Genomic DNA, 72,089 nt, shown 5'->3' with positions numbered 1-72,089 from the left:
TCTAATAGTGCTTGAAAAGTAGCTCTCAACATTCACTTTGACAAAACCTTATGTTACAAATTTTTCTCCCTCTCCTCCCCCCTCTATCCTCTCCAAGACAGAAAGAAATTTTATATAGGTTAAATATGTGCAGTTCTTCTAAACATATTTTATATTCATTATGCTGCGCAAAAAAAGATCAAAAGTGAAAAAACACAAGAAAGGAAAAAAACAACAAGCAAACAGGTGAAAATACTCTGCTTTAATCCATACTCAGTCTCCTTAATTCTCTCTCTGGATGTGGATGACACTTTCTATCACAAGTCTATTGGAACTGCCTTGAATAATCTCATTGTTAAAAAGAGCCAAGTTCATCAAATGATGTATATTTAAAAGTCTTCTCTAGATATGGAAAAGAAGATCCATTTCCTTAAAAAATAATCTGGATAAAAGAAGCTTTAGTATACAAATGAATTAAAATTATTTTCTCCAGTCTTTCTACAGTTGTATGCATTTTAAACTTAATTTCATGCTACCTTGTCTCATCCTTATGTGTATATAAGTCAACAAGCATTTATCAAGTCCTTAATATGTTCTAGACACTGTGCTAAGCACTGGGGGATACCAAGAAAATAAAAGACAGGCCTTGCTCAGAAGTACCCAGTCTGAAGGGAAAGACAACATGTAAATGACTAGGTGCAAACAAGCTATATGTAAGATAAATTAGAGATAATCCCAGAGGGATGGCACCAGGAGTGTCTTGAAGCTAATTCATACTAGCTCTCACAAGCCAGTTATTCAGTTTTCAGCGTGAGCATTTTCCCCATTGAAAATCTTTAAATGTTACAAATCAAGGCTTTATTTATTATATTGTTAATTATTTAGATATATGGAAAATATTAATAATGAAGTTTAAACTTGAAAAATGTGTCCCCCATACATTGTATACAGACACACACACACACACACACACACACACACACACACACACATATATATATATAAAGATAGTTGTTAAACTTTTATTAAACACTTCTGGAAGGCACTAACATTAAGAAAGAATAAGAAAAAAATCTTAGTAAAAGTGAGGATAATAGCAGAAACTTGAAGGAAGCCAAGTAGGCCAATAGTCAAAGATGAGGAAGGAATGATTTCCAGGCATGAATTATAAACTCCTGGAGCATAGGGAAGGGATAACATAATAGTATCTAGCACAAGATACTCTATAAGTGTCTGTTAAGATATATTCAACTTCTACTAGGCATAAATGACCATTTATAAAACTTGATCTTAAAATATAATAAATTGTGAAATATAATTTAGTATACAGTCTATATTTAGGATGTAAATATTTCTATATGTATATTTTCTCAGTAGCATTGGGAAAATAATTACATTTCCTGTAATTAGGGTTTAGTATCCAAGCAAAATAAATTTGCAAGAATCAGAACCTGAAGTAGGGTAGATGAGTTGGGGAGAAAATATGGATTAAATGTCTCAAATTTTTTAACCGATGCACTTAATGTTCCTCTCTCTTCTACTCTCTAGCCCCATCCGTTCACTTTTCCTAAGATGATGATTGCTTGGCCCACAGCCATAGTTAAGTACAATAAAGTCATGGTAATTAGCTCTGATCTCAGAAAGAAAGTCTGAGGCTGGTCTCAGTGTTTGTAAATGGAAAAAAAAATCAGCACTTTCTTGGAGACACATGTGAGCTATTCATTAACTGTCCCTGAGGCTGCAGCCTAAAATACACATTACTGGTCACACCTTTCTTGGACCAATCTAACTAGATGCTATTTGTAGGCACCAATGGTAAGTGAGTATAACCATGGAAACATGGTTGCTGGTATATCTAAATCAAAGTCCTACAAGTCACAGAATTACTTATCATATTAAAGAGGTAGCCTAGAATAATGTGGAGTAAAAAAGATAGTAGTTCAAATCTTTCTTTGCTAGATTGGAACTAAAGAAGACATAAATTAAAATTTCATTATGATATATGCTAACTGTGGCCAAGCCACTTAAATTCTCTGAGTCTGGGTTTCTTAATGTATAAAAGGGGCATAATAATAGCGCCTGCCTTCTTATAAGAGTAATGTAAGGATGAAGTTAGATAATGTATGTGAAGAATCTTTTACATCTTATCTTTCTCTCTGTGTGTGTACACATATATTTATATACATAGATATATGTATGTATGTGTATGTATATATATACACACATATACATATGCAGGGATATATACATTCCATAGAAATCATAGAGTAAAAAAATTAGAAATGTCAGTAATGATAATGGCATGCACTCTTACTAGTCCTTCCACATACTAATCATTGATTTGCTATTATGTAAAAAATAGCTAAGAGGTAAATGCCTAACAATTGCATTGCACTGCCAATTTCTCCAACAATTAAAAGGCCAACTAATTAACAGTTTGTCTAAAGAAAGCAAGGAAATGTTGACTTAATTGGTTATATGGTTACTATGATATACTGTGTTGAGAAGCAGTGTGGTACAGTGAGATGGATAGATAGATAAATGATAGATAGATAAAACATTTGGAGTCAGAAAATCTGGGTTCAAAATTCCACTTATTTTATATATATATATATATATATATATATATATATATACACACTTGGGCAAATCCCTAAAGCTCTTTCTGATTATATTATAGTCATGATGGATGAACTTGAATCAATAAAATTAGGAGATTTAGGTTGGATTTGTCAATTTCAGGGAAATTTAAATATCACAATTATTGTAATTATTAAAGGCCTATAAAATATGTTAAAATTTAAAACTGTTCTAAAATTGTAAGAATCCAAGTTTTCTATATATTCTATATAATTTTATTATATAATTTTATATTGTATAGCTCTTGTCATTTATAAAATACAAGAGATTGTGAAAATTTGAGAACACTGATAGTATGAATCTCAAGAGAGCTAAAAGAAAATTTTAAAAGGTTCAGAAAAATTTGGATGCCGTTATTACCTAATATTATTACCAAAATAAGTTAATGACCAATAACTCTGTACCCTCACCTTGTCTACTTTCTCATCTATACTAAATTTTTGTGAGAATAATCCACATTTGTATAAAAGTTATTCTTGATCAAGGTTTGGAAAGGGAATAGACAAGCTTTGAAAAATAATATCCGGGGGCAGCTAGGTGGCACAGTTGAAAAAGCACCAGCCCTGAAGTTAGGAGTACCTGAGTTCCAATCTGGTCTGAGACACTTAATACTTTCTAGCTGTGTGACCCTGTGCAAGTCACTTAACCCCAATTGCCTCAGCAAAAAAAGAAAAAAAAAGAGAAGTGGGCTTGGTCTGGGACCTTTTGTTGGTCAATGACAGCCTGAGTAATAGGGATTTAAGGCATGATCTTTTGGGGAAAAAATCTAACTTTGAATCATAAAATATCGAGGAAAGAAGGGAGGGAAGGAGGGAGGAAGGTAATAACATGCAAAAATCTGTGCATAGACAAGATCTATAAAGTGTAAATAAAAGATGATCTTAAAAGGAAGGAGAAAGAACTGCCAGAAGGTGGGATTTGAGCTATATTTAAGGAAGCCAGGGAACCTAGGAATTGGAAGTGAAAAGGGAAAAATTCCAGGCATGAGGTACAACCAGTGTCAATGTAGAGTGAGATGATGGAGGTCCTATGAAAAATAACCAGTAGGTCAATGAAACTAGATAACAGAATATGAAGGGAATAAATTGAAACAACAAGAAAGGAAGTGGTCTGGTGGGAATTATAAATTGTCCAGGATCACCACACACACAGGACAAGTAAGTATCAGAGGTTCTTTTACTCAACAGCATAAAGAATCATCATAAAATAATGCTACCTACCTTTTGAGACAATCATCTTACCCTCTCATTACTAAAGGGCTAGGTAATTGCTGTTTTCCTGGATAGACCTGTTTTCCTATTCATATCACTGGAAGGGAGGGGGAAACTCAATTTAAACACCAGATTATATTGTGTATGACAGAGTTATTAGGAATTTTAACTGGATTGTTTTCCCTTCTTCTTATGGAAATTTGCCCATGAAAAGCACCTACTGGTTTACTTTTCTGAAATTCCAAATATGAGATTCTGGAGTATCAGAAGATATGATGTGATATTATATATGATATATGATATACAGTGTTATGTAATTTCTATTATAAAATAGATACAATATTATCTATGTGAGCAGTAATATTCTATATCTCTACAAACTTAAATAATTTAACCTCTCTGAACCTTGGTTTCTTTATCTATAAAATGAAATATTTGGACTAGATCAGGGGTAAATAAATTAAGGCTTATGGGTCAAATCTAGCCAACTGTATGGATAAATATGGAAACCATTTTTTGCTCTTAGGTATACAGAAACAGAGGCAGTTGGCTGAAATTGATCTATGAGACATAGTTTGCCAACGCCTGGATCAGATGATCCCTCTTTTAACTTTAAATCTATGATTTCTTTTTAAATCCTCACAGTGAAACAAGACCCAGTATCACTTTGCAACTCAGAATGTTTCTGAGTTAATGCAATATAATTGCTAGTCACAATCATAAAATCACAGGTCTAGAGTTGGAAGGGACTTCAGTGGCATTTGGTCAACTTCCTCATTTTAGAAATGAGGAAACAAAGTGACCAATAATTTCAAAGTTCTACCTTGTTATCAAGTGGACAATGCTTCCTTGAACTTGGGCATATAAATTTAGGAATATTCTTGTTAAATTTCATTCATTCAAAATATAATCTTTGAGGAAATAAAGTAAACTGAATTAGTTAGCCTGAATAATAGATGACTAGGCAAAAATTTGTCCAAGAAAAGAAGGATTATCACATAGAGTCCTGACTAGCAATTCTTTTTTTTATCCAAGAATACATATGTGGGCTTAAATTGGCATTTGAAATAATGGGGAGAATGAATGGAAAAGGAAACTAAGCACTGGAATTTATTACCAAATGAAGCTGTTAAAAATTTTACAATTTAAAAAAGTTACTTACATTATATATATTCTCTGTAGACCTTAAAATAAAAGATCTTAATAGTAGCTATATCTAATCATTACAATTTGGAGATATGTGTGAATTATTTACTTAGGCTAATTTTTTACTCTGAAAACAAAAACATCTACTTTAGAACAAATTTGAAGGTAAACTCCTGATGCAGGAGACAGTCAAACTACAAATATTAGAAAAATGTCTATAAAAGATCAGACTGTTTTCCAGAAAGGTAAGGCAAGAATGAATATGTTCAGATCCTGATGTACTATTTATTATCTGTCAGATACTAAAACACAGCATGAATAACTAAAATAGAGAAGTTCTACTGGGTTTAACATATGGGAAGAAATTTCATTTCTCAAAGGCTACTATAAGAATTCAGGCCCACATAATCAGAAGAGTCTTAAAATGTCATCTAGCTCCTCCCCATGCTTCAATTTAAAGGTATGGCTTCTATGAAGTTAAAATGTCATTAAGAACATGCATGAACTGATGCTAAGTGAAGTGAGTAGAACCAAGAGAACATTATACACAGCAACAACAAGATTACATCATGATCAATTCTGATGGACATTTCTTTTTTCTTTTTTCTCTTTTCAATGCTGAGGTGTTTCAGGGAAATTAAAATAGTCATGTGATGGAGAGAGCCATCTGAACCATAGAGAGAACTATGGGGACTGAATATGTATCACAACATAGTATTTTCACAATTTTTGTTGTTTGCTTGCTTGCTTTTTTGTTTTCTTTTTCATTTTTTCCTTTTTGATCTAATTTTTCTTGTGCAGCATGATAAATATAGAAATATATTTAGAAAGATCCAGTTCTTCTGTCCTTCCATGATACAATGTTAGTACTTTTGCTCCAGTTTGATCTCTTCTTCTTCTCCAGAATTCTGTGAAGAAAACTCTCAAATTGAAGATTATCCATATGATAGACTCTGAAGTAGAAATATCTAATTCCAAGGGTAGTAATCTCTAATCTGTATTCAGAATAAGAAACAGAAAGCCAAAGAAGGCAGCTCCAGGTTCTAAAGGTTTTGAAAATCCTCTCTAGAATCTTCCAGGGAAAGCATAAAGTTATCAGTCATGAAGTTCTCCTGAAAGTCACCATTTTTTATTCTGGAAAGAGGGGAAAGACAGATCAAAAGGAAAAAAAATGAGAAAGAAAAACAAATAACAACAACAAAGGTAAAAATACTATGTTGTGATCCTCATTCAAGCTCTCTGGATGCAGATGGCTCTTTCCATCACAAATCTATTGGAATTGCCTTGAATCACCTCATTGTTGAAAAATATATTCCCTTTCTTAACTATTTTGATATCTTTGTACACTAAGACTCTTGGATTTTTTTCAGCCATATTTGCATATATACCTGATACTTGTCAACTCCAATTTCTACAATGTTTTATACTTGACCTATTTTTTAATTAATAAAATTCAGCAAACATTGATTAATGTCTGTGTGTAAATCACTATACCATCTATTGTTTCTATTACTTCCATTTCTTAAGATAATCTTATATTCTACTTTTTACTCGCTATCATTCTTTGGTGTCACTTATGAAAGATTGTGATTTCAATGCTACCCTATATGTAACCAATCAAAATTTAACTATAGGTAACGTCTTAGAAATATTTCATTTTGTCATTTATCTAGGACTTATTTATTTCCTGTGTTATTTAATTATGTATTCATTTCCCTTGCTTTTCTTCTTCTGTCTTTCTTCTACTGTCAACTTTGGGGCCATTTTATGGCTTCTTAGTACCACCAATGTGGATAAGGATCATACCTAAAACTAAAAGGAGGTTTTGCAATATTTGTGGATTTCTAGAATACTGCTTTAGAAATCTATTATAAAAATCCAAATTAACTTTTTAGTTAATTTTTAAGACAAATAATGGGAGATGCCATCTATATCCAAAGAAAGAACTGAAAAATAGAAGTACATATAGAAAGAATTTACCACACACACACATTTTTGTGTCTAATGGTAGCCATTTCTAGTGTGGGGGTGGGAGGAAAATTAAAAAAGGAAAAAAAAATTACATGATAACTTTTGTTAAATATTTAAAAGGAATAGAATGATGTACATAATAGATTTGCAGTATCATGTGCAATGATTCTTTAAAAATTATATTGTGTTATAGAAATGCCTATTTTACTCCATAAATTAAAAATAAGAGAAATTAAAATAAAATAAAAGGAAATCTTGTTGAGGGTCATAACTCTGCAGAAGTATACTTGAAACAAGGATACTTACAAGGATACTTGTTGTAACTCAGTGGAATTGATGATATAATGATTCTCTAGTTCACATATATCTAGTATGATATAATGATGCAATCACTCTTGTTGGCATATACTCAGTATGCTGTAATGATGTAATTGCAATAGGGTATTTAAGGGCTGAGAGAACTGGGGACAGAGTCAGTCAGAGTGAATAGACAGTGAAGGAGACAGATTGTGAAGGAGACAGATTCAAAACACAAGAATAAAGACTTTAGACTCTATTCCTGACCATCTTTGTGGTGACTATCCTGCTGAGACCAAGGCCTGTCTAGAGGACCTCCAGAAAGCTAGCCTGGACATTACAAAATCTTTTCCAATGATTTTGACCATCTCTTCTATCAATTGATCAATTAATTAACACAATTAGTTAATTAACAATAGCCTACTGTATACCAGAACTAGGAACCTCAGATTTTAATACAAAGAATCAAACAGTCCCTTGGAAATATACTAGTAAATAACAATTGGCTCCCCAAGAAAAAAAAAACATATTCAACACAATTTTAAATGTAATCTGCATTATTAACATTTTTCTGTCACTTTCTCAAATTTGGAAATCAACAAAACAATAAAATAAGCCATGACTTGTAGCATTTCCTGATTTCTAATATATAAATCCTCAAAGGGAAAATTTACAATCAGCTTTTGAAAGCCAATTCAAATTGGCCCCATCACACCATCATGAGGACTTTAATCCTAATGGGGAAGAAAAGAAGTACATATACAGAATAAATATAATGTCAATTAGGACAAATGAATACAAAAGTAGCAAAATACAGAGTAGTTTGGAAGAGAGGGTACTTGTAAAGGGAATGGGGGAGTCAGGAAAAGCTTCATGGAGAAAATAATGCTTGACCTGTGTCTTCTTTTTTAACTTAATAGTATTTTTAAAAATTACACATAAAGATAGTTTTCAGCATTCATTTTTATAAGATTTTAAGTTCTAAAATTTTCTCCCTTTTTACTTTCCTTCCCCCTTCCCAAGAGAGTAGGCAAGCTAATATAGGTTATACATGTACAATCATATTAAACATATTTCCACATGTGTCATGTTGTGAAAGAGGACTGAATAGGAAAAAAACAGCAAAAAAAGTGAAAATATTATGTTCATTCTGCATTCAGACTCCATTGTTCTTTTTCTGAATGTGTCAGTACTTTTCAATAGAATTCTCTTTGGGATTGTCTTGTATATAATATATAATAGAATATACATATTCTATTATATGTATATAATAGAAGTCCCTTTGGGATTGTCACTGTATTGCTGAGAAGACTAAGTCCATCATAGTTGATTATCATACAACATTGCTATTACTGTTTATAATGTTCTACTGGTTCTACTCAATTCATTCAGCATCAGCTTAAACTGTATCTTGAAGGAAGGAAGAAAGGAATTTTAACAGGTAGAGGTGAAGAGAAAGTACTTTTCGGGTATGTGAAATAGTTGATTATAAAGACAAAAAGATGCTGATGGAGTGTTCCATGTGAGGAACAGAGAGGTTAATTTCTTAGGATCACAGTGTAGGAGAGGGAAATAATGTCAATTGATGCTACAAAAATAAGATGGGATGAGACAGAAGTCTGTAAAAACTAAACAGAGGAGTCTATATTTTATTCAAGATCCATATTTTTCATTATAATGAAGTCTATAGACTTTTTCTCAGATAAATGTTTTTTAAAAGTGATAAAAAGTGATTGCAAAAGAAAATATTTATCGAAAAGCAATTACCAAAATATTTTATGAGTCCTAAGTTAGAACTCCTGTTCTAGAAGACGTAGAGATATTCAAAGTTGAGTAAGGAAGTCTCAAATTCAGAACTGTGATTAAGAAAAATTACTCTGAAGGAAGTGTGTAGGATGGATTGGAGTGGTGACAGACTTGAGATAGGTGACCAATTAGGAGGCTGTTGCAAAAATCTGGACCAGAGACAATGAGGCCCTGAATTAAGGTGGAAATTGTAGGAGTAGAGATAAGGAAAGGATGTAAGAGATGTTGCAGAGATAGAAACTATAAGATTTAGCAACTGGTTGAATAAGAAGATAATAATAAGATAAGAGAGAGGAGGAGTTGAAACATAGTGGTTACAAACTTGGGAGATTGGGAGAATCATTATATTTTTTACATAAATAGGCTATCTTGGGAGAGAAGAGGGTCATTAGGGGGAAAATAATTTCATTTTGGGGCAAGTTGATTTATCTACTTATAGAAAATAATTAAACTTATGGGAGCTGATGAAGTCGCCAAGAGAATGTAGAGAGAGAAGGTCTAAAATAAAAGTTATGTAAATAATTTCATTCAAATAGCCCATATGTCTTTATTTATAATCATATTCTCTTTTGAGAACGAGACCAGACCCTTACACTAGCATACTTAGTCTCTATACTTGATTATTCAATATATTAAATTCAATATATTAAAACTCAAATTCAATATATTAAAAAATACCTGATTTTTCCTCCATTTCTCTTCCTACTTTCTGACTATTCATAATTGAAGTCAGATCTTCCTGATTCCAGGCTCAGTACTCTTTTCAGTGTACCACCTAGAGCTCCTTAGATACTGAATTTATTGCAAAGATCACAATAGATATAATAGGCCTGAGTGAGTCACTCAAAAAGGACATGGTTGGTAGATGAGGCCCAGTAGTTCAAAGAGGTTTTTATAATTATGTTGTTGACCATAAGGCAACTGAGACAATAGACATCAATGCAATGCTATTATAACATTAAAAAATATATAACCAGACTGGGGATTTCATGAGTACAGGGACTCCTGGTGTGGAACTTATTCTGTTAATGCCGACTGGTATCTGTTCTACAATGTAAAGTATTAAAGAGTTTATTTTGATACTAATAAATTAGATGATTTGATGTAGCCAAACAACTATTTGTCAGAAACAGGATTTAAATCCAGTTCTTCCTAAGTCTGAGATTGGCCTTCTAGCCATATCATGCTACCTCATATAATGCTACCTCCTGATATTGCAATAATGATAAAATTGTTTAATTATGTTTGATATACATAATCTACTTCCAGTATAATCATTTTGTAATAGAAAAGGTCACCAAAGCATTTCATAAAACCATATAATCAAATCTAGAAGGGGCATTAGAAATAATCTGTATCAACTCGTTTATTTTATAGATGAGGAAACTAAGGCACAGAGAGGTAAAGTGACTTGCTCAATGTAGGGAAGAAGTTGCAAGACTGAGATTTCAACCTAAGTCTTCTGACTTCAAATACAAGGTTTCTTCATTGTAGCATAAGCTTTCTCTCAGAATTCCTGAATTGTCAACTGTAAAATGAAAATGTATCTAATAAAAATATTATAGAAAATACTATTAGATTAATATCTTAAAACAAGTATAATAAACACTATCAATATCTTCAAGAATCCCATGATGCTTTTAAATATTTTCTTATATTCTAGGTTTTATTATTATATAAAAAGGAAAACTTTTTTTATTAATAAACCTATCTTTGAAAACGTATGGCCCTATTATTAAAAAAGTTTTAAATGATAGTAAATACAAAAACTTAGGCTAATCCAAGTATTTATTGCATGCCTACTAAGAACATCACATTTTATTTGGCACTAGGTATACAAGGACAAAGGGGGAAAGTCCTTTTTTCAGAACTTAAATTCTATTAGGGAGATTAAAAATGTATACAGACACTTAATTTGAGAATGGAGGGAACCCTAACAATTAGGGACCAGAAGAGGCTTCCTGTAGGAGGTGACACCTGAATTGAGCCTTGAAGAAAGCAAGAGAAGAGGCATAGGTAACATCCAGAACAAGGCTCAAGAGCAAGGGATAGAATGCCAGTTTGGGGGATTAGCAAATAAGCTACTTTGGCTGAATTATAGAATACATGAAGGTTAATATTGTGAACTACACCTAAAAAAGTAGATGAAATTCATACAGTGAAGGACTTTAAATGCTAAGACGAAGAGTTTATATTTGATCCAAGAGGTAATAGCAATTCAGAAAAGACTCTTAAGAGTTAGATGATATAATTAAACTCATGAATTACAAATATGATTTTGCCAGCTAGGTGGATGATGGGTAAATGAAGGCAAAGATAGGATGGCACAAGTTAAATTAAGAGGTAGTTTTTATAATCAGGTGAGAAGTAATAGTTGCCATGTAGAGTAGAGAAAAGGGCTAAATGTGAGAAATGATGTGGAGGTAGATTGGGACAGGGACAACTAAGTAACACAGTGGATTCAGTTGGCAGAAAACTTCTGAGTTCAAATCTGGCCTGAGACATTAGCTCTGTGACTCTAAGCAAGACACTTAACCTTATTTGTATCATCTGTAAAATGAGCTGGAAAAGGAAATAGGAAAGCACTCCAGTATCTTTGCCAAGAAAACTCCAAATAGGGTATCAAAAAGTTGACATGACTTAAAATAACTGATTTACAATGGAAAAGGTTTAAGAAATAATTGGCTATGGAGGGAAGAGGTAAAGGAGATTAAAAAGTTAAGTATGCTGAACCTATGTGATTGTATTCTCAATTTAGAGATTATTGGTATCCTTAAGAGAAAGAAGTTTCAGATGAGTAGTGAGGTCAGTAGCCATATCAGAGGGAACTGACAAATGAGCAAAAGAAGAAATGTAGATAATGAGTATAGAAGGATTTTTTTTTCCCCTTCCCAAACTTTTTTTGGGTTTGGATGGGGAAGGAAGGAAATATATAGGATGATAGTTTGAAAGGGCTGCACATTAAAATGAGAGACATTTTTATTTGTTTAATTTTTCTTTTTTAAAAGATAAAAATAATCTTTTGTCATTTGTAAGCAATAAGAAATGAATCAGTATTCAGACTAGAAGTCATAACATCTTAATTCCTAGTGTCTAGCTGGATGAATTTAAGCAAGTCCCTTGATTTTCTCTGTTTCCTCATCTGAAAAACAAAGTCAATGTATTTCCAAGGTGATATAATTCTAAAATTCTGATGTCAATTATATTATTTTCTGGAATAAAATGTTATATTTTCATTTAGCTCATTTCACCAGAATATTTATTTTATTTCACTTACTAATTTCATCTAAATTTTAAGTAGCTAGGAATGGGAAATATATAAACCTGATGCTTGTTTTGTTATATTTAAAAGAGAACAGGTAATTTGAAATGCAATAAATATCCATTGCTCCCTTTATATAAGGATTTAATCACACAGAATATTTTAACTATACAAAGGCTTCCATTCCTAAAGGATATATCATACTTAAAATTAACATTTCATTCACTTAAAGGGATTTACTAAGAAATGATCTTTGAAGTGCTCATGATTGCAGAAAAATATGCAGGAAATTTTCATTTTTTGACTGTTTAGATTTCAGCTTAATTTCTAGGATTTGCAAATTATATTTAGAATAAGTGAAAGAGCAGAGTCAAAATGGTGTTGTAGAACGAAATATGGCTCCCCCATAAAGATTTACAAATCATATCTGACTGAATTTTATTGGGAAATCCAAGAAAAAAAAACCCACAAAAAATAATTTTTTCAGTCTAGGGTATCTAAGGGAGATTGACATGTAGGTCTGAGAAAGGATTGATTCCAAGACACCTGAATCAATGTAACACTCAGAAAATGAAAGAAGACCACAAAGGATACCAGAGCTAAAAGAACCTATGGATATTGTGTAGAGGAGGAGTAGGAGCCCTGCTGGCTACCACCATTCAAGAAGAGAAGATTCCCTAGTTTTGGTTCTAGTAAAGAGAGGTAAGTTGAAGCTTGTAGCCTACAGAGAGAGTACAGGGAGTAAGAGCATTTACAAAGACAGTGTTGCTTGAAGCCCTGATCAGACTCAGGGATAGAAAAGAGGCTGAGTTCCCAAATAGAGTTAAAAACCAAAACCAACATGAAAAATCTTAAGCAATCTTCCACATCTTGGGACTAGAATCTAACTTTAAAACAAAGTTAACAGTAAAGAAATAAGCCACTAAAAAACAAACAAACAAAAATAAGTAAATAAAAGAGAAAGAACTGAATCATATACAACTATTATGATAGAAAGTGAAATGAAGATAGCTACTTCTACTTTGAAGAAAAATGTAAAATGATCAAATTCTTAAAAAGAGTTCTTGGAAGAGCTTAAAAAGAACTTTAATCAAGAGAGAGAGGTTGAGGAGGAAAAAGTGGGAAATAAGAGTAATACAAGAAAAACTATGAAATTATGAAAATAAATTAACCAATTGGGAATAAAAGATCCAAAACCTTACAGAAAAATAACTCCTTTAAAATTGGGTGATGTGAAATTAAGATATCATAAAACATCAAGAAATAATAAAATAAAATCAAAAGAATAAAAAAAGAAGACAATGTAAAATATATCATTAAAAGAGAAAATAACTGACAGAAAATGTATTGAGGAGAAAAATATTGCATAACCTGAAAGATGTGATCAAAAAAAAAAAAAAAAAGAAAAAGAATGTAAATTCTATACCTCAAAAAAATTTTAAGGAAAATTTACCTGAAGCAGTAATCAGAGGAAATTTTGTCTTTAAATGCTTATATTAATAAAATAGAAAAAAGAACACACTAGTAAATTGGGGAAGCAATTTTTTTAAAAAACTAGAAAAATAATAAATTGAAAATCCTCATTAAACACAAAATTGGAAATTCTAAAAAAAATAAAGATAAAAATTAATAAAATTGAATGTAAGAAAACCACTGAATTAATAAACAAAACTAGACTTGATTTTGTGGGGGAAAACCAATATAATAAAATAAATAATTTGTTAATGTGATTTTTAAAAAAGAAAGGGGGAAATCAAATCACTAGTATTAAAAGTGAAAAGAGTGAATCAATGGTATCATTGATAATAAAATGAAATAAAAGCAATTATTAGGAGTTATTTTGCTCAATTATATGCTAATATATTTAACAATTTAAGTAAAGTGGGAGAAAACTTACAAAAGCATAAACTTCCTAGATTAAAAGAAGTGGAAATAGAATGTTTAAAATAACCTATTTTAGAAAAAGAAATTGAACAGGCCAAAGATGAGCTTCCTAAAAGGAAAAAAGGCAACAGAATCAGAGGAATTTACAAGTGAATCCTGTCAAACATTCAAAAACCAAACAATTCTAATTTTAAATAAATCATTTGAAATAAAAGGTATAGAAGAAACCCAATAAATTTATTTTATGAAACAAATATGGTGTTGATATTTAAATAAAAAAGAGCAAAACAGAGAAAGACCAATTTCATTAATGAATATAGATGCAAAAATCCTAAATAAAATGCTAGCTATTAGACTATAACATATTATAAAGATTATCTATTGTGACAAATGGGGATTTTTATCAAGAATTCAGGGATGATTTAACAAAAGGTAAATTAACATATCTGAGTATATCAGTAACACAAGTAATAAAAATTATATGATTATATAAGAAGATGCAGAAAAAGCTTTTGATAAAATACAAAACATTTCTATTTTTAAAAAAGCACTTGAAAGCAACGGTAAGAATGAATTTTTCCTTAAATTAATAAAAACAGTGACCTAAAACAATCAGCAAGTGTTATTAGTAATGGGGACAAACTAGAAGCTTTCCCAATAAGATCAGGAGTGAAACAAGGATGATCATTATCACCAGTATTATTCAATATTGTTTTTAGAAATGACAGCAATGGCAATAAAAGGAGAAAAAGAAATTGCCAATGAGAATGGCCAATGAGATAATAAAAAAATCTTTTTGCAGATTATATGATAACACTTAGCAATACTAGAGATTCAACTAAAATGCTAGTTGAAACAAAAATTTTTGCAAGGTATTAGGATATAAGATAAATGCACATAAATCACCAGCATTTCTATTTGTCACTAGTAAAATCCTGCAAGAGGAAAAAGTAAGAGATACCTCATTTAAAATAATTGTAGATAGCATAAAATACACAGGGGTATATCTGCCAAAATAAATCCAATAACTACAGGAACATAATTATAGAGCATTTTTATGCCAATAAAATCAGATTTAAATAATTGGCAAACATTAATTTTTGTGGGAGGGCAGAGTCAATATAATAAAAATGACAATTCTACTTAAAATAATCTGCTTATTCAACATCACCCCAATTAAATTATTAAAAGAATTACTTCATTGAACTAGGAAAAAACCATTGCAAAATTGATTTGGAAGAGCAAAAGAGCAAGGACATCAAAGGAATTAATGAAAAAAAGTGTAAAAGAAGATTTAGCAGTATCAGATCTTAAACTGTATTATAAGGTGGTAGTTATCAAACCTATCTTAACTTATGATTAAGAAATAGAAAGGTGGGTCAGTGAAAGAGACAGAAATACACAGTAGCAAATGACTTTAGCAGTCTTGTTTGATAAATGTAAAGAATAAAGCTTTGGGGATCAAAACTCACAATTTTGTTGAAAAAAAAAAAGCTGGGAAAATGGAAAGGAATTTGACAGAAGTTGTGTAGAGGTCAGTATTTCCTACTGTTTATCAGCATAAAGTCAAAACACCACCCAGATATAAAGTTATCATAAGTAAATTAGAAGAACATGGAACATATTCATTCCATCTATCAGACTTATGGATAGGAGGAAAATTCATGAATAAATAAACGTATGCAGTGCATTGTGAGATATGTTTTGATTACATTAAATTAAAAAGGGTCTGTACAAATAAAACCAATGTAGTCACAATTAGAAGGAAAGGATAAAATATGTATAGCCTCTCTTTTTGTGGTGACAAAGGATTGGAAATTGAGGTGATGCCCATCTCTTGGGAAGTAGTTAAACAAGTTGTGGCATATATGATTGTGATGAGAAACTACAGTTCTTTAAGAAATGATGAGCAGGTTGATTTAAAAAAAAAACAAAAAACAAAAAAGCTTGCATGAATTTATGAAGAGTTTAAATGAAAAGGATCAAGAGAATTGTCTTTAGCAATATTTTTAGAATAACTATGAACAACTAAGTTATTCTGAGTATTGTAAATACATAAATTACCTACAAAGCACCCATGATGAAATATTTTCTCCACCTCCAAAGAACTGACCAAAAAAGTACACATAGTGTGTGTGTGTGTGTGTGTGTGTGTGTGTGTGTGTGTGTGTGTGTGTGTGAAATGGTAACCTTTTCTAGCATGGAGGGGGAAAAGAGGGATACAGTTCAGAATTTTAAATGTAGCAAAACAAATAAATTTCACTATAAAAACTAAAGAAAACAATGGAGGGAAGAGAAAAAACAGCATAGACAAATAAGATATGGACACCATTTAAGATGATAAGCAAAGTTTCAGAAAAAATTTGGGAAGGTTTCTATGAGCTATTGCAAAATGAAGTAAGCAGAACCAGAAGAACCATATATGTAGTAAAAGCAATATTAAAAAGATAAGTCAAAAAATAACTGTGAAAGTCAAATTAACTCTAATCAATTCACTGGTCCACCTTAACTCCAAAAGATTTATGTAAACTTCTGTCCACCTCCAGAAGGGGAACTAATTGACTTAGAATGCAGATAGAAACATATTTTCTTTTATTTTTCTTGCTTTTTTAAAAAATGGCTAATGCAAAAATATATTTATATAACTTTATATGTATGAGTATCATATGTATTCTTGATGTATGGGGAGGGACTCAAAGGAGGAGAATTTGGAACTAAAAATAAAATAGTTTTAAAAACTGAAAAGATATAAAGTATTCAATACCTATGAACCTTTTACCTTCACAAAAGAGTGAGGGGGTAAGTCTATTCATATCTCTTCTCTGGTCAGAGTAACTATTTTTTCACAGCTGATCATCATTACAATATAGTTCTTACTGGATATGACATTTTCTTGGTTCTGCCAATTTCACTTTGCATCAGTTCATATAAGTCTTCTCAGGTTTTTCTGAAACTATCCTGCTCATCATTTCTTATATCACAATAATATTCCATCATAATCATATTTCACAACTATTTGACTATTCCCCAATTGATTGGCATTCCCTCAGTTTCTAATCCTTATATACATATAAGTCCTCACTTTTCTTTTATCTTTTTTTTGTGATAGACTTAATATTTCTATTGCTTGGGCAAAGGATATGCATAGTTTTACTGCCCCTTGTGCATAGCTCCAAATTATTCTTCAGAATGGTTGGAGCAGATTACTTGCTCCACCAATATTTTATTAGTATACCTATTTTCCCACATTCTCTCCATCATGTCATTTCTAATACGTGAAGTAGTACTTCAGAGTTGTTTTAATTTGAATTTCTCTAAAAAATAGAATTCAAAAAATTTTTTTCATATGACTATATATAGCTTTGATTTCTTCTTCTAAAAACTGTTCATATCCCTTTATCATTTATCAATTGAGGAATGACTTTTATTTTTACAAATTTGACTCAGTTCCCTCCATATTTGAGAAATGAGGTCCTTATCTAATACCAACTTCTGTTTAATAGGTGAGTTCATCCCATTCACATCCATAGTTATGATTGTTAACTGTGCATTTCCCGCGAAGCTATTTTCTTCTGTTTATCCTTCTCTCTTTTTACCCTGTCCCTCCTCAAAAGTCTATTTTACTTCTCATCATTACATCTTATTTCTTTTCCTTCTCACTTCTCTGTTGGATAAGAATAGATGTCTATATCTAACTAAGTATAATTGACTCATAACCATGTCCTCTGCCTATTTAAATATATTCAACCTACCCTAATAATGATAAAGTTATTTTTAAAATCATTATCATCTTGCCATATAAGTATTTAAACAATTCAACTTTAGTCTCTTATGAATCTTTTTTTTTTAATTTTATGCTGCTCTTGAGTTTAATATTTGAAAGTCATATTTTCTATTACATTTTGGTCTTTTCATCATGAATGCTCAAAAGTCTTCTATTTTATTAAACATTAATTTTCCCTTTGTTGGGGATTTACATTTTTTGAGGTTTTGTTTATAAATGTTCTGACATATTATCTTCTTCTGACTTTATATCTTGATCTTCTCTGTCACCATAAATTTTTATGTTCAGATTATTTTTATTGTTTGCTCATTTTTCCATGCTATATTTTGACTTTGAACTTTATGTTAAGGTTGGACTCCATTCCTGAAGTGGGGGTACAATTATAAACTTCAGGCTTTTATGCATTGCTGTTTTCAGAGACAGTTTGGGGGTAAGGGTGGCATTGCAAATTTTGGGGCCTTTTCAGATAATATGATCCAGGATGAAATGGTATCACTGCTCTTTTGCAACTAGAAGTAAAGTTCCTCTTCAGAGTCCTTGTTCCCTTGTGACTACAAATGATATTGGTCATCAGAGTCCCTTGGGACAGCAAGTACTACTCTCCACCCTGGAACCATGACCCAGACATGGTTATAAACAATGGAGATTGCAAATAGCATCCTATCTTGTATGCCAGTGCTAGCATAGAAGGCTCCTTGTAGTTTCGAGTTAGTTGTCTGATCTCCTTTCCGTCTCTCATTTGATAACTCTTGAAGTTGCTAATGCTGCTGGTGCTACCGCCAAGGCTCACCAAAGGTGTTGTTGCCATGTGGGCTCTGGTCCAGTCCCCACCTTAAGGCAACAGATCACTCCTTCCGATTTCCTGATTTTTCTTGGACTGGAAAAATATCTCACTTTGATCTTTTGTTGCCTCTGGGGCTACAAATTTTCATTTTAGGTATTATTGTAAAGGTGGTTGTAGACCAATATTGAGAAAGAGTTTGGCTACTTCCCCAATACTACTCTCTTGGTTCTTTTTCCCTGAAGTCCTCTTATTATCATTGTCTTTCATATAATTATTGTTTCTATATTTTTTTATCCCTTCATTATTTAGGATTCCATTATTGTTTCCATTTTGGTTTGTTGCTTTTGCTTTTGCTCTCTAAACTGATTACTATTTTTATTGTGTTATGGTCTAAAAAGAAAGATTATTTCTGCTTCTTTGCATGTATATGCTATATCTGGGCTCTAATAAATGGTCAATTTTTGCAAAAAAAATCCTTTGTGGTGTTAAGAAATAGACATATTCTTTAGCAGGTCTCATTTAGAAGTGATCACAAAATCTTTATCTGTACCTCTAGCTACATTTTCTTCTTGTTTATATTTGTATTAGATGTTTAAATATCTCAGGCTGCTTTCATCATCTTATAACATAATCATCATCCAGTTGATGGGCACCTTCAATTTCAATTCTTTTTTGTCACTACAAAAAGTTGATATATTTTTATACTTATAAACTTTCCTTTTTCTTTGATCTCTTTGGGATGTAGACCTAGTATTGGCATCACTAAGGTTAAAGGTGTGCACAATGGAGTAACATTCTAGTCAGAGTTTCAAATTGCTTTTCAGAATGGCTGAGTCAAACTTTAGCTCCTCTAACCACTGTTACAGGGTCCATTTTCCTTTAATCCCTCTAAGATCTGTCTAACTTTTTGTTAATTTCTACAGTCTGATAATTATGAAATGATATTTTACATTTAAAGTTATGAGAATGAAATTTAGATTTTTCTCCATGTCTCTAGAATTTATTATTTTCTAAATTGGGATTTTTTTTGTTCTTCCTCTTTTGAGGCAGTATTCTATCCCCATAATTAAAAAAAAAAATCTACCTTAAGACAAGCCTCTTTAAATAATCTCTCTTATCTTTGTTGACTCCATTCACCCTCACACTTTATCCTCTTCCCATTGGTTACACCTTCCCTTCTAATTTAGGAGTTTAGCCTTGCACAATATTTCTTTTCTGCCCCATTTTTCTCTGTTGATTAGTTCCCTGTCTGAGAGTGGCAGCCTCAGAGAGGATAGTCTATCCCTTATATACCTACTGCATCTTTTTTGGTACATAGAGTTGAATCCCACTGTTTGTTGCCATAGAGTGGTAGTGTGAGAACATGGTATTGGTAGAAACTGCAGTTGTAGAAGGGCTATTGTTGAGTTAGTCCCAGAATACATCAGTGAGTTGGCCTGTGTACCCTGCTGGAATATAGGGAATATTGGAGTCTGGCAGTTGTTGGTAGCATATCAATATATTGATTAGGCACATTGTTCATTTATATGGTTATTACTTTCTTGTAGTCCTGACCTGGGGAAACAACTGTATTTGTTCTACTGATGGAGCATAATTTCAATATGAGATTTTGATAGTTAGCAGAAACAGTGGAAAATGTCTAGGTTTCTATCTTATTTGTAATGTGACCCAGAAATCAAGGAATTAATTTTTGATGGAAAATATACTTTAAAAAACTAAGCAAAAAATAAATTTCTATACAATATATAAGGTTGGCATAATTATGTTGTATTGAGGTTTCTGAAAGTGCAAACTTTAAATTAGAAAAGAAACCCATTAGTTACATGCATATAGCTTAAAATAAGGTATTAAATTCCCAGCAATATATATATATATGTAAACTAATTAAGAGAAAAGATCATTTTCCCACTGCAGCAGTATATTTATTGTGCATAAATCAAGTGGAAGAGAATGAGGAGCTCAGAGAAATCAGTACAGATTATTTATACAGAGTTACAAATTCATCATGATTACAGAAGAAGCAAAAACAAACTGTGGTTAATCCTATCAGACCATAACATTATAGATCTGTAGCAAGTAACTTACAATTCTTAAAATTGCAAATGCAGTAAGAAAAAACAAACAATGAAATGCCTAATTTTAATGCACAATAAATATTTTATGATTTACAAAATTTTAAAAAATATTGTCTGCCACAGTCATACATTATATATCCTGCACATGCAGTTTTAACATGTCAATAAAATTTTTAGAACCTTGTTCATGCTTTTGTGTCAAGTATTACAGTTTTCCACTTTGTAAAATAGAATTATGTCCAACACCTCCCCTTACAAATTAAGTTATGTAATAATTTTTTAAATGTCCGGACCTGTGATTTCTTCAGTATTGGGAACTCCCAGTGGGGAAACCTCTCAGTAAGATAGTTTTCTCTACTGATACCTGATTTATAATTTGTAGTCTTTGAAGAGTTGACCGGGGTACTTAGAAGTCAAATGACTTGATCATATAGGATCACATAGCTTATATAAATATATATATATGCATATATATATATATATGTATATATATATATACATATATATATATATCTGAGGCATTATTTGAATACAGGTCTTAATAACTTCAAAGCCAGTCTTCCAACCACTATATCATACTTTTTTCACAAATAATATGTATAAATAGTACATATTCTCTTTCCTACTGAATTGGTCACATATTATATAAGTATAGCATTTCAATGGCAAATATAGTTTCATAATCCTGTCCTTGTCTATTATCTTGTCTATGACATTAAGCATTGTGGATTTCCTAATCTCAGCACCAAGGAGTCAAAAATATTGCACTAGAATGGGATTATACTACACATTATTAATAAATACTATCTGAACTTAATCACAACAAAATTATCACTCTAAAACTAAACTTGTATTTAAGTGGAAAGAACAATTTTATAGAAAAACCTGAGTATACTCTATTCACAAAACTAAGGAAGAGTAGTAGGTTTTGGAGTTAACATGACTAACATTACATCGGAAGACTCCTTGTGTATGTGGTATTTTTTTAAATTAAAATTTATTTAATTTTAAATGTACTTGTCAACAGAAGAGGTAGGTATATTTATACATATGAAATCTGTAACAGACACTAAAATCAAAACAAGTTAAAATCTGATAAAATCAACATACTTTTAAAAAAAATAGCATATAGATGTAACTGTTGATATTGCTAATAAAGACAAAAGACATTTCATGTTCCAATTAAACAATAATTATAATTTTTCATAATACATTCTGACAGAAATAGATGTTCAAAGGCTACCTTTTCCTCACAAAAAATTGTTTCCCCACAATCATTTGTATCACAATAACCTTTGGACTGCTAAAACATTATTTTCTGCAATGTTTTCTTATATTCACCAACACCGGACTTCACCAAACACTTAAGAATTTAGAGTCATTACCAAATTTTTAATACCTAATTAAAACAAAAAAAATGGCTTGTTCAGACCACTTTTGCAAGTAAATCAAAATCCAGAATACTTTAGATTGTTTATGTTACCATTATGCTTCAATCCAGAAAATGGAAAGTGTTCCCTTTCAAACTAGGGCATGTAGCTGGTAATTTAGACTAAAGGGTTGCTTGTGAGAGCACGTATATATACTAATGTCCTCATTAAATATAGTCACTTTGTGATATGGCTCATCTAGTTGGTTCAAAAACCAGTGTTAGAAGAAACCGCACATATGCACAAAAAGATTTATGAAAACTCCATCATATTTGACTAGTATTTTACTAGCAAAAGTTCTTCTGTGAAGAACCTTGTGGCCCAAAAGGCAATCTTCCAAATAATAGGACGATCCTTTAGTCTGGACAAAACCCAAAAGTTAACTAGAAGTCTTATTGTTAAAACAATATTCATAAATAAGCATCTGGGTATCTTACCTAACACTTTAGTTAGTCTAAAGGTTAACTGGCACAGAGAGAGAAGGCTCCTTTCTCTCTATTCCAAACCCTCATTTGCTTGTGTTTTTCCCTGAAAATTTTATCAAATGGGAAGTTCCTCACTGTGAACAAAAATTAAGGCCTGGATCAAGTTATTCTCCTTTTGCCTTTCCATTATGCTTCTTTTTTCCATTCTCCACCACTGACTGCTTTTCTGATTTGTTTACACCATTTGATGAAATACCATTTGTAGCTGTTCGAGCTTTTGAAGTCTTGGGGTCATTGTATGTTTGATAGTAGAAATTGAGAAACAGAAAAATAAAGCTGATAGCATAAGCAATGAGAGCCCAATGCATCCATTTGGGAAAAGGGCAATCCGTATAAAGAGACAGTGCTGTGTGTCCAATGGTCACGTAGAACTGAACCTGAAAGAAGAAAGGTATAGAATAAGATTAAATGGAATATGGTTTATAAAGTTATCTTTTAGAGCAGCGTAATTCAGTGTAAAGAGCTGAACTTGAACTTAGATTGAATCTGAACTCTGTTTCTATTACCTTGGTAACCTTAGGCAAGTTAGATACAGCTTTTATGACCCTTAGTTTTCTCTTATGTAGAATGAAAGGATTATACTAAGTGAACATTGGTGTTCCTTTTAGTTCTAAATTTATGATCCTAGGTACAAATCAAGTTCAAAAATTATTCTTATAGAGGAAAAATAACTTATCCACCTAGAGAAGCACATATCTTTTAGCACACTGAAAAAGTGTATTATCAGTGCTATATTTTCCATTTTGATTAAATTTTTGTCTACAGTCTGATTATTTTAGGTTGTTCTAATATTTTTTTAGAATTCAATATACACAGACAAACAGACTACCAAGTCCTATATTACAGGAATATATAGTGTCCTAAAAATCTTAGTGAAAACTTAAGCTTTTATAGCTTTGGCAATTTATCTGTATAACTAAAAATATAGTGAAACTCAACATCATATTCATTTCTTAATAAGGGATAGATAAATAAACATTTAAAACCTTTTTGAAGTAAATAGAAACTTGACAAATTTAACTCCTGGATAGATCTATAAAAAAGATCCTGAAAATTACCCCCAACCCCAAAGTTATAGATTATGAAGTTCTCATTCGAAATCATGACTTTTTTTAAGTGATAGCCCTACTTATAACATGAGAATTAAAGAATAGGTAAGTTTATTTAATAAATAAATTTCGTTGAATTATATGAGACGAACTTGTTAGATATTTTGTAAAAAGAAGTTGTCCTATGTCATGTTTCAGGCAAGCCTATTCAATTATGCTCCTTCTACAAAACTGGTATTAATTCTCCTTTATGTTGCATGTCAAGATTTTTCTCACCTAAGGATGTTATCTTACAAAAAAATTATTCTCATGATTTTATGAAAAGTATATTGAGTTTGTAGTCAGAGAATCTGGATTCCAGTCCTATTCTGCTATTTACTTCATTGATAACCCTTTGAAAGTCATTAAACCTCTCTGGGCCTACATCCTCAGCCATAAAATGTTGAGTGTAAACTAGATGAGCTTTAAAGATTCCAAGATTTAAAATTCAAAGAAACCCAAGAAAAGTTAACTTATTTCAAATGAATCCATAATTCAACAAATATTTATTAAGTATCTACTATGTGAGGTACTGTGCTTAGATTTTGGATATAGAGAAATGAGAATTCTTAGACTTCCAATGGCAAAAATCAAGATTTTTGATTGTCTCCAGTTTCACAATGATCTTCTGAATCTACATCACTGAAAAAAAAAAAAAGGGTGTGTGTATATGTGTGAGTATTTATTTGTGCTTTCACAATAAGTACTAGATATAGGCTCTGAGAAAAAACAAGCTCTCTACAATCTACTTATGATTTTTGCTTTCATTTCTATTTTCCCTACTATAAACTCAATAAACAAACAGACAAGTATTATAAAAATACTTGGGTAATAGAAAAATTAATTTATACATATATGAAAAACATTTCTAATACCAAAAGCTTGGAGGGAAAAAAAAACCAAAAAAAAAACTACTTATAGCACTTTGGTTGCAATCAAGTCCTTCACACCCAATATTCTAAAAAGGCTGTGTTTCCTGTTTGTTTGGTTAGCTTAGCTGTTTAGCAACTCAAAGTAGAAATGAGTAGTATTTTCAGCTATGATTTGTCTGATAAAATTTAACATAAGCTATGATTAAATCAAATTATAATAAATACCAAGCAGTCATCAGGTTGGTTTCTGAAGTTTTTAGTTTGACTGAGGGTAAATCCTTTGCTCTGGAACACTAAGGCTACTAGAATTACATGCTAAGTGCAGATTATTCTATTTCTATTGCCCTGTTAAGAGAGACTGATATTTTCTCTAGTTAACCTACTTGCAACATCTGTTTATTCAGCAAATATATGAAGTTACCATTTGTGAGAAATTGGAAGGTATTGAGGAAGATATGATGGTGAAAGTTAGTCAATTATAGTTACTAGATCAAGGAACTATAACTTCGGGTAGAGGTGATAAGACATTAAAAATATAATACAGCTGGGTTATTTGGGAAGTAAGAACAAAACATTAACACATATTTAAGAATTTAAAACACTTTTAATTCTTCTCTTCATTAAAAGGGATCATGCTATAGATTTGGAAGGGAAGTCAAAGACAGTCTAGTTAAAGGATCATAGAATCATATATCTAGAACTGGAAGATACTTCAGTGGACATCTAGTTCAACCTTCTCATTTCACCGGGAAAGTGATTTTTTTAAGATTCCTTAAGAACACAAAGGGAGCAAATGGTAAAGGCATAATCTGAACATGTCTTCTGACTCCAAATTTACTCCTATTTTTGCTGCATGGCATTACCTTAATCTATTCCATTATTAATGGGACAGTAAACCAAGTTACAAATCTGATTATATCCTTTGATCCACATCCACATATAGTTTTTGGCATCCACAATAGTTTTGTTTTATTTTTTTTATTTTGCTCAATTTTGCTCAATTAAATTACCAATTTTTATAACAACTAAATTACTGGATAGAATTTCCTTTAAAAGAAATTAGTTTGACTTTATAATTATTAGTCATAGAGAATGTGTTTTTTTAAAAATACTTCTCATACAAGTCTGTTTTTAAGTAGGATTCCATATTTTTATTTGTAAGTTCCATTACTCATGAAGAAAACAATTTTCTGATGATTTTCACATTCTCCCCATGTTTCTCCCTTGGTTTTGTGTGTCATGTTTATGAACTACATCTTAGATTATCTAGTAAATTACTTCAATTTACAAAGATATTCTTTAATTAAACTCCCAAAGAAATCAAAGTAATACAGGATAGAAATCAAAAGGTTTAAGGTTTAGAAGGTTCAAAATTTTAAAACTGGAAATGAGTCTCACACATATACACACACAACTATTTAAGATGATTGTAATCATCTTATAAAATACAAAATATAAAATTTCATAGCAAAAAAAGTTAGTTTGGAAACAAAGTGGGAAGTAAGAATTAAAAGGTAATATTAAATAAGAAGATGGCACAAATTAAGATTCTGGAAGTTGGGGAGGAAGCAAAGACCCTAAAGAAAACTATACAATTACTGAATGTTAAAATTGGAAAGGACTTAATAAATCAACCTAATTCCCCAAGAAGATGACTACTAGTCTCATCTTTCATAGGGATCAAAGAAAGAAGAAAAGGACATAATTCATTAAATTATATAAAAGTTCTTTTTGTGCTATCAAAACACTAACTGAATGCCTATCAATTGGGAAATAGCTGAAAAAATTGTGATGTATGAATGTAATAGAATACTGTTGTGCTACAAGAAATAATGAAGGGAATTATTTCAGAGAAGCCTGGGAAGACTTGTATATATTAATTCAGAGTGAAATATACAGAATCAGAAGTACAACTTATATAACAATAACAATACTGTAAAGATAAATAACTGTGAAAGACTTAAGAACTTTGATAAATATAATGATCCATCAAAATTCCTGAGAATTAAAAAAGTCATACTCATAGTACAGGGTGAGACAAATATAGTTTGGCTTTTTTTTTTTTTTTTGCTTGACCCTGAATATTTGCTACAAAAGTTTTGCTTTTATTATTTTTTTTCAGTGAAAGGAAAAGTAGGAGGGAGAGAACATAGTTATTTATTCATTTAAAAAAATTTAATTAAAAAACTAATCCAATTCAATTTTCTCCTTGAACTTGTTTCCTCATTTTTAAGCAGTTAAATTAATTTGTCTGTGGTCACATAGATAGCAAAAGAACTAGAAATAAAGTTAAAGTCTTTTAGCTTCCAGTCTTGGGTCTTTCCATTATGCCACTGAGGAAAAACAAGAGGAAAAAGTAAACTATGGGTTTTTAAAAATGTTCACATCTAATTTAGACAAGGAGGACAAAAAATTGGGGTAGGTAAAATAGATTTGATCAGAGACTTAATATTTATAACAAATAAAATTACACTTATGCATATGTTTACATACAAAATGTTTTCTAATAGCAAGTTTTTTTTAATCCAAAATATAGTTTTGATTCTGTCCTAATACATGCCTTTTAGATAAGCATAGGCCCCTAACCAACTGATTGTTTTCACCAGAATATAATCTGTTCATGTATTAATAAAGTGTTAAAATTCAGTGGTTACTTTATTCAGTATGAATAATTTTCTCTGATGGAATTAGAGAGATAGTTTGGGACTGGTCAGTTAAAAATGGACTATGCTGCTAGAAGTCTTTAAAATGCCGAGTTCTCCAAATCTGGAATTAGTCCAGGGTAGAACAAGGCTTTTAGAAGAGGTTTCAAGCCTATATCTGAAGAAGACTGAAGAAAAAAGATTTTTTCTGTCTGCCCTTCTCTTATAAGTCATGGTACTTTGAAGTTGGATTTCTTAAGCAGAAGACTTTGCATCCATTACATGTTTTCCAAGCAGGCACAGGCACAGGCACAGAGAAGTAGTATTCAAATAGCTTCAAGGAGCAAGATCTTTGGCAGTAAAGAAAAGAACCAATGACGGACTCAAGAAAGAGTTAATTCTGGCAATTAAGGGTTGAATTTTGAAGAAGTGTTGATCCTAGAAGCCCACAAAAACAGTCCACTTAGTTCAGAAACTGATGGGAGAGAGAGCTAGGGCTTATAAGAACTATATAAGAAGAGAAGAGCATTGTGGCCCTACAGTTGTGGAGACATGATTAACATACACTCTTGACATGTGAGATTTGTAATCCCTAATTTTGTACTTATTCTTACCACATACACTATATACATTTGTGGCACAAAGTGCCCCAAGTTTATGGAGCAATTCTTTCATAACTATTGTTTTTATTGGGAATTTATGAACTAAAGCTGTTGGAATGGAGGCCAAAGAGGACCCTGGAGACTTTGTCATATAACAGCTTTTCTATGAAGATTCAACTTATGTGTATGTATGCAAGTAAAGAAAGTAGCTCATACTTTTTATGTGTTTCATAAATGTTTCTTGACTGAAGTTGGAGAAAGGCAACTATCCTGGTTAACTTTTTTCTTATTTCTTTCAATAGCATTTACTTTATAGTGCTTCTCAATTTTCCAGTGATTTAAAATATTTGAGACTCTAATTGACAAGCACTATAAAATAAGTGATATTGAAAAAATAAGAAAATTTTAATTATGAAAGTTAGTTAGGATAGTCACCTTTAACTTCAGTCAAGAAACATTTACTAAACATTGCACTGAGAATTTAAAAAAAAGTTATAATACAAACTCTGTCCTTGAAAAGCTTATGATAGTCTAAAAAAGTGAACAATACATATACAAGCAACTGTTACCAAAAGAGTAAGAAATGCAAAGGAAAAATTCCTGTGAAGTGCTATGAAAATGCCTTACACTTAATAGTAATTCAGTTGGCTAGCCAAAAATTATCCTATTGATTCTTAAGATCTGTAACTTAAAAATTTCTATTATAGCTTAATGATCAAATTTATTTTCATATTTATTTCATGAACTGTTTTTCTGTTTAGTGAGGAAAGTATCATTTCTAATAGTCTAGAAAATATTAAAATGAAAGTGAACATGACTATTTTGTCCAATGGATCCATAATAAGGAAGTGATGTCCAAAGAATCTCAACTGCTAAGATTAAATAGATTAAAAAAAACTATTTTTAAAGACAATCTAAACCTACTTTCCATTACATAACATTCTCACTTGGTTACTCAGAAGAAATTGAATAAATATTTTACTTACCAACTGCAATATGGTCAAGTATCGTTTCCACCACAAATATTTCTGAATCCATGGGCCAAATGCAGTTAAGCCATAATATGAATACATAATCACATGGATAAAAGAATTAAGCTGAGCTCCAAAAAATGCTGTTAAAAAACATAAGTAATAATTATAATGTTTTGTTATTATAATTAAAATCAATTATAATGATTTGTTTGGTTTTTGCTACTTCTCAATCCTTTGTGTTATATGGAATTTTGTTGTATCAGGCTTTTATGGGAAAGAAGCAAATTATTTTAAGCTTGTGCATGTAAACTTTATTATACATTTATTCCAAATTTTGTGACAGTTCAAATTTAGGCTCATTTCCTAAACTTTATATGCATATAGAACTGTAAAATGTTAATTATCAGATGAATAGTAAAAGTCTACTAAATTACTCTAATGGCTTCAGATTATCAAAGATTAAATAATCTTCACTATATTTACATAAAGAAGGAAAGTATAAAAAAAGAGATACTCTAGAGTAATATAAATAATATTGGACCAAATCTAAAAAGTGGCAAATGGTGGGGACCATCATTCTACAAGTGAACCTTACAGGAGACCCAAAGTAAGATTAGTATGAATGGCCGCAGTCAAAGCAGCCCAGAATGGAATAGACTGGTGGGTTCCCCTTCCTAAGGAGGAAGAAAAAAAAAGGGTACTGCCAGTCCAATTAAATGAGCTCCTAATTATTAAATCTGATGGTCTTTTTTCAGCCTTCATCCTTGTTGACTTCTCCACAGAATCTGACATCGTCTTTTCCTCCTAGAAATTCTCATGACTTTTATCACAAAACAGTTCTCCCTCTACCTGTCTGACTACTGCTTGGTTTCCTTTCCTGGAAACCATCATCCATATATCATGTCCTTAACTCTGGGTGTAATAATAATATCTATCATCTGTTAATTGCAAAATGCTTTACATGCATTCTGTAATTTTAATTCTTACAGCAATCTTGTGATGTAAGTGTATTATTATTTTTATTTTATAGAAGAGGAACTGGAAAGCTCTAGTTCCATATCATCAATTGTTTCTTTGACATTTAAAACTAAATGTTCAATAAATATCTTAAACATAACATGTCCAAAACATAACTCATTACCCTTTTCCTCAAACCCACTTCTTCTCCAAATGTCTCTATTTCTTTCAAGGGCATCATCATTCTTTCAGACACCTAGTCATACTTGTTATACTTGACCCCTGATGTTTTTTTCATTGCTCATATGCAACCAATTGCCAAGTCTTCCCCATTTGCCTTCACAACTTTTTTTTTCTATTTATCTTCTCTTTACTCTAACAGGCACCATTCTAGATAAAGTCATCATAACCTTTGCCTAAATTATTTTAATAAGCATCCAAATTGGTTTTCCTACCTCAAGTCTAACCCTTTTCCAATTTATTTTCCACATAACTGGCAAAGTGATTTACCTAATGCATAAGTCTGACTATGACACTATCTTATTCAACAAATTTGGTGACTCTTCATATTTATCCTCCCTTATTTATAAGATCAAACATAAACTCTCCTGTTTAGGTAGTTGAAATTAAATGAAATGTATCTTCAGAAGATCTAATAAGAGTTGCATGTGACTTCCTCCAAATTACATTTCAGCAAAAGATGAAATGGGATGAGGAAGGCAGATTGAGATAATGTTTGACAAATTATAAGTGGCAATAGGATCAGAAAACAGAGATGCAGAGGAAAGGACAATATATAGGTTCAAAGATATAAATTAAATATGTAAGTCCTCTATAGAAGTGATGGACTGGTAGAACAGGGATGAGCAGAAAGAAGAGAAGTCATGATGGAATTCCATTATGTTTAGCAGAATAAGAGGTGAAAAGACAGGAAGTTTTCCAACAGAGGAGGGAATTTCAGAATTAATAAACATGAAGTGAATAGATCTCTGATTTATGGTGAGAGCTAAGAAATTGCTGGGTTTAATGACTGTCAGAAATGAAAAGAAGGAATATTGAGGACTGGTTTAGGTAGCCAAGGATGTGGTTCACTTTTTGAGAGTGCTATGACATGAAGAAGATATAAGAAGTCATGTCATTTTGGTGTAAATGTAGAAAAAAAATTGTTCAATAATGTTTATGGCTTTATTTCTTAAACTGTTAAGGAATAATGCTTATACATAAAACATTTGTTTACAGGGAATCAATGAATTTATTTTAAATAAAACTTTTCAAAAATAATTCATGTATGAACTAAGTATACCATTTTCTCAGCAATTATAATACAATGACAAGAAAAAACATATGAATAACTCCATTATTTACATTATCCCTTTATGTTCTGAGTACTATACTGCTCCAGACCTTCACAACTTTATGCAAACCAAGAGAGGCCTACAAGCTTCAGTATGTCAAATTTCACATGTGCTGGTCTTTCACTTAAACAGTCTCAAGCCATCTGATACTCAGAAGATCAGTTCAGGGATCATTTTAAAAGTTCAGAAGCTCTTTAGCATGGGTTCAAATATCTTAATATTCTAGATGAGATCTTGATTCCAGATATTCAGGATGAACCTAAACCATAACACCTGACCTGGGTGGGTGGGTGGGGACTTCAGACTGAGGATAAATATCTTGGTATCCTTTTGATGCAATGGAACAGCACCAGAATAGAAGGGATTGGATTTTTAGGTTTATCTTGCTCTGAGTCTGCAAACATTTCTCCACATGCAATTTTTCTTTGGTGTAAGACTGGTCATTCATATGGCCCTCTTCTTTTATAAACATTCTTCCAGAAATGAAGTTAAACCAAGAAGGAAATTAATTGACATAACTATAAGCTGATAAATGCCATATTCAGAAAGACTACCAATTCTCCATTACTTCCCTTCAAAAATGCATACAAAAATCGATATATTTCATGCAAATATAATAAATTTCCTTTGTTCACTGAAAATTCCAAAAATGCTTACCTTGTCCTCCTGCTACCCACTTAATGCCAATCCACCACAATGTAAACATAGTACAGTGATGATACACATGAAGGAAAGATACTTGGTTGTTTTTCTTCCTCAGAATGAAGAACACTGTATCCAAATACTCAACTCCTTTTGACACAAAATACCACCACAGAGCCCCAGCTATCTGCAAAAGGAGAAAATTAAACATATTTGTAAACATAAATCACCGTAGTGTAACTATGCTTATTTCAAATAATTCAATAATTATTATGTGATGTGCTACATGATATGGATGATAAAAACTCATTTACCCCAAAAGATTTGCTGTCAAAATATCTATAGCATGACACAAGCAAAGATTAATAATCAGGTCTAAAGCTGGATGAATACAATGTTCAAAGAATATTCCATTCTGCCAGATGTTTCAATGTTTTCTTTATATACAATATTAAATATCTGAATATAAAACAAAACCAAAAATAATACAATTTTCTCAAGCTCATTGGCCATGCTTTTTAATGATTTCTATAGAAATTTATCTTAAATTACTAGAAATTTAAAACTTAACTTTTTGGATAAATATATAATTCAGGAACGTATGCCTAGCATATATCATAGACACTTTCCTATATGTGAACTTTATCATAGTATATCATATAATACAATATATAAATAAAATTATATATAATATACAATATATCACATAATATCCAATATTTAATAAAATATGATGAAGATACTGTATCATAAAACAGATACTTTATTAAAGTACATGGTCTTTTAAAAATCTTTTTCAGCAATTAGGATCTAATAGAAATGGTTATCTAAAATTGAAATCAGAGGCAATAACTGAATGCTTTATAGTTTAGTTTTTTTTATTCATTACATTGTTTTTTGATTCTTACAATATAAGGATTAGCCTCATTTTTATAAAGAGATAACACAGCTAATAAACATCTGATCTAGGAAGCAAGCCTATTTTTTCAATATAATTGCCAATAATAGATTGCAGTATAAGTTTTTTTGATAATTAGATAGATCTGTGATTTCATTGCTGAGCATAATCCTTTCAAACATATACTCATAATATTCATAACAGACTCTCCAATAAATGTATCACAAGAAGTCCAACCAATGATTTGGAAAATTTCATCTATACTCTCTAACTCGATACAGATTCTAATTAAGAAGATGGACTACTTTAAAAAAAATCACTATGTGTCCAGGCTGCCATCTCCCTCTTCCCCAACAATTTTATTTTCTTCTGACAGTATAGATGATGTTGCCTTTTCTTCTTTTCAGGCCTACAATGTTCCTTCTTTACCTTTAGGCAATCCTTATATTTAATTCTTCAGAGAATTATACAAATACTACATATTATTGTATGTGACTTGTATCCATAAAATAAGACTATGAGAATGTCATAGTTAAAAAACAAACAAAAAACATTCTCTTTGTTTCAAAGAGAATCTCTGAATCATTAAAATAACTATACAATTTCCTAATCCAGTCCATTTGTGTGTATGTAGCTTAAGGAGAAGGTTTTACTTGATCAGAATTATCACCACAGATAACACTTGTTTTTGTCCAAGTTTGTTTTCTGTGTAAAGGTTTCATGAACGCAAATTTTAAGATGGATTTTGAGTTTTCATTTTCCCCTGAAAGGTTTCTGTGATAGTCATATTTTTCATATAAATCCTCTCTTGCATATTCTCTTATTTCTCTAAAAAAAAAAAAGGAATGCTGATTTCATTGTCTGCCACATTACATGCACACACATGCATGAATGTGTATATGCACACACACATTGTTTTTCTTTCTATATGAGCTGTAATCAAGACTGTTCTCTAAATGAAAGGTTTTTCATGTGATCTGGGTTTCCCTCCTATGTAAATCTGTTGCATAGTGGGATGAACTTTGCCACAATGATAAATTTATAGGGTTTTTCTCTTTTTGTAGTCCTTAAATCTATTTTAAAAATGCACATAAAACTGTAAATACATTTAAAAACTTGGTTGATATTATTGTGTCACAGTTCCCTTTTATTGTCCTGCCTCAGTTTCCCTAATTGTCCTGCCTGATTGCAACCCCCCCCTTTTCTGCTCATTAGAACTGAAATAATTAGGGCTATGAAGATCTGGCATTCCAAAAGATAAAACTCCAGATGTCCCATGTCAGATACTAATTGGTATCCTCTAAGTCCAGATTCCTTGACTGTAGTTAACTCCCTTATTAGTCCTTAACTCCCAATTCGTTAGAATTTATGGTCCTACCCCAACCTGTCAGAACCAGATTGATGGGCCCCTTCCTGGAGATTCCTGCTCACCAGAGTTTGGACTTCACCCCACCTCCACCCCCAGCCTTTGTTTAGCTACCTGAGCTTGGAGCTACCTGTATATATACATACATACATATATATATATATATATATATATATATATATATATACATACATACATATATATATATATATATATATATATATATATATATATATATATATATATTTCATGGGAACATCACATTCCTTGCTAAATGTTTTGGACATCAGCCCTGGGGGCAGCATACCCCCACCAGATCAATCTCTCCCTCTCAGAAATCCAATATCTCTATCTTGCCTCAGTTTCTCCGGCATTATAATATCTGAATTGTATTTCATATTAATATATTTATAAAATTCCTTTCCTATATGTAGCCTCTTATGCTTAGACAAATTTGATAGATATTTTAAATCTTGTCCACAGTCCATTTATAGGAGGTTTTTTTTTCGGAACAATGGATTCCTATGAATCAATTTACTCAATGAATGGGACTGATTTGATGAAGTTTTCTAATTTATGAGACTAGTTTATGAGACTAGGCCTAAATCACATGATTATTATACCCAGAGTAGGAAGATGAGGTTTTGGGCCTCAGATTTCAAGAAGTCATGTGATTATTGGGCCAAGGTCTCTAAAGGTCAGACCCAAGTCAGTGACAGAAAGTGATGTGATCCACAGGAACTGACATGACCCATAGGAAACTTACAATATTGGTGACCACTAGTCAAAAATGGTTACTTCCTTTTATTCTATCCAGTGAAAAGGCTTGGGTCTTTTCCTATTTAACTAGGTGTTCTACTTCCTGCTGGTCAGGTAGAGCACATGGTGAGATCTGGGATGCCTCCTGGGTGTGCTGGGTCTCTCCCTGCAGGGACTAAATAAATGCTTTCTCTTTGTACCTGAATATGTCTCTGATTAGTTAATTTGGGAAAGAGATCTAGCACTCATCCCACACACACAATAATCTCAAAACTATCTTGCTACCAGCAAGGAACTTGATCTAAACTAGCTGCTTTCTCTAATACTATCTAATATTAATATTTTGTCATATAGTAAATCCAGGATTGTAATATTAAAGTCCAAATGCAATGTCTCTAATGTCATTTAGGTAAAAACAGTATGTTTTATAGATGTCTTATATTTTTCATCTATTGTGCTCTCCCAATTTTATCCTTAAATGCACTCAGTATGGATCTTTCATCAAGGATTCTTTAAACTTGTTTCTTTACTTTTTTTTTTATTAATTTATGAGTTGATATTCATAATTTTCTACAATTTGCCTTTAAGTTTATATTCTAAACTGCTGTTCTAGACTGATATCTTGCTGGCAAGGAGATTTTGGCTCTCTACTTATGGTAATTGATTTACATTTTTAAAATTTCCTTAGGAAATTGTTATAATCTGTGTAACTATTCATTAACTTTCCATTTTTGAATACCAATAGCCTATTTAAACAGGTCAAATTGGAGTTGTGTAATTATGCATCATATCTTTTATCATTTCCATATTTTCTTCTCTGTATAATTTTTTTATTCTAACAAGTGGTATACATTTACATTACATAAATATACATATATATTGCATTAATTTATATAAGTATATGCATATTTATACACAAACATAAAATATATATGTAGGCATGTCTAGGAATACACACAGATAATTAAGGAATGATTCCCATTTCAGTAATGGATCATTTCCTGAATGTTAAATATAATTTTTTTTATTATTGCAATATAGTATTTATTACAACCAGCATCTACTAACTCAGTTCACTCAGGAACAATTTATAATAGTTAATCAATAAACATTTATCAAGTGCTTATTATATGTCAAGTATTGTGCCAAGAACTGGGGATACCAAAAAGAAAAAGGCAAAAGAAAATCCTTGACCTCGAGGAGCTCACAATCTAATGGGTGAAGACAACACTCAAAAGGAAGCTGAAAAGTAGGAGTGGGGGAAGTTAGGGCAAGACCACAGTACTGAGGGTTGTTCCATAAAGAGGTCCAGAGAAGTATATGCAGGTGGGAAATGAAGAGATGGCTAGCTTGAGCATTCATTAGACTCATCATTCTATATTACATAGAATATATATAGAATTTCTATATTTCCAGGTTGTGGATATGAACCTTGTTAAATAATATAGGGTGTGTTTTTCCTCTACCTTGTGCTCTAATTAAGTCCTATTAACACACCAGATGGTACAGAAAGATTACATTACAGTCTAAGATTAAGGGTCTAGTGAGAGGTGACCTTTGTAATATTTTTAATTTTTTAATTGAAACAAAATGGAACCTTTTCTGAAAGAAAATATTGTAATCTAATATTATTTTTTGTCAAGTGTTTATATCTTTAAGTAGATGATGAGAATATGAAGTAAACATTAAGAGATTTTGAACTAGTACATAAGTAAAATCTGTTTTGATCCTCTGGCTCTTTAGGAGCTTGACACAGATTCTTTCATGTTCAGGCTTAAGTATTTGTAAGGTCTCCCGTATAATGCCTATATTGATTCTATGTAAATGAGATAATTCTTTTTTTAAAAGTTAAAATTTAAAATGCAAAAACTAATTATGTAATCATAGAAAACTAGGACTCAAAACTACTCACTGTAGAATTTAAGTACTTGAAATACACATGAAAACGGTTGGGGGAAAAGGCTTTAAACAAACTAGTTACAATAAATCTATAATTTAAAACTTCTTAATATCACATTATTTAAATGTGTTTGGACACAATCTGTCATAAGTAAATATTGTTCAATTAGTAGCATGCCTCCTAATCTACTATTATAATCTAGTATGATATTAGTCTATTCCCATGTTAAATGAGTAATTTCTACACTTGTTTGTATACTACTCTAGGAATTAATAAATTATTTAATGGCTCAGTTATATAAATGATTTCCAAAATTATTCTCAGAGTAAAATTAATTTCATTTTTGTCTAAGTAAATAAATTGTAATCACTATATATCTTTGAGTAACTAACCTTTATATTTTAAATACCATATTATGTTATTATATAATTAATATGCTATTGCATAATATATTATATATTATGATGTCATAGTTTTAAGACTTTTAGTGTAAAATACTTTGAGAAATTCAATGGTATTAATGCTTTGCGGTATATTTGTGGCTAGCAATATGTAAATTTGGTTTAAAATAAACTCTAATCTTTATGAATGTCAGATAACTCAATAATCCTATTAAATTAGTAATCTCCCTCTTTGGAAAGTTTTCAGTGCAACATAGAAGTCAAAAAAGAAATGGTTTCTGACATCTAATATAATGTCTAACATGCAATTTATTAGATGACACTAATCTAAAGCTTCTCATTAAGTTCACATTTTTGTTCATTCATTTATTCATTCAATAAAAATTTACTATTGTCAAAATATTCAACATAATGAGTGATATAAAAATGGAGGAGTTTATGATCTACAAAGTTACAATTTAGTAGATCTAAGCTATACCATAAATTCATATATTTAATGTTAATCAAATAATTAAATTGTTTTAAAATTAATTAAATTTAATATGAAAGGAATATAATTTGCCTGCCTCTTTCTGAACTTTCTTTTCCTTGTGTATATTCAAAAAATATTTCATTGCTCTTTTTATCTTTTTTTTCTATCATTACCTACCAACTCTTCCCTACTCCCAAAGAAAACCCCTCTTTTGTAACAAATGTGTACAGTCAAACAAAACAAATACTCAGCTGACTCATAGCCAGAAACAGTTCATTCTAGAATAGTCCATCACTTCTCTGCCACTCACTAAATTATTTGGCGTTAAATATTTCATTTTCCTTTACATTATCAGTCACTGCATAAATTGTCCTCCAGATTTTGGTTATTTCACTATATATCAGCTCAGTTAAGCCTTTCCTGGATTTTTTCGGAATTCATTGTTTGTCATTTCTTATAACACAATATTTTATTATATTTGTATATCAAAATGTGTCTAGTCATTTTTAATATTGAAATGTAAACTTTTCCTCAGTTATTTATTACAACAAAAAATGTGCTAAAATATTATTGTATACATACCCCCTTGTGCTCTATTTTTTACTTCTTTGAGGTAAGAAGATACACACTTTGGGGACTTTTAGAATATCATTCCACCTTGCTGTTCAGAATAGTTTGAGTAATTTACAGCTTCACTAACAGTGAATTAGGGTGTCTGGCCTACTATTTGGAGCCCTGTCTATCTAACAAATGCTATTTTCCTGTTTTATCATTTTTGCCAGTCTTATAAGGTTGAATGTCAGAGTTGTTTAAAATTGCATTTAGAATCATACATTTAGAGTTAGAAGGAATCTTGGAAGTAAACTAAACCCATCTCTTTTCAAATAAAGAAAAACACAATTGAGTATTTTTTTCCTTTGAAAACATCCTATTCATATCCTTTGACTAATTAATCTACCCAGGAAAGGTTCTCATTCACATTAATTGCAATCATTTTTCTATAGATCTTGGGCATGAGGTTTGAAATATATTTTCCACTGACTTCTCTGATTATATCCCAAAAGTTGTGATATGTTTCAATATTGTCATTTTCTTTGATAAAATTATTTGCCATTGTTATGAGTTATGTTATGACCTCTATATTCATTGGGACTATATTATTTAGTTTTCATTTAATTTAAATCTTTCCCAAAAATATGCATTATAATTTTTATTTATTGAGGTAAGTAAACGATTTATTGACAACTTCTCCATTAATGCATGCGAAGACAAAAGTTACACATCTCTCCCTTCAAGAGACAGGTAGGTGTCACTGTGGATAGAGTACTAGAAAGTCAGAAAGACTTGGATTTAAATCCTGTCTCAATATTTACTGGCTATGTAACCATAAGTCATTTAGTCATCATTTATCAAAGTTTCATCTTTTATAAAATGGGGGAAATAATAGCATTTATTTCAGTGCTGTGAAGATTAACTGAGATAACATGGCAAAGAATTTTGCAAACCTTAAAGTGTTATATAAATGCTAGCTATTATTATTTATAACACAGTAGGAAAAAAATCATTTGTATGTTTATATTATTATTTCTGTAGGAAGATACACTTCCATTTGAAGGTAGAGAAAGTAAGGATAGGTGTTTGGCCTCAAAAGATAAAATTTGTCAGCAACACAGTAACTTTCCAATAAAAAAAACAAACAATACTCTGAGTTATCCAAAATAATTTCACTGAAAATATACTAGGCAGCTCAATAACTGCTAGTAAGATAATATAAGACATAGAGCTAAAGCAAAGGCTCTTTTGGTAGAGGCAGGGACAGAAGAGAATTGTTGCTTCAAACAAAACATCTCCCTATAAAATTCTCCACTTCTATACTTTTCATTTAAGGACTTCTTGTAAAATATTTTTTTTTTGTTTAAGTATTGATATTCTGGGCCCTAGTGCTGCCAGTAAAGGTTGATTTTCCCTCAGAAAAGAAAGTAAGAGCAATGAAGACTTTCATCAGGATCTAAGTTTCTCTCTACTGCTAGAATTACAATGCATAGTTTTGTGCTGCTGTAGGAATCCTCTTTCCAACAGCTCAAACAAGAAATAATTTATGCCTACCAGGAGATTATAATAGAAACTTTTTGTTGTTTGTTGTTGTTATTTTTAACCTCAGTCTTTAAATAAACTCAGGGAGGATTGTTTGCTTGTTTAACAATGCAACCATAGGAAAGACAAGAAGCTAAAAAATAAATTGAGACTCAAGCAAGAAGTACACAAAAAAAGATCACAGATCTAAAGAAAGTTTTCTTTACAAAGGATGCCTACTAAAGGGAAGTTTATTCATACACTAACATTATTCAATGTGACCACAAACAGGCATTGCTTTTAAAATGTGCCTAAAAGAATCATACAATGTGTAAATCAAATCCTTGCTTTTATTCATTTAATATTCCAAATGAGGACCTATTTATTAAGGAATAAAACTAAGACTAAGATTATGGAGATTCCTACCCATTGCTCTGTGGTAGTATTATCCTCCACTGCCCAAACAAATAAAACATTCTTTTTTAAAAAACATTAAACTTTTCAAGAAAGAACGCTGTTATATTACTTAGTTTGGTATACCTCAAAGTTCCCATCACAAGTTGGGGAAAGGATAGATTGTCAGGTAAATATATGTTGAACTGAATAATTCATAACTTCTCTTTTATTTGAGAAAAATGTAAATTTTATCTTATGAATGTGTATGATACTCAATTCCATAAACAGTCATTAAAGAGCTTAAATTCTACGAGGTGTAACATAATAGAAATTTTTCAATTACATAATAGTAGATATAATGGGAAGAGTGCTGGATTTGGAATCAAAGAATTTGAATTCAAATCCCAAATGGTTTTTACTGAAAACATTTTTTCTTCTTTGAAACTTTTTTTCCTCTTAAGCAACTAGGTTTTGTAAAATACTTTTTTTTAAACTCTAGAACCTACAGCCCAAGATCTAAAACATAGTTAAGCTGGAAAATAATTATTTGTATAATTTGTATAATTATTTGGAAAATAATTATTTGTTTTACAAATAAACATGTGATTTACCATGATCTTCTAATTGCTGATCCATAGACTTAGGGTGAAACAAGGGCAATTAAAGAAAAATAATTCTTTTTCTTCAAAACTTTCCCTACCAATGGCCATTCTTTACACCTCTTAAAATATAAAAATTTACTTAATGGACAGAATAAATGTCTTTTTAGATGCCTGTGGTTAAAGTGAATCAGGCCTAATCCAATTAATTTCTTGGTTGTGCACACCACAGCCCCAAAAGACACCAATCAGCAAGCAATACAAATAAAATAGTTACTTCAATTATCATAATAAGTATACTTAAAGATCATTTTGAAAAAATAAAGGCTAATGAGATATTCAAGACTCCTTGTTTAACAAACAGGAAGGAAATACAAGCTATATTACTTGATTTTATTCACAAAAATAATAGTAAATGTAATACTTCAGGGTTTTGCTAACATTGGCAATAACAATTTTAAAAAGAATTTAAATTGTCTGTCTAAAAGGAAGAAAAGATTAGGTATTGTCCAACATAATGCTGATGCATTTTTTTAAGTGGATTTACTATTTGGCTTGGATCAGGAAATCTTCACTAAGACCACAATGTGTTGTTGATGGAGATGTTTTTTTTATCAAAGAAACCCATGAAATCCATTAATTTAGGCATCTCTATGAGTTGACTTTTAAAGGTCTTTAAAATCTTAATCTTATTTTAAGAAACATAACTTAAAGAATTATTCTAAGTGTAGTTATACTAATTGTCTAATTCAATTAAAATCACTATTTCAAATATATTTCTCTTTTAAGCATATACATATGTAAAACAATATTTTTTGATTAGGCAATAATAAAAATTGTCTAATCCTATTCTAGACTTTGTAATAACATTTTAATGGTATAGATATAAGAATTAGTAAATAAAAGAGGAACAATTATGGTAAATTGCTTCAACCACATATAATTTAGGAGCATGAGTACACTTGAACAATTTTAAATGGTTCATAATAAAAAATGTAATCAATAAGTTTTGGGTTGGAGAACACTGGTATATTTTTCAAATGTATCTATTTGGTAATGACTGTATAATCAGTTAGCTCTTTGTATGTTAGAATTCTCTCAAGGATTACTATATTTTCTTAGTCTTTATCAGGGACACAAGATTTACTAACAATGCTCAAGCTATACTTTCCATTAGAACTCTACTTAACTGTCCTTTCCAATATTTCAAAGCCTTTTTTTCTGACCAACAAAACAAACTACAAATAGTTCACAGGAGAAACAGTGAAAAATCAACCACATATTCTCTTACACTTCTTAAGTGATAAACTCCAGGAATAAATAGCTTTTAGTATATGCTTAAAACCACATGAACACAAACACACACATTATATACATATATATATATATATACACATATGTGTGAGTGTTTGTGTGTGCATATATATATATATGATGTTTACTTAGAAAAATATAGACTATTGAAATAGAAATTCACTATAACATTAAAATGTGTTTTTCATAGATTGCTAATCATAAATTCAGGTCTTTTACTGAAGAGTATTACAAATCACTAGGACTTTAAATATACTTACTCTGACTTCATTCACATCATCTGAATAATCCACACTCTGGCAAATATAGCTATATCCTGCAGCAGTTGATGCTAAAAATAGCTAGAAGAAAAAATAAAGGATATATATTTAGGTTAAAATTTTAACAGATTCAACATCTAAAGCATATTAATATATGTAACAGTTTTAAACATTTGTAATTTAAAATATCAACAATTATTTTAAGGGTTAAAGGTACCATAACAACCATAAAGCAAACTTTTGTTCCAGCAGGTAAAAACAAGTCCTTCAAGGTCTGAAATATAGAGAAGAAAGTTCTAGGCTATTTTCAATAAGTTCTACACTGATAGGAAATAACAAATCATTGCAGTGGAAAAGGAAACAAATGTATTTAATTTATTTTTGTGCCTCCATCAAGGATTAATACCAAGTTCAATATAAAGTAGGTGCTTAATAAGTTTAGTTCATAGACTGTGAAGGTCAATCTCTTGGATGGCAAATGACCCATAAATTTATATATCTAGCACTCATTACTCTTCTGACCTCAAGTACTTCATCTCTAAACATTTCCATTTCAAACTCAGAATGTCCAAATAGAACTCATCTCCTCCCATTTCAACCTACTCCTCCACCTACCTTTTTTTAGTTGTCTTGGACACAACTATTCTTTCAATAACCAAGCTCACAACCTAATCATCCTCCATCTTTTTTTCCCCCGCTTATTCCTCACATCCAATCTGTTGCCAAATCTCATCACTTCCACCTCCACATATCTGAATCTGTCCCCTGCCTCTCGGTCCTCATAGGTCCACTATTCTCATTCTGCCATCTTACCTAAAGGGACAGCTAAAAGGTGCGTAGTGTCTTGGAGTCAGGAGTGATATGAGTTCAAAGTAGCCTCACATATTTATAAACTGTGTAGCCCTCGCTACGTCAATTAACACATTAGCCTCAATTTCCTCATTTGTAAAATGGGGACAATAATAACAACTATCTCCCAGGGTTATTGTGAGGACCAAATGAGGTAAGAGTTATAAAGCACTCAGCACTATATGCTTGCACATAGTAAATCCTATACAAGTGTTACTATTATCTTATTAAGTTTTGAGTAATCTTTGAATTGATCTTCTTGCTTCCATTCTCTCCCTTTTCCAACCTCAAAGCCACACAATGGCAAGCCTTCTTTGCTCAAGGTTCAGCTGAAGTGTCACTTCCTAAAAGGGAGTGTTTCTTAATGTTAATCATGATAACAACACCTATGATGCTTTGTGATGTAAACAGCTCTGTGACACTTAATGAGCTAGAAGTAAATCACTTGAACATTGTTTTAATCCTTTGTAAAATGAGAGTGGCTAAATTAAGTGAACTCCTAAAATTCTTCCTTCCTGCTTCTAAAATGTGATTCTAAGACCATGATCCTTTCAAAGGCTCCTTGATTTCTAGACTTTTTGAACTATTTACTATAACCATATCAATTCATACAATCATTTAATAAATAAACAATAAATAAATAATAAATTAAATTTTTGTAGTATTTAATGTGTGAAAGGCTTCATATCCTATTTTAGCATGTTGCATTAAAGTTTAAATAATTATATTTCTGAGAATTGTTTTTGTTTCATTGATTAGTGATATCAAAAAATTTTAGAATGCTGTTATCTAAAACAATTAAAATTTTCAGACTACTTTATTTTTGTTAAACAAGAAAACTCAAAAGAAATTTTGAGTATACACTGCAATTGTTTGTGCTCCCTCAACTCAAATTACTTTGTAATTATTTTGTATATGTTGTTCCTCCGAATATTACTTTCCCTCCAAAACACTATAAGCTAATGGACAACAAAGATCATTTCATTTTAGAATTTGTATCCGGAATTAGTCAACAGACCAACTCTGTGAGACATTTAAACTGAGAACCTGATATCAGCTTTTATGATCCTGTATAAATAGAATACAGTGGTAGGAGAAAGATAAAAATGTTAAGCAAACTATATTCCTTCTTTCATGAAACTTATAACCTAGTAACAGTCAAAGATGCCAATACAAGTTATTAGAATATCCAGTTTTATATATTACATTAGGAGACAGAAAATAAACTTCCATGTGAGATTATTATTGACTACAGAAAATCAGAGCAGAGCTAAAAACATTAGATTAACTTTAATGGTAGCTAATAATTATCTTGACATACAAGGAAATATCTAATTAGACTTTTATAGGCTAAGTTTCTTTAGCCACTGGGGTTATTATTTAGATGTCTAATAAACATACCTCTCTGAAGATAAACATGTTAAGTAAAACCATTCCAAAATTATAGATAATCAACACTAAACGCATCTGGAAAGGTTCTCTGTTCTTCATCCATTTGGGTCCCAGCCACACAAAAAGTAGATAAAGAGTACTTATACATAATGTAGGCAATGGAGACTGCATCAAAGGCCAGTTTTCAACACGTTTATCTAGGAAAAGAGCAAAAAGTAAAAATTAGTTTAAAACTTTGTAAAATTTCATTGTTACTACAAAGTTTCAGGTTTATTTTCTTCCATAAAATCAAATAAAATCACTTACTTGTTTCTAAAAGATAGTGTTTTTTAATAAAGTATTGTACAATATTTGAACTTTCACCTCTTATGAATCTTTTAATTCTAAAGTTATGTCTTTCTAGTCATTGTGGGTATGTGATGTATATATTAAAATTTTATCCTCTCTTGTTATATGATCAAAAATGCTTTAGACTCAGGAAAAAGTGACAAAGTTCATTGGCTTAAGGAGTAGATGAAAAAGTTAAAGTAGCAAGACTATCTCTAGGAATGAATTTTTCAAGGGGAGTTAACTGCAATTATTAAGTATATGAAGTGCTATCATCTACCTCTAGGGGCAGCTAGGTGGATAGAGCACCAGCTTTGAATTCAGGAGGACCTGAGTTCAAATCTGATCTCAGACACTTAATACTTCCTAGCTGTGTGACCAGCCTCAAAAAAAAAAAAAAGAAGAAGCTATAGTCTCTGAGTCTGGTTAGAGAAAAAATGGATATAAAAGCCATTAAGAAAAAGTACTGCATTTCATTTTCTTGAGACTTATAAGGATAGTAGACAACTTTTTTTTTTTTTAAGAATTAGTTATACATAAAGAAAGTAGGTGAGATATTATCTGAAGATCCATTCCAGGCCTATATCTACAATTTTATAGAAATTGTGATTATTAGGTCATGTTGTTTTGAACATTTTTCTTCTAAAACACAAAAGAATGCCTTTTAAAAAAATTCTAGAGAGGAATTTAGCACCTTTTCAATTCCAAAGCTCAAAGTTTCTATTTATTACCAAAGCCTGAGTCTTCTAGGACAATAAATGAATACAAATATTTATTCGGACGGAGACAACCTTTTCTAAAAAGATTTTTTTAAAAGCTTAAAAAAAAAAGATGTTTTTTAAAAAAAAAGAAGCTGTGCGAAGAACTAAAAAAGAATAAGGGATGGACTACGTTTAGCAAAATGTGTAGTATTTTTAAGTATACTCATATTGCCACCTACAACAGAAACCTAACTTTTTAAGATTGGTTATTTTTCTGATACATGTCTGAAGAAGTAAGATTGTAGCTGACCTACAAGGAAATGGAGAAGCAATCAATAGGTACAAATATACTACAATGTGTTACCAATGATTTGTGTGCCAAAAGTATAAAGCATAATATTTAATAAATATGATTGGAAAAAGAAGTAAGTTAACCATATGTAATGGAAAATCTGAATACTTCACTGGTACATATGAAATGTCAAAAGATTAAAAGATCTATCTCCTGAAATTTTTGTGAAAATCAAGTCAAATGAGATAATAGATATAAAGCATTTTGCAAATCTTAAAAGTATTACATAAAAGGCATTTATTATTATCAAAAGCAACTTTTTTTTTTTTTTTTTTTTTTTTTTTTTTTTTTTTTTTTTTGCTGAGGCAATTGAGGTTAAGTGACTTTCCCAGGGTCAGAGAGCTAAGAAGTGTTAAGTGTCTGAGACTAGATTTGATCTAAGGTCCTCTTGACTTCAGGGCTGATGCTCTATCCACTGTACTACCTAGCTGCCTCAAAGGCAACATTTTAAAGTTTTTTTTGAGTCTTTTTATCCATTTGACAGTGAGTTGAAGCCTGCAATGCATGGAATCTCTAGGTTTATGAAAGAAACCACTTATGCAATTATTAACCAAAATATATATCTCTTTCCCTTCTAACTAAATTTCTTGAAAAATCCATCAGCAACTGGTGCATCCAGTTCCTCTTCTCTCTCTTTCCACCTAACTTTTGATTGTATCATTTAACCGAAACTTCTATCTCCAAAGTCCCTAATGATCTCTTAATTGTCAAATTTAATGGTTTCTTTTCAGACCTCACATTATTTTTATTCTCTGAAGCATTAAACATAGTTGACTATCTCCTGGATACTCTCTCCTGCTTTTCATGATTATTTTCTCTTGGTTCTTCTCTGCTCCTTCTTAGCCTCTTTTATTGTATCTTCATCTGTCTCATGCCTACTAATGGCAGGCATATTTCAAGACTGTGTCATGGACACTCTTCTTCTTTTACTCTAGATCCTCTCATTTGGTGACTTCATCAGTTCTAATAAGTTTAATAACCATATTTATGTAGACAATGCTCAGATTCATTCTCTTTCCTCAATTTCAGTTTTGTAATACCAGCTATTATGCATTTTCAATTGACTGTCCCAGAAATATCTCAAACTCAATACATACAGAACAGAAGTTATTATCCCCCCCAAAGTCTATCACTCTTCTGAACATCCTTATCACTTTCAAGGGTATTACCATCTTCTCCATCACCTAAGTTCAAAACCTCTGTGTCATTCCCAGTTCTTCACTCTAGGGTACCCTATATACCTAATCAGTTGCCAAATCTCATAATTCTGTACCACATTTGTTACATATGATTCCTTCTCTCTACTTAATACAGACTTTACCTTGGTTCAGAATCTTCATTTGAAAAATTTTAATAGCCTTCTAATTGGTTTCCCTTATTTATTTCTCCTAACTCCAAACTATCCTATATCCAAGTGCCAAACTGCTTCTTCTGAATTGTAAATCAGACCAAGTCTTTTTTTCTCTTATGCAATAGAATCCAGTTGTTACTTCAACTGGTCAAGTATTAAATCCTTTATTTTGAAATTTAAGTTTTTCACAACCTGACATACACCTATCTTATCTCTATATTCTATTTTATAACCCAGTCATAATGATCCACTTGTTTTTTCTTTTATGTAATACTCCTTCTTCTGTCTCCAAGCCTCTGCACTGCTTTTTCTGCATAGCACTCTATCCCTCTACTTCTAACTCTTAGAATCCCCTAATTTTCTTTAGCGCTCATCTTAAATACCATCTCGTACAGGAGACTTTTCCTGGTCTCCTAGATGCTAATGACATCCCTTCTAAAGTTACTTCCAAACTACTCTGTATTTAAGAAATCTTGCTACTTCAAAAACTTATATTTATTCATTTTTTATTTCAGTTTTCATAAAGTTCATTTTTTTGCTATTTACTATCAGGATTAGTCATAATTTTCATGAAATACTCTCCTTTTATTTTTGTCTTTTTTAATAATAGGACTTGGGATGATTTTAAATACAGCTTTTTTCCTACTGTGATACAGTCTTGTCAGGTAACAGATCCCAGGTAAATATTGTACAATACCTGAGATTATTGTAGAATAGATTCTTAGACAAGTTGAACTATTTAACCTCTAGGGCCTCTTAGAACACTGATATTACATGACCTTTAAGTTATAGAAAGCAAGAAAATTCCATTTCTTAGCCTTTTCTTAGTTTACATGAATTTCATTCTAATAACTACTTAAAATTTAAGATAAGAACATGAATTTTTAAATGTTGGCATGTTTTATTACTAAGACTGCATTTTCAGAATACATTATAAAGTAGTTTCTTAAATCAGAATATTTTATACCTCCTTCTTCCCCCATACATTGTACCCACCACAATGCTTTACACATACAAATTTTTTGAATAAATTAAAAACATTAATTCCTTTCAAATACTGCAAGGTATATTAATATTGTCAATATGTAAAATTAAATGGAAAATAAGTCATGAGGTGATTTAATAGTATAAAATGCAAATGGAAGGCAGAGATTTCAGGCATAGTTAATAGAAATCAAAAAGCTTCTACAATTACTGTGTCCAATAATCATAGGTGGTACATAAAGTGGGACAGAGATTTTTAAAAAGAATAGCAAGTAAGAGGGAGCATAAAAATACAATAACACTCCCTTAATTTTACTATGAAAGTCATATTTACCTTCAAAACAATTTGGGGTAATTAAGATCAAAATTCTTCAAATAAGTAACCAATAGAAGAATTCTCTCTTATGAAAATACGTAATTCTCTTTTCTACTTAGGATCTTAAAATAGGTAGTTGTGTGATGACATTTCAGGAAGAAAAAAAAATAAAGCAGAAGAACATATCCTTATTTATCCTATTTTTCAGTAGTGAAAAATTTAATTTCATTGCATTTTCTTCCTCAGAGCCAATTATTCTGTGATTAGAATAACATTTTAAATTAATTTTTTAACATTATAACATTAAAGAAATAAACCACAAACAACTAAAGAGCTGGCCTATATTAGAATTACTATGTAAACTATAAGGTAAGGACTATTTTTTTCCATGTGTTTGATACAAGTAGCAATGGCACAATTTATAGCACAACCAATCTAAGCAACAAATAGAAAAATTATTGATCTAAAGGAATATTCTAATTTCTGTACATGTGTATTAACTCCCTCCCAGATGCAGAGTTCCAACTGACAGTCTCCTCACTTTAATTGTTTGAAACATTCCTCAAAACTTACTTCCTCCAATTTAGTGGAAAGCAAACTGAAAAGAAATAACCCAGTCCAAATTTTAAAATAAAGTGTATTTTTAAAGTGGTAAATAAGAATTCTCTTCCTACTATGTAAGATTTATAATCCTGATAGACTAAAATACATATGAACTCTTTAAAATTATAGAAGCTAAAAAAAATGCACTATCACATAAGGAATAAGACAAGCAAGAGAAATTCTGGATAATACCATAGAGAATATTAAAAAGCCAAAGGAAAAGTTTAAAAGAAAAAGAAAAAGAAGGGCAAAAAGATACAAAAGTAAAGTAGAAAAAGTATCCAGGTAGAATCTAAATAAGTGATCTAAGCAGGTCACAATCTTTCTGAGATTCAGTTTCTCATACTATGTCAAATGAGGGTAGTTGGACTTAAGTAGGAATTCATCCAGGTCTATATACCTATGATTTAATAGTTTGCAGTGAACAGAAGAATGAATGGATAGGAAATGAGAAAACCAAATAAAGCAAACAGACAGCTTTAAAAAAGACTGTAACATCTTCCACATCAGCCTTTTCTGCCAAATATGTGTTGTTCTCTATGCAACTGTGGAAAAGAAAATTGAATTTTAAGCCAAAGGAACTCAGATCCTTTTACTGCTTTTTACTACTGTTGTAACCATAGGCAAGTCACAATATCTTTAGTCTTAGTGTCCTCATCTGTAAAAAGAGAAGGTTGGAATCTATGAAACTCTCCCTCTTTGACCTCCTAAATTCTGTTACAATTTTCTTGATTTTATGTCCTACAACAATGCACTATTACTAAACTGACAAACTTCCTTTCCATACACTGCCAGAAGCTTGAGTTTGAAATCAAAGTAGCAAATATTTATTGAGGACTTTCTGTGAACCCAAGAGGTTCTTGATTCTTTTGCCTTAAACAATATAAATAGATTCATTATCCCTGGTTTCTCTGCTTCCCCCAGGAAAAAGTGCTCATGAATAAGTGAATTTTTAAAATAAATGATAAGTACTTATGAGGTGCCAAGCACCATGCTAAATATTGGGGATAAAAATGCAGAAGCAAAGACAACCCCAGCTTTCAAGGACTTTACATTCTAATAAAGGAACCTGATCTGGGAGACATATTTTGGTTTGGAAAGTTACAGAAATGGTAGGTGGAGATTCAAGGAAGAAGATTGACCCATGAGTCCCTTTGTCTGGCTGTCATATACTCAATTCATTTATGTAATCAATATTCATTCACTATATATGTAACTGAAGCACTATGATATTCATAGCATCATATTTCAAGTCTACTTTTGGCATAATCTAAATCTAAAATATCTTATACTTTCTATTTAGCAGTTCTTAAACATTATTTATGTCATGGTTTCCTTTCACAGTCTGGTGAAGTCTATGAATTTCTTTTTGGAATAATGTTTTTTAAACACAAAAAAGAAATACATAAGATATAGAAAGTAAAGATATGACTTTTTCCAAGTTCATGGGCCCCTTGATATCTATTCACTGACCCCGGAAGTAGTTCATACACCTAGGTATAAAAAAGCCATGTTTCATTCAATAAAGAGTTCTGGAAATCTCATTCCTACAATTAATTGAAAGTAAAGTTATGACTATTTTCTCCCAAATCATCATCATTTGCTTTGATATAGATTGTTTCATTATATAGAAATCTTTACACATAATTTCTCTATACCACTTTGCAGTTTTTGGTCTTAATAGGTTTATTTAAAATAATGTTTTTATTCAGAAAAGAAATCCCATGAGGGATAGGATCATGTCTCTTCACCTTATTGAATATAATATTCTTGCTGAACATCAAGTACATATGGTCACTTATAAATTAATTTTAGGGGGCAGCTAAATGACGCAGTGGATAGGGCACCAGCCTTGAATTCAGGAGGACCTGAGTTCAAATCTGGTCTCAGACATTTAACACTTCCTAGCTGTGTGACCCTGGGCAAGTCACTTAACCCTGAGGGGGGAAAAATTAATTTTAGGGCTCAAGGAGAAGTTTATAATGATTTATGATCACTCTTTGGGGTCAGCCAGTAGTTCCCATTCCTTTGAGATATGAAGTGTCTTGAATCAATACCAAAAAATTTATTATCATTCCTCTTTAAGAAGATTTATAATAAAAAAGTCATAATGAAATAAGGAATGCTTTAAAGTAAATGTAATTTAATAATGACAACACCTATATGGATTTGAAAATTGCAATATATATATATATATACACATATATATGCACTTCTATTTATTTGCTATACAATATGCTTATATAAAATATTATGTTAGGGATAAATAAAAATCAGAGGCAAAGAAATAAACTTGTAGTTAGGAAAAACTGAGCTTAAGCCCAGTCTCTTATTCATTTTGGCTATGTGACCCTGAGCTAGCCATATAATTTCTTAATACTCTTGGCAAAGTAAGTTACATAGGTAGACAAAGTTTTTCATAAGGGAGTTTCTTACACTAATAAGTCATGTCCCTATCCCTATGAAACATCAAAGTGACAATGTTTGGCATGCTTATAGATTCTTCAATAGTTTCATAATTACTAAGAGGTCTAGACTTCAAACATGGGGAACTATTGGATCAGATTTAAACTACAAATACAAATTGTTTACTTACTAGAAAGGAAGTAAGCACAGACTTGGGATCAAGTGACCCACATTCCTGGTCTGTCACTTACTAGCTTTGTGACTAAGCAAGTTGCTTAATCTCTCTATGCCCCAGTTCTCTTATCCATAAAGAGGCAAATAATATTTACTCCAGAGAGTTATGGATAACAAAATAAGAATGCATGCATATACATCTTTAGGCAAATTTTAAATCATTGTCAAGAATCATTTTTGCTACACTGCATTATTAGTTTACTACACTCCAGTAGACAACTAAAATATTGCTATATGCATTTATATTGCATCATTGCTCAACATTTAACTAATTTTTAATTTCAGGACATATTGAAAACTAAATAGTTATATTTTTTTAACATAAGAAACTTAAAGCTTTTGTGTGGATCACAACAAAATGTGTCAAGTCTTCCAAGAAATGGGAGAACCAGATTATCTTACTTTTCTCATAAAGAATCCACATGTAGATCAAGAAGCAATATTTAAAACTGAATATGGAAGAAATAATTGGATTAAAATTGAAAAAGTACAAGAAGGCTGTATATTGTTGTTTTATTAATTTAACTTATATGCAGAGTAAATAATTGAAAATGCTAGGCTGGATTAATTAAAAGCCAGAATTGCTGAGAGAAATATAAACAATTTCAGATATGCAAAGGGTACCACTCTGATGATAGAAAACAAAGAATTAAGAAGCACCTTCATAAGGGTAAGAGCATGAAAAAGTTAGCTTGCAGCTTAACATTAAAAAAAAATAAAAATAAAATAAAAAAAAGATTCTAGCAACTAGTCCCATCACTTCCTGGCAAATAAAGGAAATGAAATGGAATCAAGCTTTTTTTTTTGTCGTTTGTTTTTTTTAATATTCTTAGGCTCAAAGAACCAAAATCATGAAATTAAGGATTCTTTTTTTTTTTCCTTGGAAGAAGAGCTTTGGCAAATCTTCATGTCATATTAAAAAGCAGAGACTTTATCTTGCTGACAAAGGACTATTTAGTCAAAGCTATGATTACCCTGTAGCAATATATGCCTGTGAGATTTGGATTATAAGGAAATCTTAGCATCATGGAATTGACACTTTCAAATTGTGGAGCTGGAAAAGACTTTTAAGAGTCCCTTGAAAAGCAAGGAAATCAAATCAATCAATATTTAAAGGAATTAATTCAGCCTACTCATTTCATTGGAAGGATAAACATTAAAGCTGAATCCTAAATACTTTGCCATATAATGAGAAGACATGACTTATTAGAAAAGATCTTGATGTTGGGAAAGATTAAAGGCAAAAGGAAAAGGTGATGGATGACAGGAGATGAGATATGTCCATCTTAAAGTTTTATGGAAGGAATAAACATAAATTTTATTGGGGGGGACATAAGGGCCTAACATGCTGAGATCCTTGGGATCATGAACAACAATATAACAGAGACTTTGAAATGCAAACATCAAAAGAAATCCAGAAGTTTAATTTATGTTGCTATTGTGAGAAGCTGTATGTTTATTGTAATGCTAACATTTTCATAGGAGAAGAAGAAACCAGGGTCCCTTTAGAAACAAAGTTCAAAGGATATTGAAAGAGTTAAGGAAAATAGATGTCCTTGGGGTGGACTGGTTCTTCCCTTAAAATTTTAAGAAAGGAAGAAGAAGCCATGAGACTTATTATTTCTCATGCAAACATGGAGAAAGAAGAAAGAGGACTGAGTTTCACATGAACCTCACTCATCTGAAATGGACAAAAGAAAGTTGGATGTTCACACATACACAGTTTGATGTAGAAATTCATCAAACTTAATAGGAAAAAAATAGGGTGGAAATATGAATGAGAGACAGAATAATACCAAAAAGTGAACAGTCTCAAACAAAACAAACTTTATGATTCTGAAATTAGGATAAAAAGGGGAAGAGGAAAAAAGAAGGAACTGAACTCTGGGAAAAAAGATAAACAAATTGTGTCTCATAAATGTAATAGAAAAATTGTTGCCCAGTAAGAAACAACAAAAGAAATGACTGGAGAATCCTGATTTATATAAACTGATGCAGAATGAATTTAGCAGAAGCAGGAGAATAATTTCTTTTTTTATTAAAGCTTTTTATTTTCAAAACATATGCAAGGATAATTTTTTTAACAATGACCTTGCAAAACCTTGTGTTCCAAATTTTCCCCAGTCCCCCCCTCTCCTAGATGTCAAATAACCCAATACATGTTAAACATGTGCAATTCTTCTATACATATTTCCATAATTATCATGCTATACATACACACATGCACAAAAAAAACAGATCAAAAAGGAAAAAATGAGAAGGAAAACAAAAAATGCAAGTAAACAACAACAAAAAAGAGTGAAAATGCTATGTTGTGATCCACATTTAATTCCTATAGTCCTCTCTCTGGGTGTAAATGACTCTCTTCATTACAAGATCATTGGAATTGGCCTCAACCATCTCATTGTTGAAAAGTGCCACATACATGAGAATTGATCTTCATATAATCTTGTTTCCATATATAATGATCTCCTGGTTCTGTTCATTTCACTTAACCATCAGTTCATTTAAGTCTCTCCAGACATTTCTGAAATCATTCTGCTTCCAATTTCTTATAGAACAATATTATTCCATAATATTCATATACTATAACTTATTCAGCCATTCTCCAATTGGAAAGCAGTTTCCAATTTCTTGACACCATAAAAAAAGGGCTGCCATAAATATTTTTCCACATGTGGGTCCTTTTCCCTCCTTTATAATCTCTTTGGGATATAAGTGCAGTGGAAACACTGCTGGATCAAAGGATAAGCACAGTTTGATATCCCTTTGGGCACAGTTCCAAATTGCTCTCCAGAATGGTTGAATCAGTTCACAACTCCACCAACAATGTATTAGTGTTCCAGTTTTCCCACATCCCCTCCAATATTTGTCATTATCTTTTCCTGTCATCTTAGCCAATCTGAGAGTTGTGTAGTGGTATCTCAGAGTTGTCTTAATTTGCATTTCTCTGTTCAATAGTGATTGGGAGCATCTTTTCATATGACTTTTCAATTTCTTTTCAATTCCTTCATCTGAAAACTGTCTTCATATTCTTTGATCCTTTATCAATTGGAGAATGGCTTGAATTCTAATAAATTTGAGTCAATTCTCTATATATTTTAGAAATGAGGCTTTTATCAGAACCCTTGAATGTAAAAAATTTCCCCCCGTTTATTGCTTCCCTTCTAATCTTGTCTGCATTGGTTTTGTTTGTACAAAAACTTTTTAACTTAATATTATCAAAATTATCTATTTTGTAATCAATAATGTACTCCAATTCTTCTTTGGCCACAAATTCCTTCCTTCTGCACAGATTGGAGAGGTAAACTATCCTTTGTTCTTCTAATTTACTTGTAATATCACTCTTTATGCCTAAATCATGAAACCATTTCAACCTTATCTTGGCATAGGGAGTTAGGTGTGCCTAGTTTCTGCCATACTAATTTCCAATTTGCCCAGAAGTTTTTGTCAAATAGTAAATTCTTATCCCAAAATCTAGGGTCTTTGGGTTTGTCAAATACTAGATTATTGTAGTAATTGATTATTTTGTCCTGGGAACCTAATATATTCCACTGGTAAACTATTCTATTTCTTAGTCAGTACTAAATGGTTTTGATAACTACCGCTTTATAATATTGTTTTAGATCTTATACAGCTATGCCACTTTCATTTGCATTTTTTCATTAATTCCCTTGAAATTCTTGATCTTTTGTTCTTCCAGTTCAACTTATTTTTTCTAGACATGTAAAATAATTTCTTGAGAGTTTGACATGGCACTGAATAATTAGATCAATTTAAGTAATATTGTCATTTTTATTATATTAGTTCAACCTATCCATGAGCACTTAATATTTTTCCAGTTGATTAGATCTGACTTTTTATGGAAAGTGTTTTGTAACTGTGTTCATATAGTTCCTGACTTTGCCTTGGCAAGTAGACTCCCAAATATTTTATATTATCTACAGTTATTCTAAATGTTATTTTTCTTTGTTTCTCTTGCTATTGGACTTTGTTGGTAATATATAAAAATGTTGATGATTTATGTGGATTTTTATCTTTCCACTTTGGTAAAGTTGTGAATTGTTTCTAGCAAATTTTTAGTTAATTCTCTAAATATACCATCATATCATTTGCAAAGAGTGATAATTTAATTTCCTCATTTCCCACTAATTTCTTTCATCTATTTTTCTAGGAAAAAAAGTACAACAAAATTGTAAATATTGGGGTTAAAGGAGAGAAGAAGTTACCAACAGTGACTTTAAAAAATACATTTAAAACATTTTTAATTACAAAGAAGAGAACTGGAAAAAAGAAATGAAAAAAAAATGCAGATAGGCAGGACAGTTGAAAGTAATCTGAGGAATTTGTTACATCCCCTTTTTAAAGCATGAAATATGAAATAGAGATTCATAATTTTACAATGGTGTGTAATGGGAAAAATTTTTAAAATAAACATGTAATAGTGCTTTAAAATTTGCAAAGCATTTTACATGTTATTTCATTTGACATTCACAACTCTGTAAGGTACTCCATTTTCTTTATAAGTAACAGGATGCCACTTTTTCAGATGAATAAAAAGTGACTCAGAGATGCAATGGAAAGACACAAGGTATTAATCTTAATGATTTTCATTTAAGAACGAATAGGTACATACATACACAAACACACATGCACTCAAAAAAAATGAGCTATCACAAAGGACATATTAAGAAAGGTAGTGATCACATAGAAAGAATGAGAGTTGCAAGAGACAGTTGATTATTGAACAGTCATACCCCAAATATTTCCAAAACTAAAAGATCTCCAAAATAGTTATAAATCTTCCATAGAAGAATCATTTGTGGTGTTGATGAATGATAAACCTACCAAAATCTTACTTCAGTATTTTGCCATGGCAAAATAAGTAACTCTTAAGTTCTCAAGGAAAACTTCAAATGTAAGTAGAGTTTTGAACTATCTATCTATTGTCTGAGTAGCAGCTTAAGTAGAAAAAGTTCTTTACTAGGCTGGTCCAAGGATAATGGAAATTTAAACCATATCAACTCTCTAAGACCATATAATAATTCATAGAAAGATCATAATCTGTCATTTGTGGAGAGAGCACCCATACTGATGAAGTCAGAGATCTTTCTAGTACTCAAATATTGCTAAATTACATCTAATATACTTGTTCAGGAAATAGTGTATTTAGCAAATGGCAGAACAATGATTTGTAACTAAAATGATTTAAGTATTTCTGACAATTATGGAAAGATGAAACATTCACTTTTTCTGTGTCTACTATATAAAAACATTCTATTTGTCATATTGGGTCACATCTATGATCTATTTACTTAGCATTACATCTTTGCAATTGGAATCAAGTGTTGAAGCAATAGGATCACAGAATAAGAGCTGGAAGGTAGTCTTAGAGGATTTCTAGTATAACACTTATCTTATAGAAGGAGCAAATACATGAAGCCTAGGGATGTTGCGATCCACTCAAGATCACACAGATCTGGAATTCAAATTTCTTTAATTACAAATCCTTTTCAATGCTTGCCTTAGTTTTTTATCCTTAATAACCTAATCAAAATGCAATTTTATTTATTGATGAATTTAGATAATTTGAAATATATTTTTAAAATTATTTCTTTAAAAAAGGCTTTAAAAAGAACAACATCTTCAGGTTGTTCCACTTATTGGAATAAGTTTATTATATACTATCTAAAAGTAGTAAGTTATCTTAAATTTATATCTTTTAACCTCAAGTGTACCTTTTGAGCTCTAGTATTCCAGGATGGGAACAATTCTATCCACATTGATTCTGAAATACTAAAATAAATATGCAATCTCATTGATTCAGGAATCTCTTCAAACTATGCAGGTCAAAACCCATCCATGTCTGTACATCCTATGTGATTCTTATCCATGTTTTCCCAAAAGTTACTATAGGAGTCAAAGGCTAAAAAGCCTTTCTTGATTTCTTCTAATGTTTCCAGCATACAAATGGAAAACTGGTTATCTACATATCTTACCTTGCTCTAGCCATATGACTAGTCTATCTTGCCTTCCTATTGTACAATTTCCTAAAGATATCTTTTTTATTGGACCTAGGAGCTCCTTTTTGGTCACCTACTACACACTCAGCTCATACCTACCATTTGCTTCTCTTGGCTCTTGGTGTGATACTTATTAATTCTTCAAAGACACAGATGTTCCACATTTCATTGCCATACAGCAAAATCAATAAAATTTTATTATAGGAAAAATGAGTTTTTGCTTTAATTGGAAACTTGACTAATTGGAAAATCAGTAAAAGAGCTTTGTAATTTCCCTAAAACAACTTAAGCTTTTCTTTCCTTCTTTTACACTCTGGACCAGCTCATTATCCATTTTTATAATTTATCCCACATTTAAACACATGTAATTCTGTTGGACCTGTAAATTCTAGAGTGTTTATCCAAATCTAATTTGAAATCTGGGCAAAAGACATTTTTCATTCACTTATTCTTTGTTATGTCAAAAATTATTTGGAAAGATTACTAATCTGCTAGGATTTATTGCAAAGGGTTTAGCAGTCTTGTGACTGTCACAATTGGCACAATATCCTTCCCAATGATAGTATATGGAGGGCTTCACATAGAGAATCCCCATTCTGGGCTAAATTTCCTCTATCAATCTGGGAATACCTCTGGTGAATATAGATTAGGTATTTATCAGAGAATCACTGAACATAGTGTAATAGTAATTTTTGTATTTTTACAACACTCAAGGGATCTTGAGTGTTGATCTAGATGGGAGATAACACCTTAATGTAAAAGAATATGTTAAGGTAAAATTTTGCTCCGTACTACTCAACCAAATTTTTTTTTCACATCAACAAACAATATATATTGATAAAGTAGTTTACCTCTCCAAAAGTTGTGTTTTAAATCACCAATATCTTTATGTGATTAAAAATGATCATGAAGAATCAAACACAACTTAAACTGAACAAAAACAAAATGAGGAACTAACTACTTCAGTGGATTGAGGCAAGTCTTTTAAGGGCCAATATCTTGATTCTAATTTAAAATTATAGCAATTACTTTATTTATGATAAAATATAGGTACAAATTTATAAAAATCATATTTTCTAACACATAATTGATTCTAATACACCAGTTCAGTTATTTGGCTTTTGTTATGAGTGTGATACATTTTAAATAAGTTATTTTAAAAAACAAATTTAGATGATACCTGATATTTAAATTAACTAAACAACTTAAGTAAAATACCTAATGTTTATTTTAAAGCTACTGATTTATCAGAGATTAAATTAAATAGTAAAAACCTTCCCCTATAATATTTGATATTACAAATTGGATTCCATTGTGTATGTTGGAAAGAAAAGAAAGCTTAGACAGATAACTGATTCTTCATTTCAATTTTAAAAGTAAGAACAAATAATCTAGATTATACTTTTATCATATAATGGTTTTATTATAAATCTTAACTACTAAATATAATTTAATTATCAGTCTTCAAAAGAAACCAAAGAACAATCTGATAAGATTAGAATTATTAATAAAACCAAAAGAAATCATGTACTTGATCATCTTTTTATTAAATCTGATTCTGAAGGTAAAAACTACATTTAAGATCAATTTTTAATGAAACATTATTTTAAATTTATAATCATTCAATGCTAATGAATTTCTACCTCACAAAAAATTTCCTTATGATTATAGTCATTTACTTCTTTTCTAAAAAAAAAAAGCTTTTTCACATGAGAAATATTTCCCAGTATTAATAACTAAGGTTACTAATCACAGGATGAAGGTACTCAAACCAGTAATTCAGCACACACATTTCCCCAATTAGAATCACTTTCACAGATATGTTTAGCAGCTATATTTTAGGAACTAAATTTACATAATTTGTAATCTATATTATTTATATTACATTATTATTTTTCTCATATTGTTAGATTATTCAGAAAACATCCAGGGGGTACATACAGCACAAGAGTACCTTGAAATAATACTGCATATAGCACTATATTCAGTAGGCATACAAATGTTTGTCGAAAAAATGAAGTAGGCAGTGCTTATACAATTCTCTTTTCATTTATCTGCTTTAAATCATTTTGCTACTGATTAGTACCTTCAGGACAGACAGAAAATGTAAAACAAAATGAAACAAAAGACTTAGAGCTTTAAAGAACTTTATAGGTTGCCATATGGAATCCTCTACTGAACACTTTGCATATAAAAAAAAAAAATCTAAGGCCATGATATATTAAGTGACTGTAAAGAAATAACATGTAAACATCAGATCCAGAGTTCAAACCCTAGTGTTCTACCTCCAAACCCAGAATTCTTTCCACTGTCCCATACTCCCTCTCCTAGATAATTTTGTTATTTGTTAAACAGTTCTGAAAAATATTTGGTAAAATATTTAAATGTATCTATGAAAATGGAAATTTACTGCATGCTGAAAAAGGTTCCATAGATACAAAGATTGATTTCTGTAACAGTGACTGCATATTCAACTTCTTGTTTAAGTTTATAGTACACATTGTTTCTTTTCTCACACACACACACACACACACACACGTTCATCCAATGGTAGCTTTGGGTATTTGGTTTGGGGTTTTTGTTATTGTTGTTGTTTTTTATGAAATAAGGGTCCAATGGTAGCATCATATATCTGAGATATCAGAAAGGACTAATAGATAATAAAAATTCAGAGGAAATAAAGATAATTTCAAACTGGCATGGTTAGAAAAGGTTTCATTAAAGAAATAGAATTTCTTTTGAGAATGAAAGGATGTATAATAGTTGAACTGGCAGAGAGAGAAGAGAAAGGCAATCCTGGATAGACAAAACAGCATTAAAAACAAAACAAAAAAAAAAAAAAAAAAGAAATATCAATGAACATTTAGTTAAAGTGAAGAGTTCAAATAGAGCACTGCTAAGTGTTGCCCATTTGTTTTGGTTGCATGAATTTTTAACAATTATAATTGTTGATAGATCCAAGCCTACACAACCATGAAGTATGATAACAATAAATTACAGAGTAATTTACAATACAGAGTTTGGAACTTTTGTAAGCTAATAACATATAAATTAAGTGGCCATTGAGACAATCAACTGTAATTGAGCAATTTTTTAATTGCTAAAAATCTTAATCAAGCTACAGCCTAGAATCATATGAATCACATATTTCCCAGACACTACATATTGGTTGCCCCATTGGATTGAGAAGAGTAAAAGAAGTTCAGACTGGGAAAGTATATCAAATGACAGATGATGAAAAGCTTTAAATGTACCCAAAATCTCTGCCATACACATATTTTTTTAAAAAGAAAAATGCTTGAAAATCCAAATGCCAAAATATTGTGGTTTGCCACCATATTTAGGTGAAGCAAATTCAGTTATTGCATGCCTTTAAAGGTTATAAACATTTTGCTCATAATAATCCACTGAAGTCCTCCTAGTTCCAAGTTCAAAATTCCTTTACTTCAACACTTAAAGAGAAACAATATAAAAAGTTAAGATTACCCTTTCATAAATTTTTATATGAAAATGTGATGGGACAACAATGAACAAAAAGTTATTTGAGAAAGTAGGCATATATATATATATATATATATATATATATATATATATATATATATATATATATCTTTTTCACTTCTTAAATATTGTGTCTTGATCAGTGCTATCAAATCAATAAATAACAAGCTGCTATTTATTTTGATAGTTAAAGTCCACTGCCACTTGATAACATTTTCCATTTTTATTCTGTCTCAGAAAAGGGTCAAGAAATAAATTTCAAAGGATATGATTACACAAGTTCAAAATCTATGTTTAATTTAGTAGATTTAGTAATTTGTATATTCTAAAATTTTATTAGGACATAGCATGCCAGACTCTCTCCTTACACACAACATGCGGATATTACATTTAGCATTAATTCTGCCAACCCACTAACATAGCATCTAAATGTAATAATATTTAATAATTTGCTTAGCGGAATATGATAAATAGGGTATTATGTCAAAATCATGCCAACTGTACTCTAACTGTTCTCCTTAATCTCTTTCCACAGGAACCACTAGGATAGTCTTGTGTTTCTGGACTCTGAGAAGTGAGCCTTTACTTTGTCTGGTCTGGAACAAGGATTCTATTATTCTGGTCATTTCAGGAACATGAAAACATGTATTTACCTTTTCTTCCTTCAAGCTGCTTTTTATACGTTATCTTCCTTCATAGACAATCAATTCCTTGAAAGCAGGGACTGTCTTGCTTGCTTTTATTTGGATTTTTGGCGCTTAGCACAGTACCTGAATGCCTAAGAAATTTTATTATCATTTATTCATTCATTCATGTTAAAAGCCCCAGTTCCTATGGTCTAAGTTCTTGCTATCAAGTAGAGAGGTAATGAGAGGAGATGAACTGTAAATCACAAAAATGGCAAGAACCTTAATAAAATATTTAAGTGGAGAAAACTCCAAAAAAATCAATGCGTTTGCCTAGATATCTTTGTATGTCACCATCTAGCTATATGTATGTATGTGTGTGTATGTATGTAGTGTGTATTGTGTATGTGTGTGTTTGTGTGCATGTGTAATTATTGACCTGATCTAAAAAAACTATAGGCAGTTATTAGTTTGAGAAGAAATTATGACTAAAACTTTCCTTTTGAGATTGTTTGGAATTCTCCAAGAGATATGTTAAAAACTGTTATTTGTTTCCCAAGCTATTCCATAAAAAAACATTTTACACATAATATTGATAGCCTCACCTCTAACTTTATTGAAAAGACTAAATCAACATTCTTCTAAAATCATCTTCACTACTGATTCTTAGCTCCTATGGGAATATAAATAAGTTAGTAAGCTTCCCTAGGTTTCAATGTTTTCATCTGTAAAGTGAAAGTTTGACTAAACAATGTTTGAGGCCCTTTTCTAAATGAAATCTATGATCGCATAGATAATCACTTTCAGCCTACTATTCTTTGGAGATCTTATTCGTTACCATAGCTTTACTTATCACTCTGGAAAGTAGTCTCAAATCTCTCCCGAGAGCTTTCCGATCTCATATTTCCAACTGCCTACTAGATATTTTGCCCTTTCAAGTTCAATTTATACAAAATTAAGCTCATCATTTCAAAATCTGTCCCTTCAAGTTCCCTATTTCCACTGAGGGGATGGATAAACTTCTAAATTTATCTAAGCACCTCAATTCTTTCTCTCTTTCAGTCCCAGTCACTGCTTCTTCTCCTGGACCCAATTTATAACATCCAATCTCTTGCCAAGTTCTGGAATTTCTTTCTTTCCATTCATGCTGTCTCTTCCACTTGCATTGAAATTACCCTAGTTTGCACTTCATATGTTTTCTTACAACTATTATAGTAATTTCAGTAAATAGCCTTTATTTTCTAGCCTAGAAATTCTACTCTAAGTCATTATACTTTTGATTCATTCTTCAGACGGCTGCCTGAATAATTTTCACAATGAATTGCAACCTGATTTTATCACTCAAAAACTTTCAGTTTTTCCCTACTGCCTACCAAATAATTTATAAATTCCTGGTATCTAATGAATCTAGCTTTATTTTATATTACTTTCTTTAAGGTAATCTGTATTCCAACTTCTTCACTACTCCAATTTTTTTTTGGACCTTTGGTCTTATGCTTTTGTTTATAGCATCTATCATACTTTAAATGAATTTTCTGTTTTCTGTTCTCTACTGAAGTCTTTACAGTCCTTCAAAGGCCCAATCCTAATTCCCCTCTTCTGTAAAGTTTTTGATAACACTCTTCTTGTCTCCTAGAAAAAAAGAATTTTCCCTCTCCAAATATATGATCAAAGGGGGAGCATGAAAAGTATAATAGTGTGGTTTTCCACACTAGTTCCCCCTATTATTATACTTTTCATACTCCTCCTTTGATCATAGCTAGTTTCAATATATTTCTCCCAAATACACACACACACACACACACACACACACACACACACACACACACACACAACCTGTATAATCTCATGAAGAGCAGAGTCAGATTAACTTTTGAACCTTTATTATTTAGCAATCTGTCTTGCATGTGGAATATCTTAAATAGATATACATATAGCAATCAATTTAGCTCAACAGATAGCTACAAGGAAACTTTCACTTATCTTAAATTCTCATCACTAGTAAATGTACTAAAATCGGAACTATTATACAGAAAATTATATATCATCTTTTTCTAGAGCACAATGTATAAACAGCCAAAGTACAGAAACAAAAAAAATTTCAAAAGAGAAAATACAAATTGTTATTAATCATTTGGGACTCAAATCAAAGCTCAAATTAAAAAACAAAATTAAAACATCTTTCAGCTACTAATATAAATCCATCAAATTGTCCAAAATAGTTAAAAACAATGAAATTCAATGATGGCAAAATTGCATTCATTCATTCATTGCTGATGAAACTGAATCTTGATTAAATCTTTCTGGATGGCAATCTGGAAGTCCACAGTAAAAGTTACAAAGTAATGATACTCTTTTATCCAATAATTCTGTTGCTGAGAATATACATGCATGTCCATTCTTTACTCTTGAAAGGCCTTGAAAATCTGTCTATGAATCTACTTTTCCCAGCAGACTGCACATTACTGTCCTTCGCCCATGCTGTGTTTCAGCCAAACTGACCAAGTTGCTATTCATCTATACATGATATTCTGTCTTCAGGACTCATGCCTGAATGCATTCCTTTTTCATTTCTGGCTCATAAAACCTCTAATTTCTTTTAATGTTTAACACTATGAAGTACCAACTCAAAAATATGTTTTGATTTTTTCATGTTCCTTCACTCACCTGATAGTTAATCCTTCCATCTCAGGGAAATAATTTTCTAAATATGTTTGTCTAACTTCAGTATAATGTAGGCTACTTGGGGTCCAAATTGTTTCATTTTTGTCTTTGTATCACAAGCACCTAACACATTGTCTGGCATAATAGGCATTTTGTACATTCATATAAAATAGGCAAATCAGGCCAAGCCAGTTCAAATCTTACCTCAGATATTTACTAGCTATATGATCCTGGGCAAGTCACCTAACCCTATTTGCCTCAGTTTCCTTTCTGTAAAATTAGATGGGGAAAGAAATAGTAAACTACACCAGGATTTTTGTTAAGAAAACCCAAATGGAGTCAGGAACAATCAGCTACCAATTTAACAGCAAAAAATAAATATATCTTGTATATTGTTGTGCTATCAGAAACAACAACATAAAAGAACTAACTCAAGAATAAATATAACAGCAAAAAGCAACTAGACACACCTTAAATTTCAAATTATAGAGTGATGGTTAAATAAATTATTTTCTATTAATATAATAAAATGATGTGATATAATAAGGAAACATGCACAATGGCAAAGATCACAAAGTATTCTAGAAAGACTGTTATGAAACAATGCAAAGAGGGAAAAAAGAGGATCCAGAAGAATGTAGCACACATAATCACATGAAAAGTGTTTATGAATAAATGGTGAGAGGAACTTAAGATTGGAACTATTAATGTGCTATGATGTTTTATGCATTGAAATTAACATAGTTACTAATCCAATCATTCAAACAAGAAATTATTAAGCACTTGGTAGATGCCAGATGCTATGGTAAGTGATGAGGATATAAGCTCAAAAAATCAAATATTATCTAATCAGAAGGAACTTATATTCTAATGGAAGAGACAATAAACACACAAGGTGGTTTGGGAAAGACAGCACTAGTATTTGGATAGGTTAAGAAAGGATTTGTGTTGCAAGTGGTTCTTAAGGTGTGTCTTCAAAATGGGGACTGGAGTGAGAGAGAGATAAGGAGAGAATATATTCCATACATATGGACAGAGATAGAAGATGGAATGTCATGTGTGAGCAACATATAGAAGGTCAGTTTTGCTGAAATGCAAAGTACAGGAGGAGGAATAATATCTAATGAAGCTGGAAAGATAGTTTGAGGCAAGATTTGGGCTTTGAAAGCTCATGGAGAAATTTGTACTTGATTCTAGAGGCAACAAGAAGGCAATGAGTAGACTCCAATGAGTAGACTGACAAGAAAAGTCACATGATCAAATCAACAATTAAGGAAAATTACTTTGACATCAGAGTTCAAGATAGACTACAATGCTGAAAGACTTGGGGAAAGGAAGACCAATTAGGAGGACAATGCAATAATTTAGGTCAGAGGAGATGAGAAATGAACTAAGATGGCAGCTGTGTGAGGAGGGGTCACAAGTAAGAGATATTGTAGGAGGAAAATGACAAGATCTGACAACAGAATGGATGATAATTTGTGGGATGAAAGAGAGTGAGGAATTAAGAGTTACACCAATGGGAAATTTTGTAAGAAGGGAAGGTTAAAAAGAAGGACAAAGAGGTAATAAGTTCAATTATGGCCATGTTGACTTTGAGAAGTTTGTGAATTATCTCCACACATTTGATAGTTTATTTAATCCATGACCTATTGAAATTTCCGAGAGAAAGTGCTTGGCAGAAGAGGGCCTTGGATAAAACCTTGGGGAACATCCATAATTATAGAGGTTTATATTAATGTTAAGTTTATTATAATGCATTTATTTTTTTTTTAAATCCTAACTACCTTAAAGGCCAACCTCAAAAATTTCTCACTTTTGTATCTGAAGTGTTGCATGATACCATAGGTATGTAAGACACAGCCTTCGACTCTGAATGTAGCAATAGCTATAACTCAGAGAACAGGATGTGGTAATTTGGGTAGTCCTTTTTTTCTATTAAAGATTTGTCCATTCCATAGAATGGGATAGTTATTTGTATATACAGAATATCTGTTAGGACAAAGTAGTCTGGTGATGATAGTAATAATAATAACTCACATTTACATAGTAATTTTAGGTTTACAAAAAGCTTTCTTTACAATTTCCTTACAAGCAAACTAGTAAAAAGATGATTATCTCAATTTAATTGATGAAAAGATGATTATCCCAATTTAATTGATGATTATGGTAAAATTATTTTTCCAGGGTCACAGAGTTAGTGACTTGGTTAAGAACCAGAAGCACGCATCAATGAGGTTATCTGACTACAAAATCATTACTCTTACCACTAGAGAACACTACTCTAATTTATAATTACAATTTATAAGCTTTTTTTAAAAAGTAGCATATCATAATATTAATTAACAACTTAAAATTTAAATACATATGAATTTCAAAAGTTTTTTGGAAAGATAATTTTCAAAAGGTATATTTCTAAGGAAATAATTGAACAGAAAAAAGCCAAAAGATTTGAAAGATCAATTGAATAGACTATATTTTAATGTTTCTTTAAACACTGAGACTTGCTTTCAAGAAGTATTTTGGATATGATCTAATATACATAAAAGGTTATTTATGCTAAGAATGTATATTTTCTTTAGAACAGAATTTTTTAGCTAGGAAGAAATCTTCTACTCTTGCTACTGTGGAAAGAAAGAGAATGGAACTTAAGGTTAAGTGCAAGCAGAAATTTGAGAAAGATTTGGAAATCCCAGTAGGAAAAGTATTTTAAGGGAGAATAAAGGGAGATTAAAAATATATACAAATTAGCCAAAGAGCACTAAATTTAAAGTATTTCAATGCCATGGAGACTCTCTTGGATACCTAGTTTTTTAAAAAGTATTTTAAAATTCTTTTTCTCAAACATTTCTTCTAATATCTTTATTATTAAGGCCTTTTATTCCAACCATTTTTATTATTTCCAAATTGCTAATTTATATACTTTTTCAGGCTTCCCTTCTCCCTCCCCAATCAAACATTTGGCTTTCCACCTTTTGGCTCTCTCTAGAACTCAATGCAGTTATGTCCAGAGCTGATCTTCTCAAAACAAGAGCAATGTGAATGGGACTGACAGGAAAGTGGAACATAAATGGTGATGAGGAGGGCAGAGAGAAAAGAGATAAAGGATTAGAAATAGGAAATAAAAAAGGATATGTAATCATGTATTCGAGATATTTTTCTGGCTGGACATGGAAATTATCTTTTTCAGTAATAGGAGGTAGAAAAGAAACCACTATTAAGAAAATATACCCCTAAGTATCTACTTCAGTTTAGAAACCCCATCTTGATTACTGGTAAGTAATTGATTCCAGAAAGTAAGCGTTTCTCAGGTTTTGTAAACTGATAGCCTAAGCACCAGAGAGTACCCTCAACTCCCATTTGATAAGAAAATGACAATTTCACCATTTATCCCAACAGAGTACTCCCACTTTTAAGGTATAGGCAAGGATTCCATAAAACAACAGCCATATGCATAACATTTATTGTAGAGAAGGTTGCCTTCAAAGAAAGTTATTTGCACTGAAAACATGTAGTCCATGTACAAACCAAACAAAGCAGAGAAGCAGACCAGAAGTCTTAATCTTTTTTTGTGTCATGGACTCCTTTAGATCTCATATTAAAAAAATGTTTTTAAATTCATTAAAATAAAATACACTGAATTACAAAGAAAACCAATTATGTTGAAATACAGTTATCGCAATACTTTTTCTAAAAAAAAAAAAAAAAAAGAAAGAAAACCCACAAATTAACAGACCCTAGACTAAAAATCCCAGACTAGATTTTTTCCTATCTTTTTTTCTAAACTCAGCCAAAACTATCTAGATAAGAATCCAGAATTAGAAAACACCACAAAGATCTACTAGTTTAACTTGGCCAAGATTGCCATTTATATTACCCCCAAATCATGATCACCTAGCCTTCTCTTAAAGAACTTTAGTTAGTAGAAATTCACTATCTCCCCAGGTGACTCCTCCTGTGACTGAAAAGGGAAAGATAAAGTCAGATATACAGGTGTGGCCATTGTAGATATTAGGACCTGAGGAGTGACCTGTATACCTGACTAATTCATATCTCCCAAATATGCGTAGCATAAATTATTGCATTACTTGCTAAAGAATGTCATGAACAATATTGCACAACTATATGAGAAAACCTGGTGCAATTTATAAAATGGCAGTATTAAGGCAACAATGTAGATTTTAAATATTTTCCCATTTTGTCCAAGTATAATTTGAGGTCAGTGCAGTAAAGTACTACATTAAAATACAACTAAAAGAAAACTAAACTATTTCATTAAAACATTACTAATTTTTAAACATATATATATATGTAAGTAAGGATTTATATATATATATATATATATATATATATATATATATATATATATATATATCTTTACTTGCTGTCTATGGAAGGGAATAAAGGAAGAAGGGAGAGAAAAATTTTTGGAATAAAAGATTTTGGAATAAAAGGTTTTGCAAAGATGAATGTTGAAAACTGTCTGTGAATGTATCTAGAAAAACAAAAAGTTATTAAAAATATCTAATCCTTAAAATAGTGAAAGATGAATTCATTTAAAATTGTCCTTAGCGGAATAAACAGAACTAAACACAACTAATAAAAGAATAAGTTTTCACAATAGCAAAATGTTTTAAACTTGTAATTGAACATTAAGACCTATATGAAAAAGAATAGTTTTCTTCTAAAAATAGTCTTCTTAATATAAATATCAAAGTACCCTTTTACTTATCCAGTTCCACCGAAATACTTTCCTCTCAAGAATCTTCTGTACAAATCTCCTATATTACATTCATTTTATTATATTACTTGTCTTTCAATCATTTTCTCTGCCTCTTCAAATAGTTTACAGATAACTTCATGCAAAAGACCAAATGACAGGGTACAATTTATACCTCACCCATTGCCTAACATAGTACTTATTTAATTAAATTTATGTAATTTTCTCAACATATTAATAATATTGTACCTCAAAAATAGTATGGAATTTTAAGAACTTCTTTAAAAAACAAATTTTAAGAAAGCTTTTAAAATTTGAGATTTTAAAAATTTAAGATATAATTCAACAAAGAAACATCTTTATAGATGCAAATGTAAAATTATATATATATTTTTTGTTTCAAAGAAATGTAAATTACAATTTTGACAACCATGATGAAGCAACAAAACAGCTAGGAAAAGTTTGATGATATGTTCAATTACTCTCTATTTAGATTTATGTGGAGAAGCATCAGAAAAAAAAAAAAAAAAAAAAAAAGATAACCCTTCAAGATTTCTTCTTTCCCATTGCACATTTCTGCACTGCAGTGCCATAGAAATCAACAATCTATTCAAGAATATTTACCATCAAAAAAAAATCTTCAGAAAATAATAATCCTCAAAGTTCAAAGTCTTTTCTTTTTCTTTTCAAATTACAATGGAATAGATTAACTAGAAGACAAAGACCACTAAGAATACACAAGTGACTAAAGAAAGAAGGGAAAAGACTAAATTAAAGTCTTTCCTAGGTACCAAATTTTTCTTGTGAACTGTCATGAAAGGTTGTGGATTTTTTCTTTCATTTAAATACTAAATTAAGTGTATGCACAAAGTAGACCTGTCAGATGAGATCAGAAGATTGGGGAGTGAAGGGTGGGGCAGTTAATGCAATAAGCACTTAGTACCTGCAATTCTAGGGGATACTGCATAGAAAACCTTCATCTAATATTTCAACTCTATTACAAGAGCAGATGGGGGTGACGGAAGCTCAATGTCAGAAGCTCCTAGAATACGGGACATGGTTATTATGGAGTGTGTCAGAGACACTGTCAGAGAGACAGAGACAGAGATAGATGGCAAGAGACAGAAACTGACTCCTAGAGAGACAGAAGCAAAGTGAGACACAGAAAAGACAGTCCCTAACTGTACTCTTAGAGCCTAAGTGTAAAGAATAGATTATCCATTTAAGTGACTGCAGTAAATCCAAGCTGGGCATGCACCAGAACAACCAAAAAAAAAAAAAAAAAATGTACAAGAAGGGAAAAGTACAGAAAAAATGGGAAAAGGGAAAGAGAGAAGGGGATACGGGAAAGGGGAGAAAGAGGAAGAAGGAACTCGGCCACTTTTTCAGTGACTGGTGGAGGTAGGAGATTCTGAGGCCATTTTGATGGTATTCTCTCAATGCATTAGGTGGAGCAGCAATTCGAGACCAAGAAAGGGAGAGACACACAGCCTCCTCCCTCCTCTTTCGGCTCTCTTTCAGCTGCAGGTTTGTGGGGGATGGGGATGGGGGGGTGGATAAGCCTGCGGGAGAGGGCCGTCGGCCGCGGAGCGCCGGGAAGGGGCAGCGCGCTTACCCACTATGGACCAGGTCCATCGGTAGAATTCTATGGTATCATTGACCGCAGTGGACACAGCATCCAACATGCGCGCGGGTTCCGAGTCCAGGAGCCCCATGGTGGCTGCAGCGGGTCAGAGGCAGCAGCCGCAGCAGCAGTGGTGGCAGCGGAGCCCTCAGCAGAGGTAGGGAGGGTAGAGGCGGGCTGCTACCCAGACTCTGGACCAGAGGTGATTGACAGATGCCGCCTGGCTCCTTTCTCCTTCTAGTCCTTGCTCCTGCTTTTCCTCCTCCGGAATTGCAGCAGTGATGGGGATGCTGATGGAGATGCGGCGGCTGTGGTGAGCTGGGCGAGCCGGGCTGAAGGAGAAGCCGCTGTCGGCAGCGCAGAGGACGTGAAGAATCCAACGGCAGTGAAGGAGAGGTTATTGCTGCACTCTGACAGCCCGAGAGCCCGTCCCGCGACTCCAATCGTCTGCACTCGCGTCACATGACCTGGGGGCGACACTCCCCCCTCCCACGCGCTACTTACACGGTTCTATCCCGAGAGAGAGAGGAGAGACAGAGACAGAGAGAGAGAGAGAGACAGAGCAAGCAAGCGTGGGGAGGAAAGGGAGGTGGAGTAGGAGGGAGCAGAGAGAAGAGAAAGGGAGGGAAGGAAAACATGGGTTTACGCATGCGCATTAGGGAGAACCTTCCGTGGAAGATTGGACAGTTCATCCTGCATCTGGCACCAGACCTAAGATCCTCTGCGCCTTCGAAAAAGGGCAAAACCTAAGGCCAGCAGATATTCCTGAAAGGCAGGGATAGAGGGGGATATGACCTGTGATACTGGGGAAAAAGCTAGTCTCTCCTCGAATCTCATCTCCCAACCTCTCTCTTCCCATTGTCATTCCCACTCTTACTCCCGCCAAAAAAGGAACTCCTGTAGGTCCTGAACTGCGGAGAAGTAAATTAGAAGTTGGGTTGCCCCTCTTACAGAGAAGTTGCTTCCACAGCCTCCCCAGAACTCAAACATTCAGGCCAAGAATAGTGGTATCCTGTAGAAAAGAGGGGATGCTTTTACATTTACATTCATTCTCCTCTAGATTTGCAAAAGATTCTATTCCATGCAATGGGA

General features: G+C 31.5%; 1 protein-coding gene across 1 annotated transcript; it reads right to left on the bottom strand.

The window, feature by feature from the left end:
* Positions 1-20,664: 20,664 nt before the first annotated feature.
* On the bottom strand, positions 20,665-71,609 carry ELOVL4 (ELOVL fatty acid elongase 4). The gene is made up of 6 exons (XM_074310446.1): positions 70,989-71,609; positions 44,575-44,762; positions 42,325-42,405; positions 31,902-32,073; positions 28,945-29,072; positions 20,665-23,131 (listed from the first exon to the last, which is right to left on the bottom strand). The coding sequence occupies exons 1-6, from the start codon at positions 71,086-71,088 to the stop codon at positions 22,859-22,861; spliced, it is 942 nt and encodes a 313-aa protein (XP_074166547.1). The 5' UTR covers positions 71,089-71,609; the 3' UTR covers positions 20,665-22,858.
* Between the last annotated feature and the right edge of the window lie 480 nt (positions 71,610-72,089).

The sequence above is a fragment of the Sminthopsis crassicaudata genome, chromosome 4 (assembly GCF_048593235.1).
Source record: "Sminthopsis crassicaudata isolate SCR6 chromosome 4, ASM4859323v1, whole genome shotgun sequence".
NCBI lineage: Eukaryota > Metazoa > Chordata > Mammalia > Dasyuromorphia > Dasyuridae > Sminthopsis > Sminthopsis crassicaudata.
Note: the sequence above shows the minus strand (reverse complement) of the source record. Positions and strands in the feature narration are given on the sequence as shown.

Bases quoted from the DNA above. Each gene is read 5' to 3' on its own strand.
- ELOVL4 (XM_074310446.1), bottom strand. From the start codon at position 71,088: ATGGGGCTCCTGGACTCGGAACCCGCGCGCATGTTGGATGCTGTGTCC. The intron at 44,763-70,988 runs GTAAGCGCGCTG...CTCTTTTCCTAG, and splicing joins ATGGACCTGGTCCATAGTGG to ATAAACGTGTTGAAAACTGG. The intron at 29,073-31,901 runs GTAAGCATTTTT...GTTTTTTAACAG, and splicing joins GTGGGTAGCAGGAGGACAAG to CATTTTTTGGAGCTCAGCTT.